General features: G+C 37.3%; 1 long non-coding RNA gene across 1 annotated transcript; it reads right to left on the bottom strand.

The window, feature by feature from the left end:
* Window positions 1-22,696: 22,696 nt before the first annotated feature.
* Window positions 22,697-36,441, bottom strand: LOC116722499 (uncharacterized). Its single transcript, XR_004339769.1, has 3 exons — window positions 36,432-36,441; window positions 33,570-33,573; window positions 22,697-22,781 (listed from the first exon to the last, which is right to left on the bottom strand). It is a non-coding gene; the product is annotated as an uncharacterized LOC116722499 (long non-coding RNA).
* Window positions 36,442-72,089: the final 35,648 nt, after the last annotated feature.

Genomic DNA, 72,089 nt, shown 5'->3' with positions numbered 1-72,089 from the left:
GCCCTGCTAAACAAAAATACTCCCGTTCTGCAGCCTGGCTTCTCTACAATAACTCAGGGCCGGGATCAGCAGAGCAAAGGTTGCCATGTTTTGGTTGTTAAGGATTAAATGTCAGTCAATAATGATGCAGGAATAAATATTATGTTTTCAATGTTTGTATAAATTTAGCTTCTTTAAAAGTTGAGCCAAAAACAGGATGGCTGTTATTCAGCGGTATTTAAGTTTTACAAAATATATTTTTTACATATTTGTTGAAATTGTCACTGTGTCATAATAGTAAGAGAAAAGATCCAGCTGCTCTGTCTTCTCCCAGTCCTAACTAGAAACGACCAATCAGAGCCAGGAGGCGGGTCTTAGCGCTGTCAATCACACTTTTCTGAATTTAGTTCACCGATGACGGTAGATAAACGGTTTTCCTGTAAACAGTCAAATCTTCTTCTGTTATTAAAAAAATTAAGTAAAATGAAACAAAATAAAATAAATGCTACTCTGTTAACACATTTAGCAGCTTGTACATGAAGTTGATTGACAGCGATAAGCCCCGCCCCTGGCTGTGATTGGTTGTTTTTAGTCTGGACCGGCGCATTTCTTCAGACGGCGCTTAAGAAAACAAAACAATCTTTTTCACAGTTTATCTGTCTTGACATGGTGACAATTCAAACAAATATGTAAAAAAATCAAAAATTTTTAATAAAAGTTACATTTAATAAACTTGGGACTTGCTGCTGTAATAGCAAAACTAAAAACAAATATTTAAAATAAATAAATATAGAAGTTTCTATTTGATTTTATATTTCATTGATATACAATTACATTATTTTAGATATTTTTTTATTCAGTTTGTTACTGTGCTGCTGCAACAAGTGGATTTTCCCCACTTAATAAATGTCTATTCTGTTCTAATAAATGGTTAAACAGCATTTTGATTTACTGTCACATTTCGTTCTTTATTATAATTCCTCATAGCTTTCTACTTAGCTTTTCTTTCTTTATTCTTGTGTTTATTTTCTATAATTGAGCCACTCTTCCTCATTAGTTCTCTGAGCCACTTTTCCTCTTACACACAAAACTGCCTTTTGTCACTGTGTTTATGAAATCATATCTAAAATAATAAAACAAATCATGAAGCATATGTACTGCGGATCGTTGCATTTTTTAGTGTTACGCTTCTTGAGGAGACATTTGTTTTCTACAATGAGACCAACAAACTGCTGAATTAAACCATGTGCAATCTGGAGCTTAAAGAAAATAGTCATACTGGGAACAACAAGGTGGATTGATGGGTCTGGCTGTTCGGTGCGTGGATCTTTATGGAACAATTTGTATCTTGCTTATTGGAGAAATAAAACCAGATGTCTTTAATTATTAAAGGATTTATGAGTGACGATATACAGAGTACTGCAGACCAAGACTAGGGGCAAATCTGAACTGAATGTCTTCCCAGGAAGCAGCAAAGTCTGAGGATTTGAGTGGAGGTCACTGACATCGTTCGAAAGGTCGCCAGAGCCAGGGCACCAAGAGCGGCTGAGTTCTTCCTACGCTGTTTTCCCATCTTATGGTCTGTTAGATTCAGCTCGATTGGGGGCCAAATTTGCAACATTTATTGTGTCAAACAATCAAAACTAACTGAAAAACCTGTTTCCCTCCTCACCTATGGGGGCGCTGCACCAACAACCACTGAAGGAAATGACACGAAACCCTTCAAACATGACGGGAGCCCAAACTTTCTTCTTCGTACAATGTAAACAAAATGGACTGGGGTCAGATTTTAGCGGTTGTAAGATTTCGTTTTTGCCTATTGTAAAAATCATAAGCCATTTCTCCTGCTAGTGCTAGGCTAGCATGTTTGCTTTAGTTGTATTTACCCAGAATGCTGTTCACTACGTACAATGTACAAACTCTTTGTATGAATAAAAAGGTTCTGGTGCTACTTGTCCGTCTTAGCTAGCAGAAAAAGCTACATTAGCTAAGCTAAGGCTATTGTAAAACTAGCAAAATAGTGCTATTTATCTTAGTATTACAAATATTCGGGTAGAGTACTCCAAAATTGTGATTAAGTAACAGTTATAATGTACTTACACTTTATATAAGTTGGATAGAAACAAGGCGAGAGCTACTTCTAAGCTTGTGGCTTGTTGTCATAGCAACCGCCTGCCAAGATGGCTGTCAGATACAAAGTTCCCGGACTTTGTAACTGTGAGGACAGTGTATTACAGCAGTCTCCGGTCCAATGGCCGTCCACATATGCATTCGAAACATCCAAAACTTCGAAACTTCAACCAAACCGAGACCGAGGTTCTGTTCGGTTCTGGTACGGCCAGAGTTAGTTTTTTTGGTCGATTACACGTTCACACCTCCCAGAACCAACCGGACCTTTTAGACAAACAGAACTAGAGTTTGATTAAAGCGGGCTGAAGACTGTGGGCATTGTGGGACGCTCATGGTACAGATGTCTCTTCCATGTTGCATAAATGACGGGAACGACACCGGGGTAGAAAGAAAGAGGGCAGAAAGGGACCTTCGACCTCCATGGGAAACTTTATTCTCAGGTTCTGGACAAGAGATCAACTGTCACGTCTTGGATTAAGGAGGACCAGATCTGTGGACTGCTGAGCGGGTCGTGGGAGTTTGGTTTTCTGGTCCAGCAGTGTGTTGTGGATCTGGGCCAGGCTTAGGTTTGGGACCTCGAGGCAACCTGTAAGGGGATGCTGTGGGAGTGGGGGCTGCTTTCAGAGGCTATCGGGTTCTGGTGTCATCGGAGTAAAAGCTGTTCCTTCACTAGGAAACATCCAATCAGATTTGAGGACAGGATCTTGGTGGTAGAGGAGGGCATCTGGTTTGGACACTCAGTCACTTTGTACTTTAGCAGTTTTTGTCATTTCAGACCTGATTTGGACCGGAGCGGGCCTTCACAGGGAGTTTTGTACCAAACAACAGTTGGTTGATCCACCATTGACACATTTTGCATCCACTTTTATGAATTGTTTTCTAAATTCTGCTTGAAATTCAATGTAAATAAAAGTGTTTTCATGAATTAGGTACACAAGTACCATCCAGAGGTTGCTTAGAGTTTTTATCTTCTTTTTATCTGCATTTTCTCGACTGCATCATCTTTTTAATTCTTACACTTTCCATGCATTTCTGTGTTTTTCCCTGTTGAGGGAAACTTTTTATTCTTTAAAGAATTTTTTTTGTCTTTGTGAGTTTGTTGTTTGTAATTCTATGTAACAATTTGATCTGATTTTATAATGAAAGCTGCTTTATGCTAGTAAGTTTGATTGCTTGATTGATTCTGGTTCAATTATAGTCTGACTAGAGCCTGTATCAGCTGCTCCAAAGGAAAACAGGAACTAAAATAAACAGAACCATTTATTTCTGTTTATTTCTATAAAAAAAAAAAAATTAAATATATATTTTTTAAGAAAATAAAAAAATTCTGTTTATTTCCAAGAAATAAATGGTTCTGTTTATTTCCAGAATTAAACAAGATCTCTGAGCGAAACTGGCTTTAGATCCAAACTGTTTAACAGCCGATGGACGTCGTCCCAGTAACACCATCCACTGGTTTGTGGTTTAATTGGCGAGGCATTCTACTGGTTTCCGAGTGTAGGGATGAAATTAAGTGAGAATCCACGTCCACCACCTTCCTCACTGTGCATTTTAAACAGCTGTGCCTCATGAAGTTGTCCAAAATGTGAAACTTTCCAAACTTACCAAACAGCTTTTGTAACGAGGCTGTAAGTGTCTTTACTTCTTCACCAGTGGGTCCACTGGGAATGATGGGAAGAGCCTGAAGACCAAGAGGAAGAATTCATGAGAAAATCAAACGACCGTTTTGCATTTTAACGTTAAACGTTTGAAAATGCAGGTGTGTTCGTTTAGAGTGCACTTTAAAAATGTCATGTTTTTAATCAAATTAATTTCTGTTTTCAGAAGCAGAGCTGCTCTGCTCAGTCATAAGTAATGGTAACATATGACTCCTAATTAGCTCCCCAGAGAAACCTGATGTTTGCTGCTGGCCTTTAGACGCCAGAAGGTCAGAGGTCAGTGCAGTTCACTAATTCGCTACTCCGAGGGGCAAATAGCAGTTCTTTCATTTTCCTTTTTTTGCAAACTTAAGCTATTAAGCTGCTTATGAATGTTTAATTTTGTTACTATGCTACAGCATGTTGAAACAGCAAGATTAAACTACTAAAATATTTAGTTCACAACTGTACTGTATCTTAAATTTTAACAAATTTGGAGAAATGTTTGTATTTGTACTTAGATAAGCAAGTAAGAGTTTCCTTGCTCGTCCAACATTTATGTAAAACAACTTGCAGCATTAAAATAGAATAGAAAAATTATTAAGTGACGCACAATTTAGCGAGACGTGCTGATGATGCAAAATCCTGGCTGGATGTTGTTACATGAAGGGGGGGAACCTTAATTTATATACGAATTATTATTATTATTTTTTAAATGCATACTGCAAAAACACAAAATGTTACCAAGTAAGTTTGGTCTATTTTCTAGGGGAGACGTCTTACTTAAGATTTTCAGCAGGTTATATGAGTTTATTTTAAGTCAATAATTCCTTAATATTGATAAAAAAGTTCTAGTTCCACTGGCAGATTATTGAATTTATAACATGAGGAAAATATCTTGTTATAAGTGAAATAATCTGCAAGTGGAACAAGTTCTTTTTTAAAATCAATTTTAAGGAATTAGTTACTTAAAACAAGCTCATATATTTGCTGAAAGTTGCTTCTTAGTTCAATTTGTCTTATTTCAAGTGAACTAAGATGTCTCCACCAGAAACTAGACCAGAAATACTTTGTAAGATTTTGTGTTTTTGCAGTGTGGAATGAAGATTTGGTGTTTTTTCCTGCAAAAACGCCAAATCTTACCAAATATTGTTGATCTAGTCTCTGTGAAAACATCTTAATACAGTTGAAATGAAACAAAACTAACTTATGAGAAACTTTTCAGTAAAAAAGGAGTTTAAATCAATAATTCTTGAATATCAATAATAAAAAAAACTACAGGTTGCACTGAGGTTATTTCCAGTAAACAAATCTGCCAGTGGAACAAGAACGTTTTCATCAATATTAAGCAATTATTGACTTAAAACAAGCTCCTTTAAATTGCCGAAAATCAATTTTTTATTATTTCAAGTAAACTGAGATGTTTCCACCAGAAACTAAACCAAAACTATCTGGTAAGATTTGGTGTTTTTGCAGTGCATCACTTGTTTGCACAGTGGTTTCTCTCTAGAATACGCTAACAGTATGTTTTGTGTTCTTGTAATCCAGTCATCCAGTCCCCCTTACTCCACCCTTCCTCTCCACGCCGCTCTCTAAGGAGTTAGAAAGAAATAAATCCAGCAGACAGGAGCCCAAACCAGTCATCAGCGAGAAGGAGAGCCCTTGGTTAGAGGCTTCAAAGAGAGTATTTTAGATGTGTCTGAACAGAAAACAAGTACAGTACATCTGAAAAGCAAAAAAAAAGAAAAGAAAAAAACTCCCAGCATCCTTGACCAAGCTCCAAGAAACGATGAAAATCCTAATTTATCGGAAGAATCTCATGAAACCCGCGAAGGGAGCGAACGGGCTTGATGGTTGGTGTGTTTAAGAACTGCAGGATGTTTCACTGTGTGAGAGGAATGTCCTCCAGAGAAGAAATCAGGTGGTTTTTATTGTTTCAGCGGTGATGGCTGTGATTGTGTTTGGCATACTGATCAGGACAGAATTCCCAAAATTCATCCATAATTCAGGTCAGCATGACAGATGGGCAGGTTTACCGTTTTACTGATGTAGTGAAACGACGAGATGAAGTCAGGAGACATGAGCAGGAGAGATGTACTACATTTTAGAAACTAAATATAAAGTCTGGTGCAGCGATTTTCAAAAAATACTCAAACTGCTTTTAAATATTTCACGTTTTGTCTCATTACAATCATTTTTATTTAAGCCAATTAGTGTGAAGTGACAGAAAAAGTCTGAAATTTAACACCAATTCTATTACATTAACATACATTTAGACTTTGAATAGGCCTTTCTAATACGTAAATATGATTTGATGTAAATTGATGTGGCGTTGTGTGAGTTTTGTGGTTTTAGGGAAACATTTTCACTCAAAAATTAAAGTCATCCTAAAATACAAGCAACTCAAAGCATTTGTCTTTTTATTTCTGTCTTTTTTGCTTTTATTTTAGTTTAGGTGGAACTCAAACGAAGACTTGGACGCACCTTTTATTTCTAACTTGGCTAATTGAAGCTATTTTTTTTAGAAGAGGGAACATATCCTGCTTTTCTTGATGATTATTGCATAAAAATTACTTTTTGAAGATCATCAATAAAAAAATACAATAAAATAAAAACATCAACCCCAAAAATTAGGAAACTGTCTGCCATTTTTAAGGCATATGTGCAACATTTTTAATAAATAATAAAAAAAGGAAAAATAGGTGGATATTAGCATTTTAATGATTCGAGTCTTTGGGAAATCACTGTAGCTGAAAATAAGTCTGTCTTTTTGGTATTAATTGTTTTATTACTTTTAACAAACATAATTTTAATTAATTTTGATGTTGTGAAGTTGTTATAAATATTCTATATAAACATTGACTTATTTAGATTCCCTTTTAACAAAAGTCTAACTTCTTCAATAGTTAATGCAGTTTTTAAAACAAATAAAGAAATGCATCCAAACTTATTTTTGCATCATTTTTTCCAGGATCTTAGTAAGGAATTGAGATGGATATTTCATAGCGTAAACCATCTGCGCAGCGTCACTGTGTGGGTCCGGTGTATGCAGAGTGACAGATCCGTCAGGGTTCATCCCTTCCCATGTCAATAAAATGTGGAAAATCTGAGTTTGTACCACAGGAAGAAACAACAGATCGATAAGTCCTGAATATGAATTCTGCTTTGTTTGGGTTGTTCATGTTGTTGCCATGCATGAACGGCGAGTGGGTCAGAAACTCGCTCCGCTCCGAGCCACAGATCATGACCCCTGCTGTGTTTACTGCAACAGCACTGTTCAATAAAACATAACGTTTCTATATACATATACTGTGCATATAAAAAAGATGCACAATGGGGAATCCAGAGCAGGTACGCTGTAAATGTAGAAGAAATAAAAACGTCCATTTGGAAGGACTAGCCTTGATCGCATCGTTCATTTTAATCTCTAAAATAATAATCTCTCAATGCTTACGTAGCTAATCTGCAGTCATGGAGAGTCTAACTTATTTCTACAAGTACAGAAAATACAACTGATGTTTGCAACTTCCTACAGAAACTACAGCAAAGCAGTTTGTTTTGGGATGTAATGATATTTATATTAGAATATGTGGTTACAGTGAAAAAACACAATCTTACCAAGTATTTTCATCTAGTTTCTAGTGCAAATGTCTTAATGCACTTGAAATGATACAAAACTAACTTACAAGGAACTTTCCAACAAGATGCAGGAACTTATTTAAAGTCAACAATTCCTTTCTATTGATGGAAAAGTTCTAATTTCATTGGCAGATTATTTCACTTATAACATGGGAAACATGTCTTAATATAAATTAAATAATCTGCCAATGAAATAAGCAGATTATTTCATTAATAGTGAGGGATTGTTGACTTTAAATATGTCCCCATACCTTGAAGAAAAGTTCCTGATAAGTTAGTTTTGTCTTATTTCAGTTGAACTAGGGTGTTGGCACTAGAAACTTCATGAAAATAATTGGTAAAATTTGGTGTTTTTGTAGTGCAACACAAAATCTTACCAAGTGTTTTGGTCTAGTATCTTGTGCGGTTATCTTAATACACTTAAAATACGACAAAACTAACTTATCAGTAGCTTTCAGAAAGCTATATAAGCCTGTTTTAAGTGAATATTTCCTTAATATTAATTTTAAAAATGTACTAGTTCCAACGGCAGATTGTTTCACTTATAACAAGACATGTTTCCAATTTTATAAGTGAAATAATCTGCCAGTGGAATGAGAACTTTCCATCAAAATTCAAGAATTATTGACTTAAAACAAAGTATTATATCTTGCTAAAAAGTTAGTTGTAAGTTAGTTTTGTTATATTTGAGGTTTATTAAGATGTTCCACATGAAACTAGAGCAAGCATATTTGGTGGGATTTTATGTTTTTGCAGTGTAAGGTTATATTTCTTCTCCATGGAGAAATGAAATCCTTTCCCAGTTACAACAAACCACCAAAGAAGAAACATCGGCTTCCCTACAGAATACGCAGGACGGAGAGTACTGTAGTTTTGGAATGAAAATAGGTCTGAGAAATAAAACTAAAAAAAATAATAAAAACTTTCATCATTTTTATGATCAGTAATGACTCAGTAGTGCATGTTCAGCCCTACAGTAGAAAATTACCAATCATAAAAAGTCAAACAGAGAATGCCAAAAACATTTTCTACCTCTGTTCTTGTCAAAGTTAGTTTCTTCTGGTCACCTTCAACTCTTTCAAAGCTCAAAGGACCTATTTAAAAAGTACAACCATTACTTGTTACTTTTACGGTCCTTGGACAAAACACCAGAACTTTTCTGATTAAAGGAAAGTTCAGGAACAGTCACAGTTTACTGTGCATTGCTGTGCTTTGTTGGCTGGTAGTTTGATAACTGCACTGCAAAACACAAAATCTTGCCAAGTATTTTGGTCTACTTTCTAGTGCAAATGTCATAGTACACTTCAAACGAGACAAATTGGCGAATTGGAACTGGAACATTTTTACAGTTTTTTTTTTTTTTTCTGCTTTACGTAAAAAAAAATCTGCCAATTCAATTTATGCTTTTTTCCTTTATATTCAAATGATTTTTTTTATTATTTGAATTGATTGTTGTTTTAGGTCAGGGGTGTCAAACTCAATTTCACCAAGGGCCACTTCAGCATATTGGCCACCCTCAAAGGGCCACATTGACGGTATAAATCAGGAATGCCCAAGAGCAGTCCTCCAGACTGCAACTTTTAGATGCGTCCCTGCTAAAACATACCCCAGACAAAAAGTTGACTTCCCTCATTAGCAGCAACTCAGTTCTGTAGAGGCCTATGAATGAGTCAATGATCCAGGTGTGTTAGAGAAAGAACGCATCTAAAGTTGCAGAGTGATAGGTCTGGAAAACTAGACTTGGGCAACCCTAGCATAAATGTATGAAAATACAATGTTAAAAATAAATTAAACAACACCTCATATTGTTAAATAACTGATTTTATGTATTCAAGTTTTAAATATTACATTTGCATGGATGTAAAATTACTGCTCAGTTTAAAAATTACAATATTTTTAAACTGAGCAGTTTAAAAATATGCTCAGTATTTTTAAACTGCTCAGCTAAACTTCGCTCTTTAGCTTGTTAGCTTGTCGATGTTTCAGTTTTATTCCCTGGGAAAATTAATCTTTGTCTGCGTTAAAGATAAGCAGACAAAGAATAAAAACAAGTTTTGATATTAACTCTCAACTTCATTCACAAAATCTTTTCGTTATTTATTACGCAACAAACATGTATTTCACATAAGAACAAAACAATGAGGTGATGTTGCCTGTCCTTGAACACAACGCTGATCCCTCTTCACCCTGTCACCAACTCACACACATCCTCATTGTGTTGTGTTCTGTAAATAAACAAAACACAAGCAAAATCAATAAACTATATACATATTCCAGTATACTGAGTTTTGGTTTTACATTCATTCTATTTACATTTAGTTTGTTCGTGCTTACCAATGTTTTCCCCTGGTCAGTTCGTCCATGTCTGGTTTTAGTTCTATTCTGTGGAAATCCGCAAAACGGCGTGTAGGTTTTCGTCAGTAATGCGCGATCTGGTCTTGTTTAAATTCATTATTGAAAACATCTGTTCGCACAGATAGGTGCTTCCAAACATGGACAAAAAACACGAGCTGCGTGGAGTCGAAGCTGTGGCATCAAATCAGGGGGCAGTAGACGGTAAAAGTCCTCGATTGAAACATCACGGAACTTCGCTCTTTAGCTTGTTAGCTTGTCGATGTTTCAGTTTTATTCGCTGGGAAAATTAATAATCAGCTTGAGGTGACTCTGCTGCACTCTAGTGGCGAGAAGCCGTAATGTTGGCTGGTAAGAATCTGAAGGCATTATGGGAGATGTAGTTTGTAGTAAATTCGTGCTCAAAACCTATTTTAAGTCAATCAATAGGGCTGTAAAACGGTGGTGGGGGAGAGGGCCACATAAAATGACGTAGCGGGCCACATGTGGCCCGCGGGCCTTGAGTTTGACACATGTGTTTTAGGTGGATAATCAAAATTGATTTACTTGCTGAAAATGTACTGTTAAGTTACTTTTCTTATTTCACGTGTACTAAGATATTTGCACTGGAAACTAGACCAAAAAACCTTTTAAGATTTATTTTTTGCAGTGTGTAATGTGGTGTTTACCATTATGTGTGTTACCTCTTGTAATCCTTCTATGTTCGTCTCAGGTCCGGTAGGTTGATTTCACGACAGAAACATTCAGGTTCACTGAATTTATTCTAAAATGGACAACATTAATAACTATAACTGTTAATAACATACACAAAACATAGCATAATTCTTCATGAACACTGTATATGATTAAATCTGTCTAAAATATATGTTAAAATATAACTTTTGCAAAGAAAACACAGAGCTGATTCTGATACAAACCACAGTTTCAAATGGCAGCAGAGAAAAAGGGGGCGGAGCTGACGGTCAGTGGTTGCTATGGCAACCAGCAACTGCCAAAAGCGTCAGAACAGAACTTAAAACATCAACAACAAATGTTTGGAGAAACAACTTCTTGACCAAACAAAATACATTCAAATAATAAGTAAACTAATTTTGACAAACTTAACATCTATAATGTTAAAATAAATCCTGATACCTCTGACCTTATTTTATGTTGTAAGAAAAGGCGCCCCTGGTAAAGAGTCACAGCTAGTTCTATTTATTATCAAATATCAAATAAATCTTTACTTGTGCTTCCAACAACTCTGTTTACTCAGACATTAGATTTGTTGAGCTTCGATTAGCATTGTGAAATTTTTCATTGCTTTTGTGTGTTTTGTGATTAAAAGAGGTGGAGGAAAGATCTACACTTAGGAAACAAAAGTCCTTCTTTTCACAGTCTGACTTAACGTCCCGTTGGTGTGTGTGTGTGTTTATCTGAGCTGGTGTCGACTCCAAGGCATCAGAATCAGCAGAATCTCTGTTTGGGAGTGTTTGTGTTGGTGTTTTAACAGACTCGGGCTGATTGTTTTTCTACCTTTTTTTGTTTTTTCAGGTGGATTTGGTGTGGGAATCCCTGTGGGAGGTCAACGCAAAAAGCTCGCGAACACACACGCTCTTTACCTTACACTCCTGGTGTAAACAGTGGCAGCGGCCACTTCGCTGTCGTCACAGTTTGTTTCTGTTGGGGCGCCTCACCTGTCAGCAGGCAGATGGCTGTGGGGGGGCAAAGGTCACAGCGGGGGGTTACAGAGGGTTCACAGATGAGTGATTAGACAGAAAGAGAGTTACACTGAGGTGTCAGTTTGCTGTTTCTTCACTCATCTGATCATATTTGAACTAAAGCGACTCTTAATCTGAATGTTTACAGATAACTTATCTCTCACTAAGTGCTACTGATTCTTGTTTGCCGCCTTTATTGACAATAAAGCTATTCACTGCCAGCAGATTCAACCGACTGGAACAGAGTTAAGAACAAATACTGTGTTTTCATCTCCCACAGCATGATTCCGCCACTCCCATGCTTCACAGCTGGTTACGCTTTGCTAGGTCTGGGTTGAAAGCCTCATACAGACTGCAACAAATATTCTCCGTTTCATTATAGCCAAAAAACAAATCTTTGGATTTTTAGTCACAATTCTAATATAAATGTGTGAAAAAAACATAATTTTACAAATGCGGTGATTCCATTAAATAAGAGATGCAATTAAAATCACATGTGAATGAGATTAATCATTAAAAGTCATTGTAGTGACTGATGTAAACACAGGAGATGTTCTAATATTTCATGTCATCATCAGAGGAGATGCTAACGTCTCTGTTGTGTGTTGGAGCCTCTGGGGAGTTTCTGCTGCGTTTTTACATGAAAAGCTACAGATTCAACATTTTCAAATGACAAACTTTGACAATGACTCTGATCTCTGGTGGAACCAGGAGGCCAGTGGCTACAATGTTTTACTGTTTTTCACCCATCTGCAAAAAATATATATATATATATGTAACAATGCTGCTGTATAAGAATTGGTTTGATGCAAAAAAAAAAAAGTTTTTCCAGTTTTGGGAGAAATACCAACTAGTTGTTTTTTTCCCAAAAACATTTTTTTTTCCCCTTAAAAAATTACTGTGTTTTTATTAAGCAAAAAAAAACAAAAACTTTTTTAATTCCAATTTGTGTAATTTTACAGTCAATTGAAACACAGCTTCTGATCCCAAACACACATCGACTTCACTTTAACTTCTGAGTCCAGTGACGAGATTATATTTGATTTTAATCTATATAGATCCCTATAAACTTATCTGTACATTTATATATTAAGCAAAACAAAATGCTATGTGTAGGCATTATTCATGGTTTTCTTTTAGAAATCTGAAATCTGAAAGTCATGACCTGCCAGATAAGTTATAGTTTATCATAACATTTGCTTGGATGCATAAAACTATTCCAAAAATGTAGGGAAAGTCAGGTTTTAGTTAAAAAGCGCAAAAAGCATCTTAATTTCAGAAATGTCGAGTACAAAAATAAACAAAAACAAAACCATTGGACAGACTTTATTCGATTTATAAGGGAAAACAGTTATTGTTCTCCAGATAGTGAAGGTGGAAAAACCTCAAACTTACATAGTTTTACTGAAACATGTCCACAGGACAAAACACATCCAAACTCATTCTGGGGTCGTGAAATTTAGCTAAAACTTAAGCATTCATTCCTCTCCAAGCCCCAATCCTATTGAAAAGCATAAACTTTATTCGAAATGAACCAATTCTGCACATTATTTCAGTTTCCTGATGGCTATAAAAAGTACGGAGTCAAGGTTCAACTCGCTTATGAACTAAAAATAAATGTGGTGTATAGTTGACTGTGTATGAATAGTTCTGGCTCTGTGCATATTAGAGAAAAACCAAAATAAATGACAAACCTGAGCACCGTATTCTTGTTTATTTTCTCCTTTCCGTCCCTCATCTTCCTGTTAACACTTTTCTTCCTCCGCCGCCCCCTCACTGAAAGCCCAGTCCTGCAGATAAAGGGGTAGACCCCTAATTTACCATCTCCTCTGTTCCCACAGCCTACCAACACTCCCTCAGAGGTCAGAGGTCAAACTTAAATGCTGCCAGACTATCTGGGAATCTTGTGGGCAGTTACATTTTTGTTCAGCTGAAGTCAAATATAGTCATGGGTGGCAACTGCTGAAAGTGCAGCTCAGTAAACAAAACTAAAAAAAAACCCACACACCCATAATCAGACTTTATTGACACAAGTGCAGCCATTAGCAGGAGAAATAATCAAAGAGGTTCGGACAAAGGCTCCATTTTCCCCGTCAAGGTGTTGGAGCAGAACATCAATGCTTCTTTGATTACAGCCTTAGCATCACCTTCAGAGCTCCACAACAAACCATTGGAAGAAACATTTCATTTGCAGCGGATTTCAATAACTCAGTTTGTGCAGCTTGTTTGCAAAAAAAGTCAAGCAGAGGGACATTCCAGCGAGACTCCTCTCCTGGAAGGGAAGACGCCATGGGAAAACACGCTGGATTAAAAATAAAATAATGCTGGGGCATTCATGCCAGACCCTCCAAGCAGCGCGCATTCTTCTCATAAGTGCCCTTCATTGATCGAGGCGGTCGGTGGCGGAGCGCTTCGTTTTCACCCCCGTCCCTCCGGCTCCGGCTCTCATCCCAGACGGACCAGCGAGTCAACAGCTCTGGCTGCGTTTTTAAGTGCTTCCCGGGTATCCGTCGTCGCGTTTGCCCCGGCGGAGCGCGTTCCTTCGCCCGCGTTAGCATTCAGTCCGCATAGGTCAGCCTTTGTGCTCACCTGGCCGCCGCGTCGCGTCGTTACAGTTCATGTTTGGGTAAACAAGCGCAGAAGAAAGTCAATCGAAGCTGAAATCGAACTGCACACACACACACACACACACACACGGAACATGTTTGCTAAAAACACCGAGCGACAAGGATGGAGAAGAGGAACGTGGGGGTGAAACAGCCGCGAGGTAAAGATTTGTGACATCAGGTTAAAATAAATAAATAAAGATTAAAATCGAAGTGAACCAGTAGACCAAACATGGAGAAACAGCATTCAGTCGCTAAGCACCAAAAAACTGCTAAGATGCTGAAACACTGAGTTCCTTTAAAGGGATATCTATATATGGATATCAAATATGACTTAAAAGAAATTTGACTTTGTAAATTAGGCCTCTGTCTCTTTAAGAACATCCTGCTCTTTCTGATACTCCATCTTCAGGAAGTCATCACAACATGGCTCCTCTATTAACCCTTTAAGAACATTTTTATCAGCGTTTCACTAAGAAGTAGCTGCTATAATGAGCTCAGCAGATGCAAAACTCCACCACATGTTTGCTAATTGCTGCTGGCTAGTCTGAAGGAGTGAGTTATTCACAGAGAGCGTTGAGGAAATGGCAGCAAATTGGAATTACGAAAATAAATTCACTTACAGGAAACACGTCAGTTTAGAGGAAACTCTTTGTTTGATAAAAAGTTTTTGTTCTAGGCTGGGTTTGTCTTTGTGTGTCTTTATAAATCCCTCAAAGCTTATCTTTACTGCCAGATTACAAAAGACAAACGAGATTGGAAATTTGAAATATACCAAACAGGGAACAACCAAATCCCGTTTGCAGGGATGATCCAGAGCTGATTAAATGAAAAACTTCCTCGTTCTGAGTTTCTGCTGACCCGTCTGCTTCGTCTGTCCTCGTTTTCTGCCTGCTTCAGCGCCAACATAATGAGTCACACAGTTCATTTTAAAAAACACAGCAAACAGTTGTTAATATCCAGATTCAGACGTTCATAAATCCAAGACTGAAATAATCAGGGCAAGATTTTTATGTTGCTTTGTTTGAACTGCGGTGCAGCAAACTGCACCATAAACAGTGTGCAGAAAGTAAATTACATTTTGAAAATTTAAGTTTAAAGAAAGTTAAATTCAGCACAATGAGATGCATAAATCAACAAAAACAATAAATTACATGACAGACATCCCAAAATCATGAGATCACATGATCCTGCAGCCAAAAACCAAGGCTTAAAAACTCCATTACAGGATTTACTTAAGAAGGTAAAAATCAATCTGCGAAATTAAAAAATGTGCTTCATACAGAAAAAAAAATCCTGCAGGAAGAACGTCAAAATGTCCTGCAAAAAGAAGCTTCTACAAGATTATTTACCAAGAATCCACAGATGAAGGTAAACATTAAAAAACTTCTTTTTTCATGCGGTGTATTTATCATCCATCTCTAATGCTTGAACCTGGAGCTTTTCCGTGTTCCTCAGCCAATCAGCAGATTTAACGTCCCGCCATAAGTCACTGGTTTTCCATGAAGCTTGAGTCATTTCTAAATCCTCCCCTCCAAAAAAACCCTCACACCGACTTCACAGCCGTGTGTTTATATGCAAGTTGGACAGACAGCAGATCTCGCCATGAAGAGCTGCATCAAGTCACTGCAAAAACACAAAATCTTGGTCTATTTTCTACTGCAAATATCTTAATACACTTAAAATAAGAAAAAATGAACTTAGAAGCAACTTCTTATCAAGATATAGGAGCTTGTTTTAAGTCAATTAATTCTTGAAAAATTACCACGTTGCCAGTGGAACTAGTGCTTTTACAACAATATTAAGTAATTATTTTCCTAAAACAAGCTCCTTTATATTGTGGAAAACTTACTTGTAAATTAGTTTAGTCTTTTTTCAATGATACTAAGACATTTGCACAAGAAACTGGACCAACATACTTTGTAAGATTTTGTGTTTTTTGCAGTGTAGCAGTTCAGCTACATTTCTTTTATTTTTTTAATCTGTTAAATAATCCTAAACCCACAGACGTGTCCTGTTGAAGCTCAGACATGTGAGAACATGCTCTGTTTGTGAATTCACCTTTTAATATTCACGGGACTAGTGGATAATTCTCCATTGGTAAGATCAAGACTTTTACACTGCAAAAACACAAAACCTTACCAAGTATTTCCGTCCAAATATCTTAGCATATTTGAAATAAGACAAAACTAACTTAGAAGTAACTTTTAAGAAGATATTGGAGCCTGTTTTAAGTCAATTATTTCTTAATATTGATGATAAAAGTCATAGGCCCACTGGCAGATTATTTCACTTTTAACAATAAAATTGTTCTTATGTGTAAGTAAAATAATCTGCCAGATTATTGAGGAATTATTGATTTAAAACAGGCTTCTATTTCTTGCTGAAACATTCAAATGTAGTAGTATATTTGCACTAGAAACTAGACCAAAGTACTTGGTAAGATTTTGTGTTTTTGCAGTTCTTCGCTCTCACACTCGGTGATGAATCCGTACCTTTTTCCAGCCGTACGCTGACACGTCCTTCACCGACCTTTTGACGGGCGCGCCGCTGCCGTATCTCCTGAGCAGCAGACGCCTAATTATTCCTAAAAAAAGAAGCGGCTGTTATGAACCGACAACAAGCTGCTGAGAAGCTCTCGATGCAAATTAATCGGGCCGTCCGCGAGCGCCCAGAACAAAAACAAGTCCGTCAAGAGAGCTAGCAGGAATATCACAGGAAGCTAAATTTAAAGCAGTGAAGGACTCGGCATCATCAAACTGAGGAAACAGAGCGACAGCATCCTGTAGCTTCAAAACTTTACCATACTGACACTTAATGTTTGTACAATATTATAATGCAGTACTTATTTTTTTGGCAAAAGATGATTTAGGCAAGAAAGAGAGAAAAAAAAAATCACTTTTTGCAAAAAATGTCTTAGGCCATTATTTCAGCAACATGACAATATTCATCTTGTATAAACCACGGGTGTTCAAAACGGGGTGCAGGGGTCGTTTTGGGCCCCTGGACTGATTTTGTGTGTCCCCCAACCGCAATTTAAGAATGAATTAAATAAACTAAAACAAAACTACAGCTTTTAAATTAAAATCTGTTCTCAAGAAATTTAGATCTTTTCCAAGCTTTCTGGTTTCTCTGTTTTCTTTTGTTCTTGTTGCCTTAAGAGTCCAAAATTTGATTTGGCATAGTTTTATTTTTAATCTTTTCCTTTAATTTTTATTTTATTATTATTTTACTGTTTTTATGGTTTTTAATATTTTTTAAGTATTGAGCACCCGGCCATTTTGACTCATGTTACATATAAATATTTATTGTGTGTCGATGTAAAGTTTTCTGTCTGGCAAGAAAGTTAAATATTTTATATATTTTCTCTCTTTTTTTAAAATCGAGTCCAAAATAAAAAACAAACTGGAAGACTTATTTAAGAATGTGGAAAAACCATTCGATGTTCTGGATCTACGATCGTTGTATATAGTAAAATAAAAATAAATAAAAAATCACGCTTATTGCACCCTGAAGGCTAATTGTAAGACACGGTGGTGGCAGCATGACTTTTTTCCCTACAGGAATGGGAAGGAAAACCTCTTAGAAGTTGCAAAAGGTGTGAGACTGGAACAGAAGAAATGGTTTAAAACAAAACATTTTCATGTGTTTGAATGGCCCAGTCAAAGTCCAAATCTGCATTGAACTGGTACGAGATGAAAACAGACATTTTCCAACCTATTCGACTGAATTTTGGTCATTTTGTAAAGAAGAATGGAAAGATTGTTGGTTGTACTGATGTAAGAAACTTGAATACAAACAAACGACATGTAAATTTCCTTCTACTTGACGATTATGTGCCACTTTGTGTTGGTTTGTTGCATAAAATCCCAATAAAATACCTTTGAAATTTTTGTTTGGAGGGTGAGAGAACGACAGAGGCGTATAAATACTTTTAGAAGTCACAGTAGATTGATTCTGTTGGATTAATATGTAAAGAAAAAATAAAGTTAACATGCATTCAGATATCAAGAGTATTCAAAGATTGTATCAAGCTAAAACTTTAAAGAGTTTTAATATTAAATAGCATAAAAAGCATGTTTATTTAAAAAGGTTTCTCAGAATTTAATGACTGATGTGGTTCTTCTCCAGAAACTTGTTTGTTCTTGTGTTTTTTTTTGATGAAGAGCTTCTCTCCAAAGACTCCTGACAAACACACATTTCTCTGAGCGTTTACATGGAAACTGTGTGTTTGAATCAAGAGCAGAAAGTTGGAGGATGCCACTGTGAGGTGTGTGTTCTCGCTCCCGAGTGTGTGTGTGTGTGTGTGAGAGTAGCTGTGTTAACAGAAGTCTTTGAAGAAGAAAGGATCTGTTCGCTGTGCAAGTCTTCATTCCTCAAACACACTTCCAGCCCCAGAGGCATTCCTCTGATATCACACCAATCTGCCTCACCTGCCTGTCCAGGCCGCTCCTCTTTAGCTGTCCTAGTTATCCCGCGCCGCTCCTCCATAAACTGACTCCATCGTCGTCGTCAAAGGGCCCCCTGGGTGCTCAGGCTCCAGTTCTCCCACACTCTGTGTCTTCCTCCTCCACGGTTGTGTGCGAAGGTGTGATTTGTGTGATTTTTGAGGAGCAGACGGCGTTGAAAGATCAACTTTGGTAGGTTGCTGTCACACAGGGATTAACGACAGCTGAAGGCATCGATGTGATGTCAGGATTATGCTGGTTTTCTGGAAACAACAAAGAAAAAACCATGAGGTGTGCTAACAAGAGAGGATAACAATAATAATAATAAAGTGAATATCAGACACATATACTCAAAAAATGTGGGTTTTATTTTAAACTTCACTGGATCAAAGAAACGTACCTCTTGTACATACGCGGGAACCTTTCTGAGCATTATTTTTCCAAGTACTAATTTAAAGGGGACCTATTAAGCAAAATTCACATTTTGCACATTTTTGTGCTTCCATTTGGTTTCCAACTACATCTAAAAACAATCAAAGTGCTAAAAAAAAAAAACACCTAGCAATTCTTTTGGCAACAAGTTATTGTTTTTTTAACGTAAAGTCACAACTCAGTCGGCACTTCCCGCTACCTAGCAACCCCAGTAGAGTTCCGTACGTTACCTAGCAATGAGCTCCAGCACATTTGGTCAGCTGTTTTTATTGCTGTGGTGTGCTGCTGGAAAAGACGAGTGTTTTGTGTTTTGTTTTGTGGTTGTGCAGGAGGTTCCACTTCTGCTTTTCAAAGATGTATGTTTGTATACTTGTGCATCTTTTGGCAGAAATTTCCACATGCGAGTGTAAACGATGAGTTGGGGGAGGCACTACGCTAAACGGCTATTTAAAAATTCTTAAAAATAAATAAAACAAATAAATAAAATGAAGGGCAGATGATCAGCTCGAGATAAAAGTTAAAAATATTCTTGATGAGTCAAACCTAGACTAAATGAACAGATCCTTAAAAGTCCAAGTTTATTTATATAGCACATTTACAACAACCTCAGTTGACTAAGTTTGGCAAAAATAACAAGACAACTACGAAAAAGGCAGAAAATACTAAAAGCTAATAATATGAATAAAAAACCAAGAAATACTTAATTTTAGCTGCAGCGATTTCCCAAAAGAAATCTTGATTCAATAAAGTACTAATATCGGCCTTTTTTTGTAACTAGTGTTGAAGTCCATGGGAAATGGATGCGTTTTCAGTCTGGACTTAAACTGACCTTTAAAATACAATCATAAATCCTTTCTGAACCAAAATCCTTTAAAATGGAACGATAAAGTTAAATAACATCTGAAATCAGTCACTAATTTCTGATTAGTGCATCCTCCCAATCCATGGAAAAGTAGCAGTTTTCTCACTTGACAGATAAAACTGGTCTGATAAGATAGAGTGCAGAAAAGATTAGAAACAGCTGCTGGATTGTTGGGAATGATGATAAAGAAATGTATGGGAACACTTTTTTTTTCTGGCCAAACATATTTTAGGGAAAGTTTTCAAAAGGGAAAACCGTTTTTTATCAGGATGCTACGGCTCTGCGGATCACCAGGCAGATTTAAGGCAGAGCTGTAATTGTGGTTATAAACTGTACACTGTTGATTGATGCTGGACAGCAGCGCTGCTCAGAGGAGCATTAACAAGCTTTCACTTCATAAAGCCTTCGTCTTCCTGCACTCTATTTAAACTGTACAGTAAATGGCGTTTAGTCACGCTGGCTGCGTTAGAATGTGAGAAATGGGACCAAGTTGTCCCACATCATATACACTGACTCAGTCCCTGCGCTGACATGTTGATTCATCTGTTGCGGAGGGAGACGTTTCCAGACCAGAATCAGGATTTAATTAAATTCAAAAGGAGGATTTCTGGACTCTAAGTGGAGGGATGGCGGCATGCTCGCTCCGTCTGCAGCTCCAACACCTCGGGGTGTTTCTCTGCTGGTCTAACTGCTCCTCCTCGCTCACTGTAGTTTATTGCTTTCACGTTAACCGCACTTTGAGTCCCGCGCCCTCGCACTGACAGTAAATCAGTTCAGGAATTATCAGCGGCAGAAATACTTCAGATGTTTTCTGCAGCACGCTTCGAGATCCCATGACAAACTTTGTGTCTTTATGAGAGACATGGGGAGGAAATTAATTATAAACACATTTAAAAGATCTGAACAAGAACCAATATGAAAATACAACTGCAGAAGGGAAGATGCAGGGGATGACCTCTGACCTTTTAGCAGAAAAGCAGCAGAAAACACTACAAACTATGATGAATAAAGAAAGCTTTGTCTTCTACTGTAGCAGTTTTACATTTATTATAGGCATATTCTGCCATTTGTTTCTAAATCTGCAGATAATTATCACAAAAACTTTAAAATAAAGGAGCTCATCTTGTAGAAATCTGATTTTGTTCTTCCTTCTGCTCCTTTTGCCCCCATTTTCTCATGCAAATGCAAAACTTTAGTTTACACTCAGTCTATTTGGATTTAAAGTGACAAGAGACCCTAAAACAGCTAAAACCTCGTTGCCCTAAGAATGATTTTTGTGCAAAAAAATGTGATGAATGTGTTTTGAATTGCTGATAGACTTATCCTAACTTGTTCAAGAAAGCATAATAGGTCAACTTTAAAACAAATACTGAACTCACTGGAAAAATAAAATAAAAATGTCCATTTTCTGTGATTTTTTTTCTGTTCATAGCAACAGCAATCTCAGGATTTACTGACTAATCAGAAACTCAAACTAAAGAATAAGTCAACAACAAAACACTTGTCTTTTCCAGCAGCCATTGCACAGCGCATACAGCGGTAAAACCAGCTAACCAAACATGCTGGGGCTCAGTTTGGTTTCCTAGGTAATGGTTCAAACTCTGCCTGGGTTGCTAGGTAATGGGCTGGGGTTCGCTGGGGTTGCTAGGTGAGGAGGAGTGCCTGCAGATTTGTGACATTAAATTCTGAAAGTTTTTGAAATTGCTCATTTTCCAGACACCAAAAACCATTGATCTATTGCAAAAAATCATCTGGGTGTTTTTAAAAGAAGTAGAAATCCAAATGGAAGAACAAGAACATGCTAAATGCAAATTTTGCATAATAGATCCCCTTTAAATGATCCTGACTTCATCATTGATCATCAACTCCAGCAGATCTATTGATCTTCACTTCCGTCTCTATGGAAACGATACGAATTCTGTCCTCAGCAGAAATTTAGGAAGTCGCAATAAATGTTAGGAATCTGGTGACACAGGTTGTTCATTGTGGACCTCACAGAGGGGTTTCTCTGCCGTCGGATAATGGGAAGCTCTGATGGTTTTCACAGCTATGAACCGGCGCAGTGTTCGCTCAGGCCAGAGGAATGTGTGAAACTGGCAGATTGTTGCATCTGTGAACAGTTGGGGACGTGTGAACGGCATTTCTTCTCCTTTCTCTCCTTCCATTGTTCCGCCTTCTGGTTTGTCAGCCCTGGGTTAGTTCATGTTTGCAAATATATTGCTTTTCTGCATGTTTTAACCACCTTGGAAACGTGAGGCTCCAGACAGGTCGCAGTAAAACAGAATGACTGTGTGAATCATTGTGTGAGCAGTCAGGAGGAGGTATGTGTCAGGAAAGAATGGGGATTTTATGATTTGACCCGGGGAAAAAACAAGGGGGATTTTCTTAATGTGAGTGGACATGCCAGAGTGTACGCTCTAACTTTTTACAGGCAGTGAATTTGTGGTTGTCGACAGAATGTCTGATTTGAAAACTTCAGCAAAAAACAGGCAGTTAGGTCTCTTTCAGTAACTTCTAGATGCATCATAAAGAAGTAAATGCATAAAATACATGGGAAGATTTTGCCGTTTCGGGAAAAATTTACGAGATGTGTGGGAGATAAACATATTTCAGCTTTACTGCAGAATGAACTGAGCTTAAGGAGGAATTTTAGTAAATTAAATAAACATTTTTTAAAACTTCACATTTCATATTCTGCAGTAAAATAATTTCCAGATGTAATCATAGTTCAGACAAAGACCCTTAAAAATATTATTGTGGTTCAGTATTCAAAGATTTACCTATTTGCACATTTCTCTATGGAACAAAGCTATTAATTATTTTCACATAACTCGTCTGTTTATGGATTTTCTCCCGGAGAAGCGGCAGTACCAAGGCACGATGCTTACCGACACGCTATTGGCCCAAATCTTTTGAGCAACTTGTTCCCCTCCTCGCCTGCGGGAGCGCTGCAGCAAGAACCAGCAAAGGAAATAACACAAAAATCTCTGAAGACACTGAGCACAACTTCCTTTTTCACAAAATGTAAACAAAAATGGAGTATCATCAGGATTTTTCTTTTGTCTTTGACAAAAGACCGCAAACCATTTCTCCCACTAGTGCTGGAATCATGCGTTTGTTTTGGTTGCATTTACCCAGAATTCCCTGCTTCCTGCTTTTGGAGCGCTCTCCAGTCTGCTTGGCTTTCACATATGCATTCGAACTGCACCAGAGTTCATTTTAACCGAAACAAGATAGAAGTTTGTAGACAGATCAAAGTTCGCTTTGTGGAGTACGATTACGCGTTCACACCTCCCCAAACGAACCGGACTTTCCAGGCAAATGGACTGGAGTTTGATTAATGCAGACTAAACAGGGTTGGTGTGAATGCACCATTAGTGGTTGACTGAAAAGTTTCTTTTGAAGAAACTATGGTGTAAACTCGAGAACATCTGATATACACAAGCGCATATTGATATGAAATCAACAGATTCTTTGCAACAAGGATTTGTCCTGGTAGTTTTTTATGTAAATACTATGAAAATGTGGTATTTTTAATCAATGTTACCAGGTTTCCCATAAGGACCAAGCGATAGGGCAACATTGCCTTTCGACTTCATGTCATGAGCCCATTCAATGTTCAGTTAGCACTCTGTGTCCAGTAGCTTATCGCATTTACTCCCAGAGGTCTGCCCTTTTGCAGGCTGACTGACTAACGCAATAACTCCAGCCAGCTGTAATAGTGTTAATCAACTTCTTTCATCTCAATAGCAGATTTAACAAGAAATTTTAGCTGCCAGATTTTCTCATAAAGTCTGAGGCTTTTTATTTACTCCTACCAGACCTTTATTCATCAGAACACTTTGGAGTTTGTCCCAATCACGGTCAATGAATGATGAGGGTTTGTAAAAAATGTCTCTCTGGTTTTATAATTGGTTTCCTCAAAAGTAAATGAGGTGAAAGGAACGCCTGATAAAAATGTCATTTTTGGAGGAACTGAAAACTCCCTGATTGTGACTAAACATAACTCCTGACCAGAACTGGATGTTACTTTTCCTGCTTTCCAGTGTTTGAAGGGCAGGAAACTCTCTTAACCAGCTCTTAACATTTCTGTCCTTCTGGCGTGATGAGAGACTCGCTGACAGATCCCTCACAGCCAACACACACTCCCAACACTCGACACTGATCCCAGCATTCCTCGTGTCCAAGTCATCGGTCGGTTTTGTTTTGTCAACAGTTCGCCCAGCTCTCTCGCCTGAGCTGCTGTCATACCTGTTCTCCATCATCTTTCTGAAGACTCCATCCAGCTCCTCGGGCTTTTCTCCCACCCACTCACAAACCGCCAAGCTCAAGGAGCTACTGCCCCCTCCATACCCCAAACCCCCGCCGCGGGGACTACAACGCCAAGATCTCTGACCTTTCCCAGGATTCTCCTCGGCTGCCAGCCTCTGGATAAACTTTTATGCATGAAGGTCGTTTATCTCACATCTGCAGACAAAAGCACATCATACAGTCAGAGTTGATGCTTCTGACAGATTTCTCGTGTTGCATGGTGACTTTACTGCAGCTTCTCGTCTGTGATGAACTCTAAAGTTACCACATTTGACATGAAGGACTTTTATCACCATAGGGGCTTCAGTTGGAACTACTAGTTGTGGCCAGAGAAGGTTAAAACAGGCCTCTGCATTCCTGCTTGTAGTTCAATAATAACATTTTAATCTGATTAACCACAAGGTTGCTGTCAACTAATCAAGACTAATTAATTGTTAAATGTTTTTATTACAAATCAATTGTCTTAGATTATGTGTTTATCGTTGTTTATGTTTTTTATGTTCACAGTTTAGTGTTGCTTCAGTCATAAATTGCTGCGTGTAAAATTATGCTTTGCTACGTTATTTTGTCTACAACAGTAAATACATTCTTGTGTTCTTCCTGTGGAGGAGAGAGTGGAGATGTTTTCAGAGATTACTTTTTAAGAAACAGAAGGTTGGCTCCATAGAGAAACAGCTGAAACAGAAAAGGAAATTACACTCAAACTGCAGAACAGATGATGTCCAAAAAGTACAGAAACATGTTCAAAACATTTACGCCGTTAAAAGAATGCGAATTAACGCATTCATTTTGACAGCCCTAGTTTTTTCCATCTTCATTTCTGTTTTTTCTTTTATTTATCGTTGCACAAAAACTCACAGTTCAGCCTCTAAGATATTATTTGGATACATTACAAGAAGCTTAACTTGCTTACGGCGTTTCCATTTTTCACTGTATTTCTAGGCCTGAATAAAAACAAGGCAAAGTTGTGAAAGAGTCAAACTGAAATTATAAATCAATCCAATATCGCCTGGTAAGCATGCCACAATACACCGTAATCAGCTTTGTTTTAGGACATTAGTGTGGTTGATATGTGCAATAGGAGTGAATGTAGTAATGTTGGTCAGCTGAAAGGTCTGTGGATTGTTAAATTAAAAGATATGTAAACAAAGTCGTAACACAAAGATCAGCCAGCTCCGCCATCTTGCTGCTACGCTCTCCTGTCTCGTTGTGTAGCGCTCAGTGCTAACGGCACAAGCTTAGTTTCACAAACTGATGGAAATTGGCCGTCAGCTCTCAATAAACCTCTTCCATTCACTGTAGAATTGAACAAATTTAAAGTTACAAAAATAAATTTGCTTAATGGAAACCAGCCGATTTTGAAAAAAACTCCAGTTTTTCGATAAAAGGTCTTTGGGTATGAGGTAGTTTTTCAGACGTACCAAAACTAGTGTATTTTCATACGTCAGAAAAACACTTTTTCCAGCTGTTACTACTGGCGGAAATGACAAAAAAGAGTTCTTTTGGTGGAAACACACAAACTGAGGACTAGTGTTCAGGTAACTCCAATCACTAATAACACCAGGATGGATCAATATCACTCAGGCTTTGATCCAGATCTTCGTTTCCGGTGTGGCAGAGAGAGTTATAAAGAAAAGACAACACTGGAAAAAGTTACTCAACATAACAGTTTAATGTTTTTGGTAATAAAAACAACAATACAAAACATCTGTGCCACCACCATAAGGACTGTTTTTTTTTATATATGTTCCTTATTAGATTGATCTTAGAACTCATAAACTGAGTAAGAACCAGCAATAAAATGACTGAATCCAACTCTGCAGCCAGCTCCCACTGAACTCAGCAGGGAGCGCTGCTCAGCATGAGCAGCAAACAGCAGGCTGCTCACATCAATCTATGCTCCAGCTTCCCTCAAGCATGCATCTGCAGTCATGCAGCTCCATGTACAGACCTGCAGCTGTGAGGGAGCCATTACTGTGGTAACGCATCATAAACACCATGATGAAATGTGACTGGAGAACATTTCTGATCATTTCTGTTTAAGAGATGGCTCTTCCAGAGATGTAAATGTGGTCAGAACCTCCTTAAATGTGTTCCTCAAAATATCTTTCAACTCAACTCATTTCAGCTCTTTTCAACTTATTTATATGGCCCCAATTCACAAAAGTCGTCTCATGGCATTTTTTAGTCTAATTCAAAGTCAACAACTTCAGTTACAATTTGCTCCAAGTTATTAAACAAGAGTCATACACTTTGACAAGCTTGTAGCCACCGTGGACGGTCGCTAGCTTTGTAGCTATCCCTCACAATGAGCAAACTAAAAGTCATTTCTTCTGAACAAAAAGTCAGCAAAAGAGTTTCTTTGCATTGTTTAAAATATAGTGAACTTCCCACCTATTCACGGTTTAGTATTTGCTAATATTTATCTGCAACGTAAATCCACATTATTTGTGGAAAATTCATGAATAATAAACTTTTGGTAGAAAAATAAATTTTTTGAGCCTTTTGCACAACCAACATCGCGGCAAGTGGCTTCTGGATGGCAAGTCAACTGGAGCTCAGCTTGGGTTGCTAGGTAACAGGCTGGGTGTGGCTTGGGTTGCTAGGTGACTAGCAGTGCCTGCTGATTTGTAAAGTTACATTCTGATTTTTTATTTTTTTAATGGCTCGTTTTCCAGACACCAAAAAACACAGCCAGTTCCACAGCCAGATTTATTTCACTACATTTTCCCATGTAATAAAAGAAACAATCTGCCAATGAAACTAGTATTTTTATCAATGTAAATGAATTATTGACTCAGTAAACTCATGTATGTTGCTAAAAAGTTGCTTCTAAATTAGTTTGACCTTAAGTCAAGTGTATATTTGTTCTAGAAACTTGACCAAAATTACATTTCTCCAGCAGACAGAAGGAAGCTGGTCACAGTTGATGGAAAGTTGAGCAGATCTAAATACAGAACAGTTTTTGGAAGAAAACATTTAACAGGCTGCAAACCGTTGAGACTTGGCTGCACGATCATGACCCTGAACACAGTCAGAGCTGCAATGAAACGATGTAGATCAAAGCATATTTATGTGTTACAACGGCTCAGCTAAAAGTAACTCAATGTGAACCAAAGTCTTGAGACGGGTTGCAGTTCTGCATGCACTTTTATTCACCTAGTTTGAGATCATAACTGTAATATTTTCCAACTAAGGCTCTGCTCATAATCATTTTCTCATTAAGTCTTTAAGGCGTAATACTTTCCAGTACTGCGGGGAAAAAAATACATAATTGGGATAGTCATGCAAAGTTTTCTCCTGAATATTTAATGAGAGCATGTACATGTATAATTTTCATCTGTGTAGATTTTGTTTTACGATCTGACATGCAACAGTGAATTGACCAATTAACACACATCCACGTCTGCTGTGATGCAGCTTAATCCTGATCAGTGTTGTATAAATGTGCAAAACAATTAGGATTCGTGTGTGTCTGAAGGATACAGCATATTTCCATGCGTGCAGGCTGTTCTTAAATACCTGCTAACGATCCACGAGTCATAAAACCTTCAAGGCAAACCAAAGAGGCCCAGCAGGCAGCCCACAAAGCGCGCAGCACAACCCCGCTGGCCAGGAAAAACACCACATCCTCCGCTTTCACACAACTTTCACAACGATGACTCACTGGCTGATATTAATGATATAAATCACTAATGCAGAATTAGAGCTTTCCATTTGGTTTTGTTGGAATTTATTGTGAAGGTAAAGGACAGGCTGAACTTTAAATTGGGGTACAATGTAATAAACATGCAACTGAAGCTTGAAAACAGGCAGAAATATGAGGTCAGGACCTGGCTGGAAGGGTTCAGATCCGACATCAATCAGCATTAGTTCCTGTGATCATTGCGGCCAGGGCTGAAATAAAAACCTAAATCGCTTTTCTAAAACAATCGTGAAGCATTTGCCTTAATCATGAGGAGCATCATTAACTGTCTAGCGCATCGTAGGAGGGACGAAGATTTAGTAAAATAGTTATGCCAGAAAATCTGTAATTAAAAACTTTAACAAATTCTTACTGCTGTCTGATTAGTTTGTTCTCAGTGGGTGGATTCATGCACAGAAATATGTGCATGAATCCACATACTTTTTGCAGAAGATCTCTTCTGCAAAAACACAAAATCTTAAAGTATTTGGTAAGAATTGATTATTTTCAAATGCAAATATCTTTGTACACTTGAAATAAGACAAAAATAACTTACAAGAAACTTTTCTGCACAAGATACAGGAACTTGTTTTTAGTCAATAATTTCTTAGTACTGATAAAAAGTAAGAATTTCAAGTTTTATTCACAGATTATTTCACTTGTAACATAAAAAAATGTCTTGTTATACATGAAATAATCTGCCAGCGGAACTAGTACCTTTTCCAAATCATTATTAAAACAAGCTTTACTTATAAGTTGGTTTTGCCTTATTTCAAATGAACTAAATTATTTGCACTTGAAGACAGACAAAAAATAGATTTTGTTTTTGCAGTGTTCAGACACCTCTCCCTAAAGCCAATAGTTACACCAACTATTGTTTTTAGGGATAGTTTGGCCATTGTAAATAAAAAAAAAGGAGGAAACATCTCCAGAAACTTTCTAGAAAAACAAGGAAATGTATGAGCTCCAAAAGTTACAAATTTGCAAGACAATAACTCCAAAATTTTGAGATTGATCTCAGAAATGTTCTAGTCTAATCTGAGCATGTAAAGTTGAACATTTTAAACTTTTGAAATACGAATGTTTCTCTCTTTTTTTTTTTTTTTTAGAAAATGTCAATGTTTTTTGGTGGAAATGTACAACTCCTTTTGTTCTTTCTATAATGTTTATCCTTTATTTAACCAGTCGAGTTATTCAGAACACATTCTTATTGATGGGGAGGGAAGAACACATAGCGACCCAAATTCGCCGTGTTACATCCAAACTGAGCATCATGAGTAATCATGAGTTTAATACTGAGCAGCGCCAGGAACATTTGCGTCAACTTTTGAATCAGAAAGATTGTGATTAACCAGCCCTGCAAGCAGAACGTCTCTGGAGAGAATGGCACAATGAAGAATCAAGAAACAGCCAAAACTTGCTGGTTAGCGTTCTGTCGGTCTGAAATACTGGATCTACATGACATTTGTTTGGCATGATGTGGATTTTTTTTCTGCTTGTATGCATTGCAGAAACACCAAATTAAATATTTTCGGCCTGGTTTCTGGTGGAAACAGATTACTATGCCTCAAATAACACTAACCTAACTTACAAATAACTTTTCAGCAAAATACAGGAGCTTGTTTAAAGTCAATAATTCTTGAATAAAGACAAACTGGCAGATTGTTCCATGTTTAACAAGCTATTTTTCCGATTTTACAGGCGACATAATCTGCCAGTGGAAGTAGGACTTTTTCATAAATATTAAGGAATTATTGGCTTAAAACAAGCTCCTAGGTCTTGCTGAAAAGTTAGTTTGGTCTTATTTCCAAAAATATTTGAACGAGAAACTAAATCAAAAACACTTGATTTTGTGTTTTTGCAGTGTGGATATTGGCGTACATCTTTTGATGTTCACTTATATTGCGTATGTTTACAATATAAATAGATTTGTACGCATAGCAAACTAATTCACTATTAGGTGAATTGGTTTCATCACGTTTGGGCCAGAAATGAATTTATATAAGACAAAATTACATCTCTGGTTTATTTGAGTTCATGAAAACCAGGACCTTGAGGTTCTCTCTCTAACTGGCTAAAGGCAGATTTGAAAATCATATTCATGTTTGTCCTGGATCTGGAAAGATTTCTCTAGTAATAAACCCAGTTTTGGTTTTTTTTAAAAAAGAGACATTCTGGGTAAAAAGGAAACTCATAAATGATTTTATTAGCAATAGATTTATACTAGCACTCTTTACAACCTCATTTTAACATAAATTTTAAGTTTTTAATGACAGGTTCTCTGTGGAGTGTCATATTTCTGCCACTGAGGCTCAATGCATGACGAAAACATGAAGCAACAGTTTTAACGCAAAAGAGAGAGAGAGAAATGAAAACAAGATTTTCTGGCAATACTGCAGCATCAAAGAGCCAGATAACAAAAACCAGAATAAAGATCAAGATTAGATGAAAACGTGAAGTTGTTAGAAGGTGTCAGAGCAGCGTTAGGGGAAGAAAGCAGGGATCTCTGTCTCATGGACCCATTTTTCTGCCACGGTGTGTCCAGTTGTGCAGACAGCATGCGTCTCCTCTGGCTAACTACCTGACAACACAGAGAACCAGCACAGTGCCAGGCAGTCTGCAGACATCAAACGGCCTCCACGGTGGAGGGCCGCTCTCCTCAGAGCTGCAGGCCTGTCAGCAGCGACTGCCAAGCTGAGAAAGGCCGAGTCGTATTCAGAAGCTACGACAGGAGGAACAAACAGCAGCGGCAGCGGGAGCCATGTTGGAGGATCAGTCAGGAGGCAGGAGACCAAAGTCTAACTGCTAAAACCAAACGTCAAACAGGCCGGGAGCGGTTTCTCAGTAAACGGAGAAACTAGCAGGCTTCGCTTTAAAGAGTTTCAGAGAGAAGACAATAAACCGGATCTTTAGATGTTCTTCTTTACTGCTGGAACCGCAATGTCTTCTACTTTTCTTAAAGTAGAAAGCGATATGTAAATGTTACTTTTTTGTGCTTTCCATCATGTTATAATGTTATTCCCTCACCTGAAGTGTTGCTTTGATTCTGTCATGCATGTTTGAAAAACCCTTTAATCTCCATTCCAACCAATCAGCTGTGCAAAACGCCTGGTTGGACCTAGCTCCGCCTTTGAGACGCAGCTCCTCCCCCACTCAGCTCCTTCAGACTAGCCAGCAGGAATTAGCAAACACCTGTTGGAAGTGCACATCTGCTGAGTTCATTATAGGAGCTACAGGAGGGTTAATAGAGGAACCACGTACTGATGACTTCCTGAAGGAGTTTCAGAAAGAGCAGGAGTTCTTAAAGAGACAGAGATCTAATTTCAAGTTGTTAAATTAGGAAGTCCAATTTTTTAAATCATATTTGATAGATGTAGCAACAACTGAAGGTAACATAATTACATGATTGTGCTATAAACTGGAACTATGTGCCTGAAAACACAATTTGCAAGCCGTTTCTTGCTTCTAATGTCCTTTTAGGGATAAAAAAAACCAGGATTTATTTATTTGCACATAATTATCTGTTTAACATGGGAAACTTTAAGTCTACAAAGGTTTCCTGTCTTCATTCACCCATCATCCTCTGATTTTCAGAGATCAGGATGTGGCGATTATAACTCCTGGACAGATTAACAAACTTCACTGGTTCTGTTGGATCCCAAGAAGCCAGACAGTCTCTTGAGACAGTTCTGGGTCTGTTCAGCAAATAACTTAAGACCCTCCAAAGGGAAACCTCCAGAAAGCATCCAGATTACATCCCTGAATCAACGTAACTGATTCCTTTCAATGTAAAGAAGAAATGGCTCAACACAGAGACTCTCCAGCCGATTATGACCATCCCATAAGGAGAAAACCCATTTAAGAAGTTTGTTTCTGATCCCAATTTTTCAGTACTGATCCAAATCTCATGACCATTTATAAGACAGACTGGAAAAAAACTCTCATTACTTCAGAAGAATACCAGATCAGTTTATCCATCGTACCTTACAATCCCTTAAATGGAGAACTATGACCAGAATCTGAGAGGCACTAACTCTCATAGTTCAGTATCTCAATGACTGGCCAAGAAAATTTGCCTTAGAAGAGATTTTGGACCAAAACTCTTTGCAGAAATACCACAGAAAACCAGATGCCTTATCTGGAAAAGGAAAATCAGTTTCCCAATGGACAGTTGACTCAGTTGATCTCAATCAGTCTCAGCAGGAAGGTTGTAAATCCTTTTCAAAATGGTTTAAATTTAGCTTTTTCATCTTGGTGGTTGCTGATAAGAAAAATGTCCGATAATCCTGGATAATTTTCCTCGACTTCTAAAAACTCTAACTCTGTTCCAGCCTGTTTAATTGTTCCAGTTATCAGTGGCTCCGGTTTGTTGAAAAAGGCTTTTGCCTCTGATGTTGTTCCAGTTTTAAAGCAAGCAGCTGTTAGACTGTTTCTATGAACCAGAAATATTCAGAGCATTCGTTGAACACAAAATATCTTCAAACGAGCATCTTCACAACAACCAAAAAAACTACCAATGGAAACCAGTTTTTAAAAAATTGTGTTTTTGGCAGTTCTCTGATTAATCTCTGGCAGACGAAGTGGAACTAGGTTTCTTTATTTAACCTCATTTTTCATTATGTCTCTGACATTTTGTCAGTATTAAACTGTCCCTAATATTTTAATTATCCTCTCAGAGTAGGTCAGGACAATTATCATCAAGCGACAAGTTTAATCACTGTCACACCAGGCTCATTTAATATTGTTGCTCCTGAGTTTAGGTCGCATGATTTGTAAAAATTAATAATACATCAGCTTTTTTGGCAGGAAAATTTCGAATGTTTTGCGTGTGTTGTATTTTTAATGGTGTGGTAAGAAGGCCAAGCCGATGTTGCCTCGGAGGAAAAGGAAGGAGGAAGAGAGGAATGGTAGGAAAATGTTTTAATCAGAGTTCAGCATCATTTTCTGTTTCTTTACCACTTTATAATACAGATCTTCTCTTAGAAATGTTCGGAGATGGGTAAAGTATCCAAAAATTGTATTCAAGAGTAGCATTTCCTCAACATATTTGTATTCAAGTAAAAGTAAAATGTACAATAAATTACTTAAGAGTAAAAATTTATTTGGTAAAAGGGCAACTCAGATACCTAGTAACTGATCAAAACATCAATGGCCTAATACTTGAAGAGGACAGATTGTGCAAAATTTGCATTTTACAAATTATTTTACTTCCATTTGTGTTTCTACTCCTTCTAAAAACAACCCAAGCACTTAAAAAAAACACCCAGTCAGTTTTTGGCAATAAATTAATGTTTTTGTGTCCAAAAACCTCTGGAATGCAACGTCACAAATCAGCAGGCACTGAAACCGTTACCTAGCAACCTCAGCTGGGCACCGCCCGTTACCTAGCAACGGAAGAAGAACTCCAGAATTCTAGCACTCAAAAACTAAGAGTATTCAAACCCCATAAGTAAAAGTAAAACATACTTAAATACTAAAATAGTAAAAGTACTTCTCAAAGTAGTTTTTTTCATACATTTAGTAAATGCAACTAGTTACTACCCAACTCTGGAAACGTTAAATGAACTGCTATGAATTGGACTTGTTTCCTTCCCCTGAAATGTTCACTGAGGGAACTTTTTTTAGGTTCACAGTCTTGAACCAAACACTTGATATGGCTCTCGTTTTTCTTCATTCCTTCCAGATTTCTCTGTCATCTTTACAAGAGATCTCGATCTACAGTTTTTTGTGCCGGTCCCTCGAAGTTTTTCTCTGGAGGTTAGCTCTTCAGCTAGGCTCAAAACCTGACAAATCTTGCTGATTGGCCTGACAAAGTCGATGTCAGGAGGAAATCAGTTTGATGCATAAAGATGAGGGTTACATTTGCTTTGCTTCTGGAGCAAATTAGGAACATGAACTCACCCTGAGCTCATGGATCCCAGGATAGATTTTATCATTTCAGGGCAGTGATCCTGCATAATGTTTTGGCTCGGCTGCCTGACCCACACATTGTTGGAACGCTAATGTTGTTGACAGATGTGGATACTTTAGACTTTAGTCTCAGGTCTTCAGTCTACTACTCTGTATTCAAACTATTTCCTCTTCTGGATTTCTTTAATTTGTAAATCGTGTTGGTATTTTTTATTTTTTTCACACTGTTGGATAATCCGGTCCACATGTTTTGTGGATCTGGAGAATATTTGTGAAGCATTTGAATGTAATAGTACTTTATTAATCCTGTGGGGAAAATAGTTGAAGTAACTCATGTAACCAGGAATGGCTTAAGCTGTGGTAAGTAGGGATTTACTGTAGCGGTCAGTGTTGGAGTCGTTTCCGTAGATTTGTTGGAAGGAGAATACTCATGATTGTCTGTGGTGTTTTTGATTTTATGATGAATCTTTGGTTGAACTTTCTTTTAGTCTGTGACTCTGAGGTTGCTAGCCCAAAAGATGACAGCAGATGCTCACCAAAATAGATCATAACTGCTTACAAAATGCTAATAGACATAAAACACTTATATCTGCCTGTTTTAATAGTTCAAACACAAAAACACCTTAATATGATTAGCATGCACCATGGAAACTGTCTTAGCACTAAAACAGAAGCTAATCTCCTCTCTTCAGGGTTCAGCCAATCAGTGACTTGAGTGCTCCAAAATTGGCTGCTTTTGAAATGCTAGCCAATAGCGGGTCAAGTACCATTACATTTACAGGGTTTTTTTTATAACTTATAGCATGAACAAACTTTTTCACATGGGATTTTAATTGCATTTCTTATTTAATGGAAACATCATTCTCAGTTCCTCTTTGCTGTTTCCTCCCGTCTAATCCTATTTAACCCCATCATTTCCTGTCAATTCTTAGTTCTCTCTGCTGACTTTTAGGTTCCTGGTTTATGTGTTTTTGTTCTTCTTTAGCTCCCTGTGTTCCATGTAATTTTTGTAAGTTTTTGCTTTTCATTAAATCTACAATTTCAACGTCTTAGCCTGCTAAATTTGGGTCCAGCACTCCTCACAATATGTTCCTCTTATTTCAATCCTCCAACCACATACGCTACTTTTGACCCATAAAGTGTATGAAAACATTTTTTCCTTCTCAGTGCTTCCATATTGATCTAATTATCTCTGATTTTGTTAATGTGCTTTACCGTAAACTATTTGGTTACAGGCATGTTGCAAGGAAAGTCCCAACTGTTAAAGTTTAATGTTAAAGATGAAGATGCAGACTCCCTAAGGAGGGTTCAGCATAAACATTTTAGAGATTCCACCCAGTGAATGTACCATAACATCACCAGCGTTCCCTGGAGTCCATGCTAAATAAAACTGGGATCTGTTCTCGTCTAAGCATTACAGCAGAGTCATTCGCACAACATTCATTCATATTTAAACAGCTTCGCCTCGTCGTTTGCTCTGTTTTGCAGTGCTACATCTACATCTTTAAACAGTTTTTCTTTAAGTTCAGCAACAGCTCAGCAGAAAAGCTGCAGCGGTATATCCATGCTGAATGTAGGAGCTAAATGGATTTTTTTTTTTTTTTTTAAGTATTCTGAGGGATTATGTAATAAAACTGGTGGAGCAAAACCTCTACATTTCTCTGCAAACTCAAAGTGTCTCATTTGACCCTTGCAATGCATTAAAAAACAGATTACATCTACCCATTTGGAGAAAACACAACACCTCCATCTATATTTTATGACTAAGAAAGATAGCAAAAGAGGCAGAGGCTATGCTTTTTAGGGAAGGCTCCAGTGTTTTGCAACTCTTAAGTCCTTCTATAATTGAACAGCTCTCAAATTCACAAGATTGCCCACATGATTTCCTGGTACCACAATTACAGATGTCGATCATTTCGGGGAGAGCACACCATCACTAGCTAACATCTTACAGTGTTTTTCTCTGGCATATTTGGGCATAAAACTGAAGAAAAAAAATGAAATGTAAAATACAATTTCTGGTGAGGAGTAATTTAAGATACCCCCCATACTTATTCCCATCTGAAATGGTGAGAAAAAAATCAAAACACAGGCATCAAAGGTGTTTTCAAGAGCATAAATCAGCATATAGACCAGGGGTGTCCAAAGTGCGGCCCAGGAGCCATTTGTGGCCCTCGGAAATTGGGTTGCCGGTTCAGGCAAAATCAATATTAGTGAAATTTTCACTGATTCCAGGATGTTTAAAAAGACAGTCAATTAAAATCTTAAAATGGAAAATCTTAATTCATCCAGGATTCTGCTTTTAATTTAATTTATTAGTAAAAGAGACCCAAAGCATCCAGTGTATTTTACTAAAATGTAGACTTGGGTACGACCATTTATTAAACTTGGAAAAATAGAACAAGAGTGAGCCAGAGGCTGTTCATGTAGCTAAAAGGATACAAAAAATCTAGAAAAATATGTAAAAATTGGCACATGATTTACTATTTTATCTGGCAAAGCTGCAAGACCTTTTTTTATTTTAAATCTATAAAGAGCTACAGATATCTGACTGCTTTGTATATTTCATTAAAATATTGTGTGCTTCATGCCAAAAAGTTTGGACACCACCGATATATTTGACAATATTTAGTTTGACTGTTTAAAGCTGCAGTATGTAACTTTTATAAAATCTGTGCAAAGATCAATCTTTTCATGGATTATTATTGAAGAAATCCAACACCTCCTATCTGAAAGTGACTGAACTCAACCACCTTTAATCACAATTTGAACATTTTCTTTGAAAGAAATTATTATTTAACAAAGCATTCCAACTATTTATCATGAATTTAAGGGCAATGGGAGCATTAGAAGTGGTGGATGTTTTGTTTTACAACACAGCAAAGAGCCAGCAGACTCCATTTCACAACTTTTGGTCACACTTTAGGCTAAGTAGGGTGTCGAGTGCTCAGGAGATACTCAGCTCCTCTCTGTGGAGTGAAGTAGAGCTGTGAGGCTCCATGAGCAGCTTGAAGTTGTGCCATTTCATTAACATGAGAATGGGTTGAGAAGGAAAAAGAGAACAACTGTTCACCTTTGAAATGTGGTCAAGTCTCAGGTTGAATTACAAGGCTTTCCCAGCTAAATGCACAGCTAGTCCCTTCATTCCTAGCTTTAGGATACAATTTGGAATAAATTTGGTGATTACATAAAGTGTACAAGGAAACATAAAGAGATTTTCTGACTATAGAGACGTTTTTCGGTCTGATTTTACATCATTCTATCTTTAAGAGTTGCAAACCTCACTGGTGATAGCAAGTTTAAACGCAAAACAAGTTATCTAACAAAAATAATCTACGATGGTCTTGGAAAAAAATTTTAATTAGCCATTTTTCTCCATTTCAAAGTAAAGATAAAACACATTTTGTCTAATTTTTCTTGCTTTCCAACAGTAATTCGTCCAGAGAGAGTTGATTCAGGTTTTTTCAGACTTTGTGCTATTTCTATTACTTTATATGGAGTTGATAAACAATCCTATGAAAGCTTGGTTAGAAGAGGAAATGGCAGCAGTTTGGGTTTGTGCAATGATAGAGCTTTAAGGAAGTGATAATTGCTGTTAGAATGATGATTACATGTAGAGAGGACATCAGCAGTTGTTTGTTGTCTAAAAACTAGATGATATTATTGCAAAAACTCAAAATTACCATGGATATTTTGTATCGTTTCTTGTGCAAATATCTTATTACATTAAAAATAAAACAAAACTAACTTACAAGTAACTTTTCTGCAAGATACAGGAGCCTGTTTTAAGTCAATAAATCCTTAATATTGACAAAAACGTATTACTTTTACTTTAGTTAGATTTGTTCACTTACAACATGGGAAAATGTCTTGCTATACGTGAAATAATCTGCTAGTAGATCTTGAACTTTTTCATCAATATTAAGAAATTATTGACATAAAACAAGTTTCTACATATCTTCCTCAAATGTTACTTGTAAGTTAGTTTTGTCTTATTTCAAGTGCCAAGTTATCGTCACCTTCCTAAAATAATGGCCTAATGTGAAAAAACATCAGCATCTCTTTCTTTCCCATTGATGTTTTAGGCCATTATTTTAGGACCATGACAATATTTCCAATAGAAACTGGACAAACTGGTAAGAATTAGTGTTTTTGCAATGTATGATGCCAAAATAGTAACTGTGGAATTGCCTTAAAAAACTGACCTGGATGTAGATCAACAAGTAACTAAAGCTTCAAATCGGAGCAACGTACTGTTTGGGTAGATTGTAGGATGTAGGAATGAATGTATGCTGACCATAAACCCACACGGGGCTGATGGAGCTGACCATTACTGATCTGGTTCTGCTTCCTTCATTCACAACACAGAATAAACACGGAGCACTGAGGGACAGCAGGAACTGCAGCTCAATAATTCTGGATAAGTGTTGGCATGCATCTACAGTAGCAAATCTGCAGAGTGAAGAGAGTTTGTGAGTGTGCAAGATGTACTTACACGCCAACATGCATTCAGTCTCAGCCGACCAATCAATAAAAACGCCATGAAAGATTTACGAGTCAAGCATCAGTCAAGGACCTGCATGCATGAAAACACCTCTGCAGAGACAGGCCTGGGTTGAAACCCACACTGATTGCTGGCCGAGTCTTTGGACTCACACCAGCAGAGTTCCTGCTTACATACATTTTAAAAGTTGTTTAAACTCAACTTTCTTCATTCTGTTCCAGAGCGACCTATTCATGTTACATTATTTCTGGCTAGCAGTCAGCTGGCATTCTTTCATTCCTGTACATCCCAAAATGCAGACAGATTACAAATGACTCCAAAAAGCAGAGGTTAGTGATGTTCAATACCACCAGTTTTCTGTCCGATCCAATACTTAGTCAAATTCAGGCTGGTGTCAGTAATACCGATCCAATACTTGTACGACCAAAGCAAATCCAGATAAAGTCTAGTAAATCCAAAGAAAGTGTTGCTGTTTTATTAAACGGGATAAATAAAGTTTACATTTCAAAAGTTTTAATTTAAAATGTGGGTAAGAGCAGCACACTGCTCTTACAAATTATGGACTACACCAGGCAGAAGGAAAAGTAGTTCTCCACCAACCAACGAATTTAGACAAGCTCTCAATGGTTCAGTTTCTTTCCACTATATATTAATTTCATATGTTACCTCAAATAGTCGAAGTATCAAAAGTATGAATATTTTGATTTGAGAATTGATTTTAAACCATAAAGATTTAGAATTGGATGTATTATTATTTCAAGACTGATCCGCATATCACTAGTTTCGTTCCATCTTTGAACGTTTTTAAAACGGTGACGGAAAATCCAATGGGCATACATCATTTTGACAGATTACAATTTACCCACTTGTCCACTTTGTGCAGACATGCAAAAATTTTCAACTTCACGCACATCGCATCTTGACATCCGGGAGCTGAAGCCGAAGCGTTATGACAGGATGGTTTGGAGTGCGACCAGTGCAGGAGCGCATTCTGTGGGAAATGTTTCCCGATTTCAAAACTTTGGCTCAAGTGGCGTTTGTAATTCATGTTCAAAGTGCAGCAGCAAATCGCAGATTTATCCTCCAGATCGACATCAAAACCACATTTTATTACACACAACATGTGTGTAATTCAAGTACATGGTCATAATTTAAGTGTGATTGTTTAATTTCATTGTTTATCTGTAGCTACTGAGGCCAAAGTCAGTGGGGTTTTTTGTCACTGCATCCAAAACGTTACATGTATTATCTGCTTGATGTGTTATTGCACAACGTGGATTCTCTGTTCAGCCTGTTAAATATGAATTGAACTGAATGACATGCAATTAAATGTCAATACTATCATTTTAAAGAGTTGGAAAATTTTTGACTGCATCGGTCAAAATGACAATGAACTCTGCAAAAACACAAAATCTTACCAAATATTTTTGTCTGTTTTGTTTGATAACTAAATAGTTTAAGTCAATAATTATTCTATATAGATAAAATATTTTTACTAGAAACCAGACAAAAGTACTCTTAAGATTTTGTGTTTTTGCAGTGAAAGAGTCAAACTTAACCTCTGCCGGAGGAATTTTTTCAGCAGAATTTTTTTGTTAGATAAATTTGAGACACTGGCTGACATAACGTTACAAGGAGGACTGCAGACGATAGCAAGGCAGACAGTGGTAAAGGCAAAGGTCACAGCAGAGTGTATTACATAAGGACGTGATGAGGTCAGGTCACAGTGGGCAGTGGGTGCATCCCCCCAGCTGTTTCTCTGTGTGATCTTTCTGCTGAACCGTGTGACCCCAGGGTGACATACCAACAGAGTCACATGACTGTCTGAACTGTAGCGTAAAGCATTCATGTTCAGAGTTTGGCCTGCAGCCATCCCACAAATAAAAACTGTCATGGGTTTGGTGTAGTTCCTGCTGATCTGAAGAGACTTTATTGTGGGGTTTTCTCTAAATGCTCTGAGCAGAGTCTAAAAATAACATCAGGTAACCACAACCTTATCAATTACATTCACAAGACTTTGAAATCTTTCTTATAGTCATAGTTTGACCCATTGTCTGAGCCCAGTTTGCCTGAGGGAACCCTATCATGAATTCTGTACTCCAACCAAAATAAACCCACTGTCACTCTAATCTCAGCTTTATCTACAATAATAAAATACATCCTCCAGTTTGTTGTGGTGAAGAAGAATCTCTTAATTTACTGGGGTTTGTTTCAGCCTTCGCCTATGGTCATAAGATAAGGACCATGACCAAAAGAACAGGGTAAAAGAATCTGAAATGAGCTTCCTTTGAATGGTAATACGTTTCTATCTATCTATCTAAAAATATCAGAAGATAACCGTCATCCATCTGGCTAGATAGCTCGTTTTGAACACATATTTCCTTACTTATAGCAAGCAAGATAAAAATAACATCAGGTAACCACCATCTATCCAGCTACCTAACTAGCTACCTAGATAGCTATAAGTAGTAAGGAAATGAGTTCAAAATGAGCTAGCTAGCTAGTAAGCTAGCTAGATAGCTACCTATCTAATAGCTAGTTTATTACCTAGCTAGGTAATAAACTTCTTATTACCTAGCCAGATAAAAATAACAGGTAACCACCATCTAACTAGCTTTCTAGCTAGCTAGCTAGCTACCTAGATAGCTATCTAGCTAGATAAAAATAACAGCAGGTAACCACCTAGGTAACTATCTTAGAAGGATAGAAAATTGAATTTTAGATTTTGAAGTTGGTAGAGAATGTCTAACTGTATTCATGCAGATATCAAGCAGAGACGCAATCTAGTGTAAGATTGAGCAACAGTATTGATGTCTTTATGATTCATGATGAGATTTGTTTTTACCTGTATCCTAGCATAGCCATTGTAGGAAAGCTATCAAAGCAGAAAGATTGTCTCTGTTCGACTTACCCATCAATCCTGTGTATGCAGGATTTTGGATCAATAGAACATTTAATGGCTGGATTGTAAATCTCTGAGGTCTTTGGAAGCAGGAGTACCAACATCCATTTTAAAGACATCTTAATTCAGAAATTGATTCATTTTTAGATATTTTGCTGATAAATAGAGTTGGGTCTCATGAGCAGCTAGTGTTCACATCAGTTAGACTGAGAAAGGCGTGCCTCCTTATACCGATATCGTACAGTAGACTCGACCAGGTGAGGGCAACATGGGGGTGAATTAAATCATGATCTTATTCTCTGCATGTTAGCTCAGGTTGTTAGCTCAAAAATAAAACCTATAACACTAAATCACCCCTCTCCCTTTCTTTATACTTCCTCCCAGTTTGTCAATAAGCTTACTTCTTCTCAGTTACATTTACTTGAGTAACTTTTTTAATAAATGTACTGTTAGGAGTATATTTACTCAAGTAATTTCCTGGATGGCTAATTTTTTACTGTTATTTCTGGGTGAATTTCTGTTCTTCATTCAGTGAGATTATTCATAGACATCTGCAGTTTTGGTTAAAGTTTCTTTTGATACTTTGGCTAATTTATGTCAACTACTTCAATTCCCACAAAACTTTATATTTTGGTCTGATTATGTAATTTTTAAATATTAAATGGTTGACGTTTTGATCAGTTACTCGGTACTTGAGAAAGATTTTTTATCAAATATTTTCTTATTTTTAGTTGAGTAATTTCTTATGGCTACTTTTTACTTTTACTTGAGAATAAATATGTTGAAGCAGTACTACTCTCACTTTAGTACAAGTTTTGGGTACTTTATCCACCTCTGTTCTAAACATATTTGGTATTATTTGCGTCAAAAAACATTTTTAAGCCCAAAATGTTCTATATTCATGTTTGAACCCCAAATATAGCACACCCAGTGTGTGTTTTCACCTCTGCTGATGAGGAGTCCTACTTTTCTTGGGTATGGTAACAACAAAGGACAATGAGGATTGTGTTCTGGACCGTGTTTCACCAACCCGCCTCTGGCAAGGACGAGAAGTAATCAAGTCCACTCACTTTCCCTCCCAACAAGCCATGCGTGTAATTTAAGAGTAACGTGAAATTAGGGCAGTGTACAGGCAGCAGAAACAGGAACAGTGTTGATGCTAAGGTGATGCATTTTGTTGACTTCTCATGTTAATGGATAACCATAAACTTTCTAAGATCTGAGCGTAGAGGAGGTTTTGGCAACACTCCGCAGGTGTGATACCTGAGCAGGAAAGTCAGGGTGAATTAATGTGGGGGTGTGGGAATCTGTCACTCTGTGAGGGAGACTTAGCTCTTATTACCAAACAATCAGCACCTAACCCTCGTAACCTAAACCTTCCTCCTATTTTCCTTTCACTTAAATCCACACCTCAGATTTATGGACACACTCCCTCAGAGAGACAGCAGTAAATGTTCTGGATTGAGGGTTTTTTTAGTCAATTTTACCAAAGATTGCACATTCTGGATTGTTTGAACAGTGAAGCACATTATATCTATAATTACAGGCATATCTTAGTCTCCAATAGAGGCTTAGTTGCAGGTGTTGTTAATTCCAGTGTTTATTTATAATGTCTTTTCGATGGCGTTTTATGTAAAAAGAAAAATAATAAACCTTCATCCATCCAAGCACTGAAATATGTAGTTTTCGCAGCCAATTTTAGTGATAACATTTCTGAAGGGAAAACTGTAATATTTCCAGCCAGTAATTAATGTCTCAACCATCTGGACATTATTAATTTGTCTTCTTAATGGAGCCATCATCCAAAACATTCTGTCTTGAGAAATAAGGCTTTCATTCAGGAAACAGCTTGCAGGAGAATGACAGGAAATTACTCTTAAAAGTGGGATTTTTTTTTTTGCTCTGATCCTAACGTGCTTTTGCGCCATTTGTCCACATCAACAATATCTTTTTAAAATAATTGCACTCATACTTCTAACACTCAAAAGTATCAATTTTGTGTTTTTTCTCGTGCAAAATAAAAAGCTGAGCCCTTATTTCTCCTGGTTAGCAACAATATTTTGGAATGAGGTGGTTTTTCGGCTGTGTCAAAATTTGTGTATTTTGCAAAACTGTAATGGAAACACGAGTCATCAACAACTGGATGTTACTACTGGAAGAAACGGCAAAGAAGACGACAGGAAGTGGTGGGAAGATGATGGTGCAGCATGTTTTTTAATGATTTATCACATGAACAAACTTATCCACATGTGATTTTAATTGCATTTTTTATTTAATGAAAACACTAGGTTTGTGAAATTGTGATTACTGACATTAGTGAATATTGACAACGTTTTGTTCACATTTGTAATGGAAACGCAGCCACTGTCATCAATCTCAAACCTTTTAGAATCTATCAAATCAACTACATGTGCTAATGAGTCTGCTTATGTTAATGTCGCTGCTCATAATAAATAGAAAAAGCTGATAATGTGCAATCAATGGATCGAAGGAAGCAGAGCAAAGGGAAGAGGCATGATAACGAAGCAAAAAGGTTACAGAGTTCAGAAATCTCAGAGAAGTTGCTGCTAAAGTTTTACTTGTCAGCTAACTTCCCTTAAACATTCAAAACTGTGGAGGAAAATCATCCTTTGATGTATGCAGAAATTAAAACGAGTTTTCTGGCTCCCATCTCCCTCAGCTCTTTTGCAAGAAACCAACATCAGGGACTAGCAGTGACAGCAAAGCTCCCTCTCTTATTCTCTCACTTAGCCAGTCACAAATACTTTACGGTTTGCTCTGAGAGTCATACACTCCAACTAAAACATGGTGCTCCCACAACTTAGGAGGAAATAAAGAACCCAGATGCTGCTAATTAATGCACTGATTAACTGATTAATCAGTTGAAAGTTGACAGCTTGTTGGTCTAGATTATACAGGTGTATTAGTACAATGGTAGGGTGGAAAGACACACAAAATGACATCAAAGAAAACAATTGTTGCCTCCCATCAATCTGGGAAAGATTTGGGGACTACTTTTCAAAACTTTGAGATTCATTACTCTGCAGAAAGAGAAAGTATTCACAAGTGGAAAGATTTTAATTATCTGCCCAGAAATATAGGCAATAAGATAAGTCAAAGACAAAAAACATTATCGCTAAATTTTCTACTATTTAGTAAATATAAATAATTCTGGTAAATCTAGCTAACCTAAAACTAGAGAAATTTGGTCTCATTTTAGTTCACAGACAAAAAACATTTAATGTATTTTAATTGGTGTATGTAAACTTATGGTTTTAACTTTAAGTGCAATGTTCAAAGAAATTGCAAAAAAAATGAAGAACCTAATCAGACTCTACGACTCTGAGTTAAGAGTTTAGTCCATGACAAGATAGTTTGAAAAAAGACTAAACGGGTCGGTTTGTTTGGAAGAAAAAATCTCTTGAAGAAAGAACAGAGCAGGATGATGTAGGTGTGCAAAGTTGAATCTAAATTATTCTAAATCCTCCTGGAACTACGTTCTTTGGATAGGTGAGACCAGAGTACAGATTTTTCTCCAAGTTTTAGTTGTTGTAGGATTTATTTTCTGTGTTTAGTAAAAGACAACAAGCCATTTCCCCCGCTACTGCTAGACTAGTGTGTTTGTTTTTGGTTGTATTGACCCATAATGCCCATAGTCCACTTCCTGCTTTTGGAGCGGTCTACACCGCTCGGTGTTCACATATGCATTCAAACCACACCAGAGTTCACTTCAACCAAACTGGCACACAGACCTTGTAGGCAAACATACTGGAGTTGGATTAAACTGGACTGAACATGGCTGGTGTGAATGCACCAAAAGAGTTTAGAAAACACAAGACAGATATTCCTCAACAGAGAAAACATCCCAGCCAAACTAACGAACATCCCACCAACCAATCAATCACTGAAGATACTAGGAAACCACTTTCTATTTTACACAACCTGCACGATATGTGTTGGAAAAAAATCCCACACATCCTCCACAATGGCAGCCTTACCTATGTAAAAGGGATTTAGCTGCTGGCTTAACCCAAGACAACTTGTTGATAAAGCAGTAAGATGATGTATAGCCATGATGATAACATTCTAATACTCCATGAATCTTTAATCAAGGCCTTGACCAGACGATTCCACTGAGCCACGACGGATTAACATTCCAAAGGCTTCACCACGCCTGATCCCATCTCCTCTTTGCCTCTTTATGCCACTTCACCCCTGACGGCCATGATGAGCCTGGGACACGGAGATAAAGGAGGCGAAGGCGGTAAAATTATCGCACCAGTGAGCCGAGCAGAAGCCAGAGAGGAGAACAGAGCTCTTCTGCTGGATGACGTCTGTGTGTTTCACTTTGACTTCACCACTTTAAGAAAACATGCAAGAATTTAAACCAGTTGATTAATTAGCAGTGACAATTATCTCCATTTTGTACTATGTATTATGAAGCTTTTAATAAAGTTTCATAATACATAAATTTATCAACTTTGCCCTACAAATATAGGTTTCTTTCAACATCACCACAACCTAAGGGTCAATCTGTGTTCACTCCAGTCTGTCTTGGGAAGCTTGTGAGAAAGATATCTTGGTTTCTTCAGTCCTGGACCTGTTACCACGGTAACACTGCTGTCCAAACTTCTGGGCCAAATTCGCAAAAGTGAAATCATTCAGGGGTGGGTCATACTTAAAGTAAAATCTTCTTATTGTGAACATTTTTCTTCTTTGTGCTCAGAAATTAATCAAATATTCAGTATTTTAATGGAACAAAGTAAAAACAAGAGAGTATTTTAGGCAGAGTTGTGTAGCAACTAGTTACATTTACTTTTGTAACTATTGAAAAAAATACTGTTAGGAGTATTTTTACTACTTGTACCTTTTCTTTTACTTAAGTAATTTTATTATTAAGTCTTACTTGAGTAAAATTTCTAGATTTTCTAACCACTGAATGAAAAACAAAATGTTTTAACCAGACACACACCTGCAGTTTTTAATAAAGTTTCTTAAGTTTTATACTGAAAGAAACTGATTTGGAAACATTTTCTTTTGCAGGATTTTATTATTGTTTGTTACTTATATGAATTATTGCCATTAAAATATCAAAATTTCCACTTAACTTTGTATTTTGTTCCATCTGATTATATAACTTTTAATATTAAATAACCAATAAATTGATCACTTACTCAGTACTTGAGTACACTATTTACCACTGATTTAAGGTCCGAAAGGTCAGAAAGGAGTCCTGGTTCCTGTTTATATCTGTGGCCCAACTTAATAGGATATGAAATGCCAAAAAACATAAATGATAAAATAAAAATGCTTTGTGTTGCACCTAATATCAATCTGGGCAAATACAACCAAAACAAAGACGCTAGCCTGGCGCTAGCAGAAGAAATTACTCGTGGGATTTTGCCAAAGTCAAAACAGAAATTCTAACCGCTAAAATTATGACACTACTCCATTATTGTTTTCATTTTGCGAAGAAGAAAGTTGCACTTAGTGTCATTTCCTTCAGTGGTTCTTGGTGCAGCGCCACCACAGGCGAGGAGGTGAACAGTTTTTTTTATTAATTTTGAACTGTCTGACAAAGAGAAGACAGTTCAAAGACAGAACAAACTGAAAATGTAAAAAAAAGTTACAAACTTAATGAAACTCAGACAAATTTTCCATCAGCAGTCTTCTCCAAAAGATTTTTTCATTGTTCTTATTTTACATTCAAATTCTCAAAAAAAATCTTTTTCGGGGATATCTATTATGGAATGGAATATCTATTAAATTTGTCAGCAATGAATTAGTATAATTTATCTTTCCGAAAGGCGAATCAGTGAAATAAATTACCTTTTGGATAATGTTCTCATTTATTAAGTAATATCTGTGCTGGTCAATCCTCAAACACCTCCTCCTCTCTGTCTTCCCCTCTTTTCTCTGCTGGTTGTGTGGACGAGGGTCCTGACTGGTCTTGCAGAGTCTCTGCAGAACACAGAAACAGCAGAAACAAACACTTCAAATCAATGCGATCTGTAGGAACGCATCTCGTTTGAGAGTGTGAGACAGGAGGTGGGTGGCAGCAGCTGAGATGCAAAGCCATTTCTCTCTGCTTGTTCCCTAACGGGGCTGACAGATGGAGATCAGATGATCGGTCTTTATCTCGTTCTGTCCCTAGCTTTGTTTTTCTGTTTTGTGGAGTTAAAGACACACTGTGGGGGTGTGAGTCGAGTCTTTGGGAGGCCAGGAGTTTTGAAAAACAGAGACTGTATGGGTTTATTGTCTATGATGGCATACTGAGAAAATTTCAGCTAAAAAACCCAGGAATTTTGAGATGAATTTCAGAAATTTTCTACAAAAAACAAGGAAATTTGAGTTTCAAAAGTCAAACCTTTTCAACTTTGAAACTCAGTAAATTTCCAATAATCAACACTTTTCTTCTAGTAAACTTTTAACTTTTGAAATTCAGAAATACCCACTTCTTTTATTAAAGGAATTTTCTGACTCATAAATGTCAATGTTTTACTAGAAAATGTATAAGGTCCACCTAAAAAGTTTCACGTTTCTTTCTAGAATTTTTTTTTACATCTCAATTTTTTTTTCTGCCATATTTTCAACTTTTGAAACTCAGAAATTGCCTTGTTTTTTCTCAGAAAATTTCTGAGATTAATCAAAACATTTCAGAAGTTTTTTTGCAGATATTTACTCTCTTTTTCATTTTTATATAAAATGATAAGCTATCATAGCACTCCAGCTTTTATCGATGTATTGAAACTGGAACTGTTAAATGCAACCGTTCTGCTACGGACCAGTACTCCCATTATGGAGAAAGTGCTTACTAAAGAATAGAAACCAGTGCAGTATAACGACAGCTGTGAAAGCTATAAAATGTTCATCATTTCACTGAGAATGCAACAATACCCAAGAGTGATAAAATCTCAAACTCAATCAGACGTGTTTATTAAAAGTTGTGTTGGCTTCCTTTTCTTTTTTCTTGGCTGCTTTATTCCATCTTCAATTGGTTTTATTCAAATTAGGATTTTTTTTCTGTCACCAGAAGACAGTTTGACAGTCTGCGTTCTCGCAGTCTGCTCTTTGATTCATGACTCTGAAATGAGAATAAAAATATCAATGAAATCAGTAGAAAATTCACAGCATCACAGTGAGAAACTGATTAAAACTGACTACATTAACAAACTGTACAGTTTCAAACTGTTTGATCGTCTTCTGAACAGACATAAATGGAACAAATTTATGTTCTCTATGGCGCGTGTCAGATAGAAAGAGGGACAGTTATTATTCACTAGGAATATTGAGCTTTTGCAATATTAAAACAGAAAATTATTTCATGTCAACGTGAACATGAGTTGATGTTATGAACCCCAGATACAAAGCGGAAGCGGTGCATTTTTGCATCACATTATACTGTCATGACATGAGGACGGTTGTAACAAATATGGAATAAACATTTGTGATTTTTTTAATTTATGCATTTCAAACTGGTTTTTAAAAACAGGAAAACAAGCAACCAGTAGGACAGAAATAAAAGATGTGAATACATAACCAAAAACAAAATAATTTGTACTTTTCTGTTTGAAAAGGAGTAGGAAGAAGTGAACACTGATTTAATTTCACCCCTTATCTCAATTTGATGACATATGTTACTTACCGACAAAACTTTGTAATTAAATAATGTACATGTTCCTGTTCAACATACTGTGCTAAAGTTCCAACAAATAAATTACATAGACAAAATTATTAAAAACTAACTCTTATAATAATAAAAATCTATGGATACATAATAATAATAATGAAGACAACAGTAAATAACAACTGGACATAACTTCTATTTAATCTGTGTTATACAACAATAAACAAAAAATAAAAACTGAGATAAAAACGTAGACAATAATGATAGTACAACAATAATGACCTCATAATGTTAACAGTAAAACAGAGGAAAGGAAGGAAAAAAAACTCAATTTGTGTTATTTCCCTATTTTTGTAAGTGACATCATACTGCAGCTTTAAAGTCAGACTGGTTTCTATTCATAGTCCTAATCATCTTGATCGAATGATAAAACGCATTAAATCAAAATAAATAATACAATAATTCACCTCACTTGATGCTGATACCCCTACATTAAATGCAAAGCAATTAGTTACATTCAGTAATAAGTGGAGTCCATCTTGTGTTTAATTTAAGTTCATATTTAAAGGGAAATAAAATAAAAAGCATTTTCTACATCAGTAGTAAACCCCTCTCTGGACTACGTGCCCCCTCCGCTGCAGACCTCCAGCAGAGAGCTACAAGCCGGTACGTCGGCCCGCCTGGCCCCGGCCCCATGGCTGGATCCATTATCTGGACCGCCTGAATGCAGCGTGCTGCTGGGGCCCATTTTTCTGCTTGTCTGCAGGGGCCCCATAAGCTGCTGACACACTATTGTATCTTCCTGACCCTGAATGACCCACCAGGTAACACCACTGCAAAAACCCACAGACCGATTCAGGAGGACAGGGTTAGAAATTATAAGAGTTCAGTTTTAGTTTGTTGTGACTTTTGTTTGTCTAATTCAGTTTGAGTGTGTTTGCTAGTTTTTATTAGTCTTTATTAGCCAAATATTTCAGTTTGGAGTTTTAGGTGCAGAATTCAAAAAGTTTAAAGTATTGCATTGTGATTGACTAATGAATACTCAACAGAAGACATCATTTTCAAAACATTTATCTAGCCTAGCGTAGCGAGGAAAATGGAGTGCCGTAACTTCCTGATAAATGACAAACTGCTTGTGTGAGGGAAAAAATCTATTTTAAATCAGCTTAAAAGGCTAACAAACAGATTCATAAACACAAAAACAAATGATTTTATGTCTAATTTATGTTTTAGACATACTGTAGTTCCCTTTATGGTTTTTCCCGAATAACTGCTGTTTTTATTTATTTAAATTAAAAAATGTTTTCTCAGTTTCAGTTTTTGTTTTGTGTTGCAGCAGAGATATGAAGATTGAGCTTTCTGTTATATTCAGCAGTTAATTCCTGTCCCTAAATGATAGCTGACCACATTTGCTCCACACAGTTTGAAGAAACGAAGGCATTTTGGGGGGTTTTAATTCAGGAAACGACAGCACTGAACATGGATGGGGCCTGAATAAACAGATCCAGCAGGAAGAGGTGGCAGGAAGGAGGAGTGAGAGCAGAAACGACAGGAAATATGGACGATTGGCAACTATGGCTGAGATAAGAGGGTGGAGAGGCGAAAAGGAGCCGTACAGAAAGGAAACGCTCGCGGCTGAGGACAGACTGCTGGGTTTCCATGGCGACAGAGTTTCCTTTTTATTTTTCATACTGCGTTCATAACCATAAAGCTGTGAGAACCCCCTTCATTTATAAAGAGGAAACATTTTTTCGTGTTTTTACAGGTGCAAATGGCAGGTTTGATTGCCTTATTCATTGCCTCAACATCTCAGACACGGTGACGTTGCCACTAACGCCGGTCGTGAAATTCAAGTCGGTATATAGGTACGTCTGCGTCCCAGGAAAGGGTCACGCCAACCCCAGGGGCCCTGCAGAGGGGTCAGACCGAGCAGCTCCAACATTTCAGAGTAAACACCAGCTAAGGAATTTACTTTATTTAGGAGTTCAGCTATTAGAAAACATGAAAGCTATTGTTTGCATGTTGCACTGCAAAAGTAATAATTATTTAAGATTTTATCCAAACTTAATCCTGGCACAGTTTCTTAAATGACTCGTTATTTATGTAAATCACAGCAAAAATTTGTTTTTTAGCTGGAAACATTTAGCAACTCCTGTAAGATGGCTGTAATTTTGATGTAGAAGAAAATGAAAAAACTGACCTGCTAAATTCCTGGTATTGGAAAGAAAAGGCATTTTTTTGACTTAAAGTCAGGGCTTTTTATCAGCGGTGTGTGATAGTGATACTTTTTTATTATTTAAGTTTGATGAATCATTCAACCTCTGACCTTGAGGTGTTTTGGTGATTTTTTTTTGTCTGAATTATTGAATTAAAACCAAGAACAGACGCATTTGGATAAAGTTTATAGGTACCTACAAAATGCTTTCGTAACACTTTATCACAATAAACAGAAACCAAGGAAAGAAGAAGAGATGTGGGGTTTTTTTTCTAAATAAAATTCAAAAAAAGATCACTGAAGAGCAAATCACATTTTTTTAGAGTTGAAAAACTATTTCATATACAAAAATGAAATAAAATTTCAAGAGGTAACTAAAGTATTAATCGATTCAAAACAGATTCCGACTTTGCATCAATACGATCAATATTTCGGATAAATTGCCCTCTTTACTTTGTGTTTTGAGTTGAATATTGATCTTTCTATATCCTTTTAATCATTGATGCACCGACTGTATTTTTTGACTGAAACTGATGTTTTGAAGTTGGAGTCTGATGCTGTTAATTGCTGATTACTGCTGACCTTGATGGGTATTTTCACCTGCATATCATGGGAGTTATTTGTTTTATGAATACAGTGAGAGCAGATACTTCTTCAGAACCATTTCTACAAAGAACCACTGCACAGTTAAAGTTAAAATACACACACCAACAACAAACATTTGAACACCTACACACACAAAAAAACATTCCAGTTGTTTTTGAAGATGTTGCAATATATATCTAATTATTTATAAATATGAAATGTCTAAATTGTTAGTCATAAGCTGCCACTTTCCATTTAAATCAAGGTTTTGGTGGTAAATTGAGAAAACCAGGTCATACGTGTCAATGTAAGAAGTGTTGTTTCAGAGATTAAAGGGGAAATTCCACGAACACTGCCTGTGGCAAGAATACAGTTTGGGGTTATCTCGTGTCACCATCATGGAAATATTTCACCCACATTGCCCTCATATCAACACCTGCCTGACTGCTGCCAAACACACCAGAAGTAGCTCTTTTAATAAAGAGTGAAAAGTGTTAAAATGTTGTCTCATCGCTGCTGCAGGCTCAGGATGTATCTTCAGATAAGCATCAGATGTTTCCCCACAGGGCAGAGCGTGTTTTCTGTTGCTTCTCTGTGATTTTCCTTTGAAATCCTACTAGAAACAGTGATTCACACTTTCTGGATTCGATCCATTTACGGTTGACTTTAATAAAACGCAGGTGTGTTAATCTTGAGTCATTTGGGTCACTTTGTTAGGAAATGGTCACATTAGCAGATTCCGGCACAGATGAAACTTATTTTTTAACAAAAAAACACACACTGTTAGTGAGCAAAAACGGTTGAAGTCTTTGGTTAGACTTGGATACATCCATTCATCCATCCAATTTTGCACATTTTTGAACTTCCATTTTCGTTTTGACTGCTTCTAAAACAGTTCAAGCACTTAAAAAAAGCAACAAAAAACAGTTGTTTTCTGGTGTCTAGAAAACGAGCTATTTCAAATACCTCCTGATTAAGTCCCATACCAAAGGCACTGCAACGTTACCTAGCAACCCCAACAGAGTTCCCCCCTTGCCTAGCAAGCCCAGAGTAGCTCTAGCACATTTGGTCACCTAGTTTTATTACTGCTGTACAATGGCTGCTGGAAAAGGCAAGCGTTTTGTTGTTGACTTACCATCCAGAAACCACTTGCTGCATTCTCGTTGACTGTGCAGGAGACTCCACTTCTGCTTTTCAAAGATGTATGGTTGCATAATGGCGCTTCTGTTTCCAGCCATTTTTATGTGTGAGTGTAAACGTTGACTTTTGGGAGCGTAGCCAGCAGAAGCTTCTTTGGATTTAAAGTGCCAAAGGCCCTAAAACAGTTCAAAATAAGCAGAAAGTCCTTAGGAGAGGTTTGGTACATCTACATTTTCAAACAAGATTTCAATAAACGTTCTTTAAAAATCAGACAAAGGAGGAACATCCCCAAAGGAAAAAATATTTCCAGTTTTCTAACTCAGTAACATGCGTCAGATTTGTTACACAAGGCCTTTCAGACACACCCCTGTTGGATATGATAACTAGTGAAGCAAAAACGAGCCTCATATCAAGTTACTGTTTAATCCTCATGAACTTTAACTTGTTATAAAATAAAGCAATGAAGGAGTGGTAATCATGACTGGACACTAAATTAATCCACAAATATTTGGAGAATCTAACAAATTTCATTCTTATGGGTTGAATAAAGTGACTCATGACTAATTCTGCTCCTGACTGTAATTGTTGAGCCAAAGTTAAAAAAAACCCTTTCTGTTATTTATAAATAGACAATTCAATAAAAATTAGCTTAGCTGGATAACATGAGCTTCCTTCATATTATTCTAACCAGTAAGACCAGTTAAGTGTTGCATGTTCTCACTTATTCAGTTACAAGAGGAGAGTTTTAAGCAATCAAAACAAACATTAAACAGCAAAGAAAACTCGCTGAGTGTCCTGCTAATCCTGTGATCAATGTAATCCCAAGGGAATTATTGATTTTATTAGCGAGAAGAAAGAACAATGAACTGTAAAAACATGCCTTCATTTTAAGAATATTAACATAAAGGTCTAATCTGAGCTTAATTTTGATTTAAATTAAATTCAAAAATACATTATTTCCTAAGGAAAATTAAATGTTGTCATAACTTAAATCATCCAAGCTTTGCCGTTTGCTTACAAAAAAGCACAGTATGAAAACAAACTAAAAAGATAAAGTCCAGTTTTGGTCTGTTTCAAATTACATCTTTAAATTCAGCTTTTAATCCTGGGAAATCTACAGAAATCTGCGTTTGCTCTCTTTTAGCCTGATGGACATTCAGTAGCTTTTAGCTAAAAGACAAGTATTCACATTTTAGACTGATTTTAATATGTTATGAGACTGATCAGTTTAGGACCATTACTATAATCTAATGTACTTTTAACTACATTACAATTTTGACAAGCATCCCTTTTCCTGCAGTCCACGAAACACAACATGATGTTGAATTGTAGCAGGATGGAAATTAAGATGCAGCTGTTGTATAACTAAGGTGGTTCTGTCAAGTAACAACCATACAGACATGATCGGATTACTGAGAGATTTAAAGGCTGAGGAAGCTGAAGACACTCTAAAATACACTCAGACATTTCCTCATTTCCATAGGAAATTTCCATTCATTTTTTAAATAAAACAGAAACTAAATAAGCAGAACATATCCTGATTGCTTGTTACTGAATTAACCTCCGCCGGCGAAGGCGTAACTAGAAACCATGTTAGGTTAAACAGGTCGCACCTGTTTATTAGCATGGCTGTATGTTGGGAGATAACTGGTTGAGTAAACACAAACAGGTGTTGTGTGTTTGCTTGCTGTGACTCAGCTGTACGCCGAGACTTCACAGATCTGTGTTTATGCTAATTTGGGAGAGAAAATATTGCAGTGTTCGGACGCAGCTCTGTGATTCATTTCCACGTGCCTATGCCATAGTTTTGATGGCTATTTATGAATAAGTATGCCGTTTTGATAGGTGTTTGTTTCATATAATGTGTGGATGTGCAATAATTATCTCCAGCTGAGCAGAAACAAAACTAAACATATTATCTTGGGGTCTAAAGAGGAAGCTAGGAACAGGCAATCAGGTTGAAATCTGGGTGTAGTGATGGACTCAAACCTAAACCTTCAGAGCCACATAAAGGCAGTTACAAAGTCAGCCTTCTGTCACCTGAAGAACATAAAGGTTACTTTAAATCTAGACTAAAAACCTACTTGTTTATAGTTTCTTGTGAACCACAAATGTATCTTAAAATACAACGCATGTTTAAATAATCTTATTTCACAACTTGTTAGCTCTTAAAATTACTGCTGAAAAATTTAAGTCTGTAAGCATGGGTTTAAAATGGCTTAAATATTTGCAAATTCAACAAAATTAAAAAAACATTGCTCACCGATTTCAGAAGAGGGAGCACAACTACACAAAATGGCGCCGCCTCTGACCAAATACTCTACAACCAGAACGGGGAAATGCAAACTTGTTAATATTGGTGAACTAAACCCATCACTCTAGTAGTAAACATACATCAGTTTTATATTGTTTTTATTCCTGTTTACCATGAATCTCCGTCTCCTTCTTTCCGTTAGCTGAATATGTACTAGCATTCAGTTGGCCATCTCCGTCTGAGAAGGAGGTGATGGGCGGGACAATGCGGCATTTGGAAGCAGCTCATTGGTTAGCTGAAACGTGACTTAACAGTAAACTCCGGAAGTACGTAGTGAACCGAACTAGTTAATAACGGTGAACTTAGCTCATTGTTCTAGCCATAAAACATGCTATACATTAGCAACGTTTGCTAGCTATTAATTTTATATCGTTTTTGTACCCCTCTTCATTCAGTTAGCTGCTCAGCCACCACCGTCTGAGGTGGTGGGTGGGACAATGCGCCATTTGGAAGCCGCTCATTGGCTGGACGAAACATTTTACTTAACAGTACTTCTTTCCTACTCCTGAAGTACGGAGAGAAACTAGTTAATAATGGTGAACTTATCTCATTGTACTAGCCGGAAATATGCATAAAATCTTGTTAAGCATTAGCAACGTTTGCTAACTACTTATTTTAAATCTTTTTTGTACCCGTTTTCCATGAATCTCCGCCTCCTTCATTCAGTTAGCTGCTGAGAGCAGGATCCCTCTGAGAAGGATGTGGTGGGCGGGATAATACGCCACTTGGAAGCAGCTCATTGGCTGCTTCCAAGTGGCATCAGCCAATGAGCCTTCTACAGACTTTAAACTGAGATCAATCAGATGTGAAACCGATTTTGCCATTGAAATGGTTTCATTTAGACTAAAGTCTGATTTGTTTAATTAGATAGGTCAGATTTGAAAGTAACTATGACTGTGAAATAAAATAGTTAGTGAGAAACTATTACTATAGGCAGGTAACAGAGAAAGGGGGAAGCCCACAGTTTATCCCTCATTGTCGCCATTGATTAAATTAGCAGCCGGCAAGTCGCCAATTGACTAAGGAGGCAGAGTGCAAGCAGGCACTCCATTAATATCAGCCTGTGCTCACCTCAGCTGTAACTTCACTGCTTGCTTAACAACAGCCATTCATCCTGATGTTTCCAGAGAGCAGTGATGGAGCGCCCAGGGAGGGCCGCAGCGCCCAGCGGGTCAGCCGACAACCGCTCCGTTCGTTTGTGTCACTGTGGGAAGGAGAGATGGAAGAAATGTGAAAATAAACCAAAACCAGAGGGGGGGACTTGGTGAAAGAGTGAGATGATGAGATGGCAGGGAGAAACTGAGAAAACAAGCAGAGGAGAGCTAAGAGTGGGAAGATGGAGGGCGAAGTGGACATTCTGAGATTAAAAAAGGGTTTGAGATTGGTTTTAATGCCGTGCTAAGATAATATTTGAATATGTTCTCACATATAAGTTTCTATATCATGGAGACTGTGAGAGGGAGTCAAGTGAGGCAGAAAAAAAAATTTTTATTGATATTTTTTACAAGACGCTTTAAGACGACGGGAGAGCAAGAGGAAGTTTATTTTACTTACACTTCAGTTCAATTTAGCAACATTTTCAATTGATTTTAGGTGCAAAAACCTCAGTTTTGGTTTGGTTTAAGTGAACTCTGTTGCATTCCTACTGCATGTGTGATCAGAGACGGCTCAAAAGCGGGAACCGAACTACAGCGCAGGGCATTCTGGGTAAATACAACCAAAACAAACACTAATGCTAGCGGGAGAAATGGCTCATGAATCATCTTTTACCAAAAGCAAATGAGAAATCCTGAAACCTCAATTTTTTACATTTTGTTTTACATCACAGGCGATGAGGGGAACAGCTTTTTCAAAGGAGTTCAGTTCGTTTGACACAGTTCAGTGTAAAAGTGAACTGCAGCAGCTAAAAATGTAACAAATGTAATTTTGAACTGAATCTCCCAGACTGAGGTGAAAACTCCCTAAAAGAGTTTTTTTAATGGAGTGCTAAGGTAATATTTGAATATGTTTTCACAAACAAGCTCCTATATCATGTAGATTGTGAGAGGGAGACAAGTGGGGGAGAAAAAATAAATTTTTATTATCACTTTCGTTTCCCATTTACTTGCAGGGAGTTTTAAGATGAGAAGCAGGAATCTAATCAGAAAGCAGAGCAGGAGGGAAAGTTAATTTCCCAAAATGTAACTCTGGACATTCTTCACACTTAAGCTTGATTTAAGGACATTTTCAATTGATTTATTATGATGGAAAGTACTTTCCTTTGGGGATTAACTGCTCAAACTGAATTTTTAATTTACACACTGCACCTCTGCAGTACTGCCAGCGTTGCAATGAGGTGACTGTTGATTCGTGGGTGTGGAAGTGGGTTGAAAAGGACACGTTTGGCTCACCAAATGGAGTTTAAGGGGGAGGTAAGGGGTCACCAGAGGGCTGTGAGGTGATGGTTTACTTTGCACAATTCCAGGGGATTAGAGGCTTCGCTTATTCAGGGAATGCATGCAGATCCTAATTATTCAAAGTCTTGCAGAGGATTGATGACACGTCGAGATCACACACCACCTCCAGAGAGAAAAACAAGCAGGAGCGGAGGAGTGAAAAACTTAGGGAGGTGACTGGAAGGCTGGGGGCGCAGAGGAAAAAAAAAAAAAAAGATTTCAGATTGAGAGTGGATTTGGACGAAAGAACTGGAGGTTAAAATGAAAATAAGTGTCACTCAGAGAGGAGGAGAAGGAGCGCTGTGGTGAGAAACAATAAAGAGGAGAGATAGAGAGGGATCTGCTTTTTCATTATTTAAAACACAGCCAGGTGTTGAGACGCTGTCACCTTCGCATCAAAGATTTACACACAAATAAAAAAACAATATTCCGGTTCAGAACTGCCAAACAAAGACATTAAAAATGTGATATGCAAAGTTTGAAAGAAAATATAATTCAAGTTTATTCACACTCCGCTGGTTGCAGGTTAAAGCTGAATTTCTGAACTATGTGTTTTTGTTCCTTAGTGTAAAGTAAGAGATGCGTATTTGTCCAGAAACAAAGCAAACCCGCAGCATCACACAAAATGGAGAGGCGATTTTAGCAGTTTTAGGATTTCTGTTTAGACTTTGGCAAAAAAAAACATTTCTCCTGTTAGCATTAGAACCGCGTATTTGTTTTGGTTGTATTTACCCAGAATGCTATCTGCTGTAGTCCACTTCCTGCTTTTGGAGCGGTCTCCAATTCGCTTGGCGTTCACATACACATTCGAACCGCATCAGAATTAACTTCAAACTGAGGTTTGTAGGCAGTCCGCATCAGAGTTTGATTACAAATTCACACCTTAAAAACGACCTGGACTTTCTGGACAAATGGACTGGAGTTAGATTAAAGCCAGAGTTGGGTAGTAACTAGTTACGTTTACTCACTTACATTTACAATTACATTTATTGGACCTGTTACTGTGGTAATTTCTTGGGAGCCCACTTTTTACTTTAGTAAAAATATTTTGAAGTAGAGCTACTCTTTCTTGAATGTAGAATTTGGGTACGTTTGGCATGAATGTACTCTGATATTGACTGGTCAGCTGAATAATAACACTCTACACCACTGGGAAAATAAAAGAGAAAAACACAAAAAGAAACAAAAATGAACTTTTTGTTAAACAGAAATTCTGGTTCATTGCTGTTGAACTCCCACATAACTCTTATTTTTTGAGAAAATCTCCCACACAACAAAAGTCCTGCTACCACTACGCTGTGCATTCATTGAACAAAAGCTCCACTGTGGCGTACACCGCAACACGGAAACACAACTCCAGTCTGGATTTTCATTCCTCCTGAAAAAGAGCTCAACAGGCGATTCAAAACAAAAAGAACACATGTAGGGGTGTGTGCGTGTGTGTGGGGGTGTGTGGGGGTGTGTGTGTGCACCCACAGCACATACTGGGTAGGAGAGAAGGTGTTTTTCAGGTGATGCATCTCACACACACACACACACACACACCCACACACACAGATCAGGGCTACAGGAGACGAGTGGCTCTGATCATTTTTCAGCCCCTAGGAGTCTGTCAGTTGTAGGACTAAATGTTTTGGGAAACCACCATTTGAGAGAATAAACAGAAGTGTGTGTGTTAATGTTATGAGTGCTTTTAGTATAAAAGTCAGCTGTAGTCAATAGCTGGTTTTCCATTACAAATGTGTGCAAAACTATAATATTCTGCTAAAGTCAAAAAAACACACATTTGCAATTGCGGTGTCAAGTTTGTTCACAGAACAAGTCATTAAAAGTCATCCTCCTACTACTTCCTGTCACTTTCTTCTTCGTGGTTTGTGCCAGAATCAACATCTGGGTGTTGATCATGCGAAAAAAGTGTTTCATGGCATTTCTGCACAAGCCAATTTTGATATGGTCAAAAAACCACCAAACCTTTTTAGCAAAAAATGTGTTTTTTTTTATTCGTCTGCTTCAGTTGAGCAAATTTATTTCCGTAATTCCAATTTCCTTAATTCTGAGGTCAATGGAAACGCTGATAGTGATCTTAAAGTCATTAGCTGCGTTTTCATTACAAATGAGCACAAAACGTTGTCAAGATTCCTCTAACATTGAAAAAACACAATTTTGCAATTGCTGTGTTTCCATTAGATAAGAAAGTCAATTAAGATCACACATGAATAACTTAAAAAACACTCATTATCATCCTTATACCACTTCCTGACATGCTTGGATTTAACCTTCTGACCAGCAGAATCAGAGTCCAAATAAGGAATTGGTTTTATTTTCAAAGAAATAAACAATTGACAGATCTTGATCTTTCTGGAGGGTGTAAAGGGTCACGTGATCGGTGGCGTCTGGAATCAGAGTGGAGTTAGTTGGGGCCTGAAACGAGTTGATCAGAGATGAAATAAGAGAGAGCTTACTTTAGGATGATTCAGAGTGAGGTGTGGAGGAAAATATGGCCAGGGTCCAGTGTGGAGAATGATTGATGGTGATTCCTTAGACGAGTGCGAGGAGGGTGGTGACACAGAGGGCCCGGGGTCTGATGGAGCAGGGTGGAGAAATGAGGAACGGCAGAGCAGGCAGGCAGGTAACGTGCAGGTAGGATACACAGGAGGAGAAACAGCTGAAAATCCAATGAGACAAACCTAGAGCCAGCAAACACAAGGACTACAAAATCTATGGCAAATGCACAGGAGACGAGTCAAATGCTTGTAACAGTTAATCACCTGAGCAAAGGCTCTGCCGCTCTTTTATTCCCAGCACTATGATGAGTCTGATGAGCTCCACCTGCGTAGGCTCCCCAGGCTCTCCACCAAGATCTTCACTGGAAAAGATGCATCACTCGCACTCACACACACACACACACAGGGACCCTGATACTTCCTGTTGTCTTCTTTGTCATTTCTGCCGGTAGTAACATCCTGCTGTCGATCATGTGAGTCATCTCATCCTACTGCCAAAAGTTTGAACAAAAAATTAGCTTTATTTTATGCTCAGTGGAAATTTGCTCAACATCCCCTGAGCAAATTTAGTTTTGTAATTCCAGTTTGCTCAATCAATGGAAACACTGCTAGTGATCTTAAAGTGGTTAGCTGCGTTTCCATTACAAAATACACAAAACATTATTGACATTCTGCTAATGTAGACAAACACACAATTTTGTGATACAATTAGATAAGAAACTCAATTAAAATCACACGTGAATATGCTAAAAAAAACTAGATTGCTCCATTATCCTCCTACCACTTCCTGTCGTCTTTGACGTTTCTGCCAGTAGCAACTAGCAACATCCTGTTGTTGATTATGTGACTCATGTCATGCAAAAAACTGTTTGGATTGCAGTTTTGCAGGATAAACTCGTTTCAGTATATCCTATTAACTAAACGTTTTATTGAAAATTTAGAGTTTTATTCTAATTTTTGTAATGGTCAACGTAAACTAATGAAAGTCATGTGAGATCAGGGGGGTTGTGGTGAGCAGAGACGTTGAGAGAAATGACCCTGACTCCAACTGACATGTATCCCTTCCTCACACTCACAAATGACTTTTAACAATTGTAAAACACACACACTGAGCGCTTTGTGCACACACAGCTGATCTGAAGGCATTTTGTGCGTGATGGGTCGACACACGGTCTCGCTCACAGGCTGCACTCAGCAAAATAAAAATCTCATTATGCTCATGAACCTGAAGGTATGAGAGCAGTCTCTCATCTCAACTCATGGCCCAGAATATTAAAAGGCTTTCTGCTTCTCCCCGACTCCCCCGCACGCTCCCCCATCCCTTTCTCTCTCTGCATACATATGACTGAATCCCTGCATTTCCATTCTTGCTCGCCTTTGGGATCAAACGCACTCACAGTACCCCAGGGGCCCGGGCTGGAAATGAATTGCAATTACAGCCCTCTTTTTCTCACAGTCTTTTCTTATTATTTCATTGGTGTCTTCCCTTTTTTCTTTTCATTCTGCTTCTCGACTCCTGCTGGATCTTTTTGTTTGCTAATATATGTGACTGTGGGGGTGTGTGTTGGTGGGTTTTAGGCGGAGTGGAATGTGTGCTTTAGCTTTTGCCTCAACTGGGACTGCATATTGACCACATCACCATGTGGTGTAGTCAGAGGGTTCAGATTCTGTCTGCCTTTAACCTCTCATTTAATGCATCAGGACTCAGAACTCTTCGTTTGTTTCTTCCTCTTCTTGTTTTATGTTTTGACACACCCAAACTAAATAGCTGTGCTTGCAGGTTGCAGATGTCACTTGCTGGGTGATGGATGCGCACTGAAGTTTGTGCGAATCAATAAACACAACCTTGGATGGACATAAAAGGAAAAGAGATTCTGACGAGGCGCTATGCAAACCTATCACTGAGTAGTCATCAAACCTTTAGTTTTACTTACAGAAGGCCTCCTGTTGCCTCTAGATCACTCAGCTATTGGTGACAGGGTTTCAAAGTAAATTTACACATGCATCAATGGCATCGTAGAGCTGATCACCTGATATGATGACTGAAATATCTGAGCATCATCTGCATATTGATATATGGTAGACAAAACAGGACATAAAAACTATAAGAAAATAGAGATCAAAACATCACAGGTACAAGGAAAGAGAACAACATTAACACAGATGCTAGCTCACTCTGAGTTTTAAAAACATAAAGACATAATGATGATGGAGCAGTAAATCAAAATCTTCCCCTCTTTTTCCTTGATCTTCAGTCCCAACCCGTTCTTCTCTCTTTAAGCGTCACTCAAGCACCAAGTCTGAGATATTTTAACTCCCCCACCAAATTACAGCTTTCACATGTGGAAGAGCTTCAGGAACTCCTTGATCCTGGTGGGTGTAAAAGTTTAGGATAAAAACTGAATCCTGCTTCTCCATGTTTGGTTCTGGTTCTGGGGATGCAGAGCAGGACCAGAACCAAAAGACCTGAGAGGTTCTGGAAGGTTGATCCAACAACAGCAGATCTTTAATGTTTTGTGGTGGTAAGCTGTTCAGTGATTTATTTTAAAGTCTATTCTCCCAGTGAATTACTTTAGTCCTGGGTTGATGTGCTCTATCTTCCTGGTTTTAGTCAGAACGCCAGCAGCAGCGTTCTGGATCAGCTTCAGCTGAATGATTGACTTTTTAGGCAGATCTGTGAAGATGTTGTTGCAGTAATCAATGCGACTAAAGATAAACGCATGGACGAGTTTCTCTAGATCTTATTGGGACATTATTTGTTTGATTATGGAAATGTTCTTCAGTTGATAGAAGGCTGATTTTGTAACTGTCCTTATGTGGCTTTGGATGTTAAGCTAAAAATAACAGACATTTTTCCATATTTTTTGACTAAATTAGATACATGTAATTTATCCCAGTGGTACAGATGGACATCAGGGACACAAGAGTTAACAACTAAAATACTAAACAGACTCTAAGGATTCAGAAAATGTATGATGTTTCTATACTGTCTGTCTATGGGAGGCGATAATGAGCTGTAATCTGAAGTTACAGACTTAAGCTCTAACCTTAATGGACCTATTTAATCTGCTTTCTGTTTTCATCTCTTTGGCAGAAACGTCTCAGTGAAGGTTAGTAGAACTTGGGTAGTCATCTTGATCTTGCAATCAGAAGTTGGGTAACCGTCTTCACCGATACGACTCTTCAGATCTAAAGATGAGCTCACCATGAATTAATTCATTAGCAGATGAAGTGGTGGTGTGAGGACTCACGGTTGGGTGGCCATTAAGGGAAGTGTGTGTGTGTGTGCGGCTGGAGTTTGGTGAGCTTATTGATCCTAAATAACGACCATAGGACTCTGTGATCTCAGTCAGATCCATCGCCCCCCGATGGAGTGAGCTGCAGCCATGACCGGTCCCCATGGAAACCAATCGCTGCGGTTACTACGGGGCAAGAATGTGTGTGTAGGTGTGTGTTGGGCTGGGACATTTCTGGAGATTTCGGATCATTCTTCTCTGGTACCAGAGCGCTAATCGGCTGCTCCCCTGGCTTTGTTTGGTCCCAGACCTCTAAAGACCTGCTTCCTTTGACAATTTGGTCAAAATAAATCTCAATGTTGGACAGTAGTTGCATTTCCATTTACCATACAGCTCTGGAAAAAATTAAGAGACCACTTAAAATGATCAGTTCCTCTGATTTTATAGGTTTATGTTTGAGTAAAATGAACATTGTTCTTTTACTCTATGAACTACTGACAACATGTCTCCGAAATTCCAGGAAAAATTTTGTATTTATTTGCAGAAAAAGAGAAACGGTCGAAATAACAAAAAAAAGATGCAGTGTTTTAAAATCTCAAATAATGCAAAGAAAACAAGTTCATTTTCATGTAGAAACAACAATACTGATGTTTTAACTCAGGAAGAGTTCAGATCAATATTGATTTTACTAAATCGATATTTGGTGGAATAACCGGGAGGTTTTCAATGGGGTTCAGTGTAGTGAGCTCTGTATAATAGTGCAAATTGGAATTACAAAAACAAATTAGTTTTTTGGAAACGCGAATTTAAAAAAAAGACTCAGGGTTTTGAGGTGGAATGAGGCGGCTTTTCAGCTTTATCAAAGTTTCACAAAACTGCAATGAAAAGACTTTTTGCATCCTGTTACATCCATGTTGGTCCTATTTTGGCTACAGGCATTAGAAACACTTAACCATTGCCACATAGTTTAAGTTTGACTAATACAAAGTTGGTTTAAGGACTTTTAAAAACAATGTTTAACTCTGCAAGCAGTCGGTCTAAACCTGTTCCAGCACACCAGCAACCTGATAATCACTCGTTCATTTCAGTCAGGTGAGTGAATGAAGGCAGGTGAACACCTAAACATGCGGGACAGAGAATAACATGTCTGCAAGAAACAGGAAGTTAATCCTGTCATAACCTTAAGCCTGTCACAATAACACATTTTACTGGATGATAAATTGTCCCAGAAGTTATTGCGATAAACAATACTATTGTTGTTTGAAGATCATTTTCAAATAAAATAATAGTAATGAAATAATAATGCAAGTAAACCCTTTCAGAGCTCAATAAACAAACACTGGAACTAGAAGATATTTTAAATTACTAAAGAAAACAACAAATAAAACGGATACTGTAAACAAAACTGTCCTTAAAAAACGAGGCTTGTTGAGACCTGAAGACTTTTGTCATCCAGACTTTGGTAAAGAAACATGAGAAAAATAAATAATCATGCAAATGGAAATTACCAAGCTCATTTTAATTTGTCATGCAATTGATTTATTGCTTATTGCAACAGGCCTACTAGTTTTTCAAAATTATTTTGCATGTTTTTCACAATTGAATGAACATCATCTGATTAAAAAATAGAATTAATGCTAAATATATTGACCTATTGAAATCCTGCTGCAAAAGTTTGGTTAAAGTGTAAAATGTAAGATGTATTAAGATCCACCACTTCACTCTGCTTTGAGTTTCAACAGATTTTAGTCTCATTTGTGGCCTGGTTATTGATGTGGTACCAAGAGATTTTAAAGGGCATTTCAATTATTTCAGCTGAGTTTTTCTTTGCCATGCTGACTCGAGTTTCTAACTTGGCCGCCCAGTCAGCACGACGGTACGATACAGCTTTTCCTGCAGGTGATAGGAGCACAAAAAGGTGGTTTGACGACACAGAGTCGAGTCCGCCAAAAAACCATCCATGCATTTCCACTGACCATCTAGTGGCGCAACTTGATATTCAAAAAATGAATTTGCTTGATGAAAACACATCAGTTTAAAAAAAAAAAAAAAATTTTATTTTAGAAATTTAGTTTTTTCACAAAACTTCAAAGGAGACACTTTTTTTGCATCACACAAGTCCTGGGATCGGATGTTACTACTGAAGGAAAAGACGGAAAAATTACAAGAAGTGGTAGGAGGATGATCCTGCATGAACAAAGTTAATCACGTGTGATTTTAATTGTGTGTCTTATTTAACGGAAACAACATTTGCTAAACAATGGGGTTTTCTGAAATTAGGAAAATACAGACAAAGAATTAAAAAAAGATTGGGAGCTAAGTAATTTCTGAAACGCTCAGGGTAAAGTTGCTGCTTTCCCACATCAGGAGAAGCAAGTCGTGGATGTCGGTTATTTGAACGTAACCCCAGTGGGACGAAGCCTCAAAAAACACGCAGATCTTTCCAGAAATATTTATTTCTCACAAACTCAGATCCACCCAAAATGAGCTTGTTACTCCTCTCGACTTCAATCAGGGATCAATGTCGTTGTTGGGGTTCAACAGACATTTATTGTAGACAACAAGTCTTAATAATGCCCCCGAAAAAATGCAGTGAGAACTAGAAAAAGAAACAAAAACCTAAATTAACTCACAGAAAATACAGAAGATTTACATAAATAAACAAAACTCTACCTCATTGGCCGCATTAACTTTTTGTTCTGGTGAAATTTCTCTCCATGTGGCTCTCTAAGTGCGCTAGTTAATGTTTCCCCATGGGCAACATGTAATGAGGAACAAAAGATAAGTTCCCCTTTACATTTTAATGTGCTCTAAACCAAATAAATGAACATTAATCACATGAATTTACTTAAGGTTATTACTTATTTATTACTTAATGTTTCATATTAAATACTACTACGGTAATCTTTAAAACAATGACTTAAATATATTAGAGTTTCCCTGACAGCAGCTACAGACCCTGGGAATGCTAAAGCTGCTGTCTTCAAACTCAGGTAAAATGGGAAATGTGTGGATGTTAATGAGAACACACTTAATTTAGGTTTCATTCTACCAACAAACATGGATTGGTCTAAAAGTTCTGCATGAGAAAAAGCCCAAACTGCAGGAAGGACTTGCACATTTTCTGTGTGAGACAGTGGAGGGTAGAGGTGAAGACCGCAGAGCATCGTGGAGCAGCCACGGAAAGCCCAGGGCAAACAACAAAACTAAGAGATGCTTCAGGGTCAAACAGGGAAAGTTTTTTAAATCTAATGTAAAAAGTGGAGTGGGTGTTTGCCTGTGGAAAGCAAACCGAGAGCCGGTTCCACGGGGAAACAGCCGGATCGCTGAAGGCTACGCATCTCCTTCCACTTTCAAAACATCCAGGAAGAACAAGCAAGTCTGTCAGGGTAAGGATATAAATTCAGCACTACACTGCAAAAACACAAAACATGACCACATTGTCTTTGGTCCAATATCTGAATACACATGAAATAAGACAAAACTAACTTAAGAGTAATTTTTCAGCAAGATATAGGAGCTTGTTTTGAGTAAATAATTCCTTAATATTCATAAAATACTACAATAATACTAGTTCCATTGGCAGATTATTTCACTTATAACTTGGGAAATTTGCTTTTTGGAACCTTTATTTGTATTTGTTTTAAGAAAAACAGTTTAGCATCAAAGCTTGCACATTCATGACACATGTATTAGTTTTAATTAGTCGAGCAAGATAACTACCGAAGGAAAACATAAAGTAAAACGTTCTGGTTGAAGAACCGAACCCTGAGGTACATCGTTACTAATTCTGGAATGAGTGGACTTACAGCCATTCTACATCACAAACATATCAGCCTATTCTAGTGTCTATATGGACAAATCTAGAATATTCAAACTGTATTTAGCTTCTCAAAATATAATTTGAGAAGTTGCCATTGCTACCTGACATGCTATTGGCTGCCATTTACTTAACAGCCAATCAATGAGTGCCACTCGTTTATCTTCGCACTGATTAACCTGTAGAGCGGAGATAAGAAAGTCGTTGTTAGATGTTATATTTTAGTTTCTGTGGTAGTGCCAAGAAGGTTTCCACTGTGAATATTGATGCACCTTTACCCACACAGTTCCTCAAGACTAGCGGCAGCAGCAATTAGCAAACACGTGGTGAAACTGCACACCTGTTCAGCTCACCGTAGGAATTACTTCTCAGTCCAACGCTCCTAAGAATGGTTGAAAATGGCATCATGGAGGAGCAGGAGCTTCTTAAAGAGACAGAGGAAAATTTCTTTGGTTAGCAAGTTATTTTTGTTATAGCATTTTCATAATGACTAAAGCTAACTTGATTGTGACAGAAAAATACATAGTACTCAATGCCCTTCTATAAAAGTCACCATAGAGTTACAAATGTTCAAAAATGTTTGGAAGGTATTTCATTGGCTGTAATGGCTCATGTAAGTGGATTAAAAGTTATCAAAAACTTTTTTCTAAATCCTCTAGAAACATCAATTTCAATCTTCCCTGCGAGTTTGCTTCTGCTTCACACTAGCCCACTCAAAGTGGAGAAAACAATTTTAATTTTGATTTATGCACTTTCACCTGAAATATGTTTTGCAGTTAAGACGCCACACATTCCCACCCACATGCAGACTGTAACATAACTCTTCAAGAGCTTCTACAAACTTGCTGAATAACATTCTTCTTTCTCCCTGTCTCAGTCTCTCTTTGTGCTCGTTCTCTTTTTAATCTATTTTTGTCTTTTCCTTTGCTTAAAAACCAAAGTCACGCTGGTGTTTTGCAGAGAGGATGTAGAGTTCAAAGTGAGACTCCAGTTCCACACAAACAAACTCACTAAACCTTTTACAGCCTCATATGGACGCGACTAAATGCTCCAATGTGTCCTAACGTGTTTCTGTTGCCTTCAGTTACTGTTTTGCTGTGACTGTACATCAGATTGCAATCCATGCAAGTCTGCTTCTCCACCAGGCTGTCTTCTTTGTAGCAGCTTTCATCTGTGCATTAGTGAGCATTAGTGTGGGTGAGCGTGTTTATTCAAGACTTAATGCCTTTGTGAACCTAAATAAGGGCTCTACTGTATGTGCCTGTCGAAATTCCATCGAAAAATCTGTGTTTGTGCTTTAAGCCAACACAATTAGCTTACTGTAATGTACTTTTAGACGTTTAGGCATGTTTGCCTAAACGTTGGAATTTTTTATTTTTATTTTCTTTATGAAATGGTTAAAAAAATCAGACAAAGTCCAAAAGAACAGCAGGAGGATCCGCGGATTTTATGTCAACTGGCTTGTTTTTCTTGAGTTAATGTAAAGCTGAATAACTTCTTTTTTACAATTTAATGTCAAAATTAAATGGAGTGGAAAGAAAGCATTAATATTTAAATAAACTGTTTCTTTTGTTTCAGATAATCTCTGACAAAGACAGAAGTAAATCATCATAATGTGTCAGATATCGCTGATAAGTGTCAAATAGAAGAAACTTTAACACTTTATCACATACAATGAGTTTCATTGATATAAATATTCTTTATTTAAACCAAATTAATAAAAAAAAAAAACAAGAATACTTAAATACATGTAAACACAAACATAAAAATACAAAAACAACATTATAATGAGTATTACTTTCAGGCTAAGAAAGAAAAATCTAATTATTAGGTTAAAGTTGCAGTAAACATCATGATGTGTTAATAGATTAAATATTACCAATACCATCCAAGATGCTCAACATTCCTCATTTTACCTGGTATAAGACTGATTTTGACTTTATTACTGACTTTATTCCCGTACAACTATATTCTTTTAGTATTATGACTTTATTCTCCTAATCTTATGACTGTTTTGACCCTAACACACCGCCTCACCCAGGAGCTGTGATTCTATGTCGTTCTTCATTCAGCTTCTATGCACCACAAATCTGGAAGAAACTTGTAGAAAAATACAAAACGGCTGAAACACTGAGTTCCTTTAAAACCCGGCTGGCTGGAGTTGCTTTTTAACCATAATAAGTGAAACATTGACCAACGTTTTGATGCAAAATGTGATGTTTTAATTTTTAATTTGAGTGTTTTTATGATGTAAAGCACTGTGAACTACTTTGATGCTGAAATGTGCTACAAATAAACTTCACTTATTGATTGATTGATTGATTGATTTAGTTTGTTCCCCTCCAGTCCGAGAACGTCCGGTTCCTACAGAACCGGTTCCTCCTGACTCCCATCTGAAGTTCTGGACCCACTTTGTTCCAGTCGGTCCGCGACACGGTGGGCTTTTCATGCCGCCGGGGGGCAAACGCTGCAGCAGATCGTGTTGCAGCGGTCCTCCTTCACAAAGGTTGCCTTTGTCTGAAGAGACCCTTATCTGTCCCGCAGCATCAACTTACTCCTCCGGCTCCGAGGCGCTCGCATAAAACCCCGCTTTACGCTCCGACCGCACACAATCAGCGGGAAATGTGCGCAGATGGCGCACAGACAGTAAAACTCATGGATCACATCTGCACTGAAATACGTGCTGCTTTGGATTTAAATGTGGAGTACGCTGTGTGTGTGGGTGTGATTTCATGCACACATACGGACCGTATTAATAATAACAGAGGTGTAAATAAGAGCTGCGGCTCTGGAGATCATATTCATAAAATATAGGAAGGCATATGGTCACACAGAGCAGATCTATTCAGAGGTTCAGCTGCAAGCACACATTTCCATCCGCCCACGCTGCCGCTACATCATCCCTCAGCAATTAACATCTCTGCTGATTGCTGTGAATATGCATCAATATGCAGCTTATATTTCAACTTTAACTTTGTTTGATCAGGGCTGCAGCCTACAAAGCCTGGAGAAAAAAAAGTTCTCTAATAGTTTCTTCTTCTCATGCATTTTCATGAGTTAGTATACTTTTTGTCAAAGGTGATGTAAATCCGGAAGTGTTTAGCCGAGCGAGATCGGAAATAAATTTAAGAGCAGGTTCTATTTAACAAGAGTTTCCCGTCATAAAGAAACTAGTTTTATAACTCGAAACGAGTTAAAACAAGAAAACGTCGTTAAACTTGTTATAACGAGAAAGTTTCTCGTAATGAGATTAGTTTTATATCTCTTCATATCAAACCTTTCTCGTTTAACGACGAAAAGCTTCCGGTTATAACGAGAAACTCATTTAACGAGTTTGAATCTCGTTATAACGGGAAGCTTTTCGTCTTTTAACGAGAAAGTTTCTTGTTATAACTAGTTTTGAAACTAGTTATAACAAGAGAAGTTAAAGTTGTTAAAATGAGAAAGTTTCTCATCATAATGAGACAGGTTTTAAATCTCTCCTGTTGAAACAATTAAACCTTCTTGTTATAACAAAAATCAAACTGTTAAAATTAGTTTTTCATTACAACACGAGAAGTTTTATCTTTTTAAAATGAGAAACTTTCTCATTAAAACAAGAAAACCTCATTATTAGACATGAAACTTGTTAGAATCAGACATTTTCTCATAATAAAGAAACTTTTTTGTTAAACTAAGAAAAGTTTAACAAGTTCTCTTCAAAATAAGAGCCCAGCTCCGCAGTATTTTAAAATTATTACTAAAATAGAGTCCTAAATTCTGAATATTTATCTTTCAAAAATTGGTTTTATTTTTTAATAACAAAATTGAGAAAATTGTTCTTACATTTCTGCCTAAAAAATCTGATATTTTGAGATTAATCTGAAAACATTTTCAGAAAAAACAAGGAAATTTCTGAGTTTGAAAAGTTTAAAAATTTTTTTTACCTTTTTAAAAATTTAATGTTTTAAATTTCCAATTTTTTCTAGAAACATTGTGAGATTAATCTGAAACTTTCTGTGTTTTTATGCAAAATGTTCAAGTTTTGTAGCTCAGAAATTTCCTTGATTTTTCTAGAAAATTTCTGAGTTTCCTGGCGGAAATTAACTCCTTTATTTTTTTATTTACAATGCCCATAATACATAATATATATATATATATAGAGAGAGAGAGATTGTGTTTGATCTGAGTTTTATAGACAAAACTCCCAAATCCTGCAGTTTAGCATCTCTACCAAATGTTCAGTGAATCCTAGCTGACTTTGCAAACACAGTTTATAATATTCAGAGAAGCATGAAACCAGTAATACCAGTGGCTTCAGTTGATGCATTGTGTTAAAAAGCGTCTCGGTTCTGAATCCCTGCAGCATCTGACGACGCGCTGCGCCAGAACCTGGTGCCATTAAACTCTTCCTGCCCACGCAGCGGCTGAGAGGGGCTCAGAAAAACTCAGGGAAGAGGCTTAAACACGGAGTGGGCGGGGAAGTTAACCTCGCATAAAACATTCAACCTGCCGCACATGATCCTCAGAGCCAAAGAGAAAAACATCAGCAGCAGCAGCAGAGAATCCTCATCCCTGGAACATATAATGAGTCACAACCTGGAGGCTGGACGACTCGGTAATGATTTACCGAGTCTCACTGAGGCTCTGATTACAGACACTCTGCAAAAGTTTTCACATTTCCTTCCATTAAAACCAGAAAATTAAATTACTTTATGAGGATTTTATATGTATATCAACACAACTTGATGCATAGCTGATGTGAGAGGGGAAGGACGCCATGTTTGTAGTTTTATAGATAAAAATCCTAAAAATCCTGAGTAAAAGCAATAAGATCAATACCAAATATTATTGATCTAATTTCTAGTACAAACATTTTGGTTCACTTGAAATAAGAGAGAAAACAAATTTAGAAGGAACTTTTCAGTAATATATAACAACTTGTGTATGTAAATAATTCTTGAATGTTGATTTTAAAAGTTCTACTTCCACAGATTATTTTATTTTATAACAAGACAGTTTTCCCAATGAGTGAAATAATCTGACATTTTTTCAACACAATTAAGGAATTATTGATTTAAAACAAGCTCTTGTATCTGGCTCAATAATTACTCTTAAGTTGTTTTTATTATTTCAA

Source organism: Xiphophorus hellerii, chromosome 7 (genome assembly GCF_003331165.1).
Source record: "Xiphophorus hellerii strain 12219 chromosome 7, Xiphophorus_hellerii-4.1, whole genome shotgun sequence".
Lineage (NCBI taxonomy): Eukaryota > Metazoa > Chordata > Actinopteri > Cyprinodontiformes > Poeciliidae > Xiphophorus > Xiphophorus hellerii.
Note: the sequence above shows the minus strand (reverse complement) of the source record. Positions and strands in the feature narration are given on the sequence as shown.